This window comes from Equus quagga, chromosome 14 (assembly GCF_021613505.1).
Source record: "Equus quagga isolate Etosha38 chromosome 14, UCLA_HA_Equagga_1.0, whole genome shotgun sequence".
Taxonomy (NCBI): Eukaryota; Metazoa; Chordata; class Mammalia; order Perissodactyla; family Equidae; genus Equus; species Equus quagga.
Window position 1 is genome coordinate 44,504,928 of NC_060280.1, and position 72,089 is coordinate 44,577,016.

Below are 72,089 nucleotides of genomic sequence, written 5' to 3' on the forward strand. Positions count from 1 at the left end.
GATATATGATTTGCAAATATTTTCTCCCAATTGGTGGGTTGTCTTTTTGTTTTGTTCCTGGTTTCCTTTGCCTTGCAGAAGCTCTTTAGTCTGATGAAGTCCCACTTGTTTATTTTTTCTTTTGTTTCCCTTGTCTGAGAAGACATGGGGTTCAAAAATATCCTTTTAAGTTTGATGTCAAAGAGTGTACTACCTATATTATCTTCCAGGAGTTTTATGGTTTCAGGACTTAGCTTTTAAGGAGTTTTATGGTTTCAGGACTTAGCTTTTAAGTCTTTGATCCATTTTGAGTTTATTATTGTGTATGGCATGAGATAATGGTCTACTTTCATTCTTTGGCATGTGGCTGTCCAGTTTTCCCAACATCATTTATTGAAGAGACAATCTTTTCTCCATTGTACATTCTTGGCTACTTTGTCGAAGATTAGCTGTTCATAGATGTGTGGGTTTCTTTCTGGGCTTTCAATTCTATTCCATTGATCTGTGTGCCTGTTTTTGTACCAGTACCATGCTGTTTTGATTTCTATGGCTTTGTAGTACATTTTGGTCAATTCTTTTTTTTTTTTTTTTTGAGGAAGATTAGTCCTGAGCTAACTACTGCCAATCCTCCTCTTTTTGCTGAGGAAGACTGGCCCTGAGCTAACATCCATGACCATCTTCCTCTACTTTATATGTGGGATGCCTACCACAGCATGGCTTTTTGCCAAGCTGTGCCATGTCCACACCCAGGATTTGAACCGGGGAACCCCAGGCCGCTGAGAAGCAGAACGTGCAAACTTAACTGCTGCACCATCGGGCTGGCCCCTGTAGTATATTTTGAAGTCACGCATTGTGATGCCTCCAGATTTCTTCTTTTTCCTCAGTATCGCTTTAGCAATTTGGGGTCTTTGGTTGCCCCATATGAATTTTAGGATTCTTTGTTATATTTCCATGAAGAATGTCATTGGGATTCTGATTGGGATTGCGTTGAATGTGTAGATTGCTTTGGGTAGTATGGACATTTTAACTATGTTTATTCTTCCAATCCATGTTCATGGAATCTTTTCCCATTTCTTTGTGTCATCATCTATTTCTTTCAGTAATGTCTTATAGTTTTCATTGTATAAGTCCTTCACCTCCTTGATCAAATTTATTCCTAGATACTTTATTCTTTTTGTTGCAACTGTAAATGGAATTGTAGTCTTGACTTCTCTTTCTGTAAGTTCGTTATTAGAGTACAGAAATGCAACTGATTTTTGTAAGCTGATTTTGTACCCTGCAACTTTACTGGGGTTGTTAATTATTTCTAATAGTTTTACAACGGATTCTTTAGGGTTTTCTATATATAAGATCATGTCATCTGAAAACAGCAAGAGTTTCACTTCTTCGCTCCCTATTTGGAATGAGGGCAGAGATTTTTATCTCTCTACTTTTCATGTCTATTTCCCCAGCACCTAGAAGAGGCCTGGCACAAACTTGATCTTCAATAAAAAATTGTTGAATGAAAAAATTAAAGTCAGGTAGGATAATATGTTAACGAAGGAAGCTGAGATATATTAGCCACTTAAGAAAAATGATGCCCAGTACAAGATATTTCAAAAAATAAGTGAATTATCAGCTTCCATTGAGGATGAAGTAAATGAAAACTGAAAATGTGAGCTTTGCTCTCTTACATGATCGGCTGGTAAGCCGCATGCAGACAGGGATCTTTGCTATTTCCTTACAGTGTATTCTCAAAGCCTGACACAGTGTCTGCAGCATAGTGGATTTTCAAATACACATCTGGAATTTACAAATAAATTGACATGGAGGTCATTCATTGGTGATCTTGGCGATGGCCACGTATTGACCATGTAGTGAGTGGGAGGCCAACTGAGGGGGCTGTGGAGGTGAAGAAGTGGAGTGCCATGAATTTGGACAACCCCAGAAAAAACTGGCTGTGAAGGGGAAAAGAAGGATGAGGCACTGGCTGGAGGGAGGTGTGAGACCAAGGACGTTTTCATGGGTTTTTTCAGATGGGAGAGACAGAACCGTGTGCAAATGCTGATTAAAAGGGGCTAAGAGAGGGAGCTGAGGGAGATAGAAATTTCATTAGAAACAGGGCTTTTGTCTATTTTCCAGTCTCTCCAGGAAGCAATAATGCATTGTTTCATGAACTAGAAGTAATGAGCCTGAGAATCTTCGCTGTTTATATTTGGGAATATGTGTGGGCATTGGCCTCCATGGACCTGCCCCAGGGACCCGAGGCTTCCAGTGGAGGATAAAAGCCTGTAGAGTGCACAGCCCCTACTCCCAGGAGACCCTGTTGGAACACAGTGAAGAGACCACTGGATCTGGAATCATACTCTGGGTTCAAATCCTAGATCTTCCACTTGGGGAAGGGAAGTCGCGTTGATGGAGGGGAACCTCTCCGAGCCTCTGCTTCCCTAACTGAGGAGCACAGTAATACGGCCAGCCAACCACACACAGATACTTTCTGGAATCTTGACGTTCTATGAGTCAGCCACTATTGTGAGTGTGTCTTAATATTAAATCACATTATCTTCATAACCCTCTGAGGGGGTACTATTTTCGTCCTTCTTTGACAGATGAGGAAACTGAGGAACAAAGATGCTAAGAAACTTGCCCACGGCCACTCAGCTAGTAAGAGCTGAGCCAGTCTGACTGAAGAGCTGGTGTGCTCACTCAACCACTACAGCTGCCTCCAGGCACCAGGGAGACTTCTGCCCACCTTATAGATTCATGATGCTTAATTATCTCAAGGACCTGCGACGTCATAATCACACCTCTTTCATGCATGAATCTGTGGACGCTCTCAAAGGTTAAGTCACTTGACCAAGAGCACAGAGCCACTCTGTGGCAGAGTTGGGCATAAGCTGAGGTTTATGGCTTCCAAAGCCCGCTCTCTTCCTTCACATCAAGGTGCCTTGTCGACATAAAGCAACACATGGCAATGCTTGGTAACATGTAAACTACACTACCAACCATGGCCTTACCGTTCCCAGCAGTTCCAGGTCTCTCCAGAGCTCAGAGCTTCACATGGCTGTTACAGGTAAGAAAACTGCGTTTCAGAGCAGTGAATCATTTTGCCACCACCACACATATAGGACACGGCAGAGCTGGAACTGGAACCAGATGAGCCTGGTCCCACGGTGGTCACCATGGTCTCTATGCCCTTCCCACTGGGGACCCTTAAGCCCAGGGGTAATGGGTAAAGTGCTCTGCATAAAGATGCTATATCCTTCGACAGAGTTGATTTTGTTCAGAGATTTGGGTAAAATACCATTTTTATGTTAAACACAGTGATATATTAGCACATTGGAATGCAGCATTCACGTGAGTTTTTATAATAAAACATAAAACTTCAAAACAATTTTTCTTTTGCTGCTGCAGCTGAAAACTACCCCCCGAGACTCCCAGGGATGTCAATTAGAGCAGCTCCTCCTATATCGTGCTCCAAAATACCAGGGATACGATGCAGATACAACTGGGGCATTTGTATCTTCAGGCTTCTTTCTCACTGCTGGAGGTGCTGATTGCTTAGATGGGAATAAAACTCTTCAGAACACGAAGGGAGAGGCGCAGGTGTTGTATGGTTGCGTGTGTGTTTTGCTTTCACCCCCTATAGACACTGCTTTGCATGGTGTAAGCCGCCGCGGGTGAGAGATGCTTCCCTTCCCGCCCCACAGACTTCACTGCATGTGCTTCCCCTTTTCTACCACTGGGGGTCACAAGTGCCCACAAGAATGTTCCATCTCTTATTTGAGAAAGCAGTTTCTTTTCTGTGAATGGGAGTTGTGCCTCACGGAAGCAAGATCCCTTTGCCCCTTTGTTGATGAAATGGGTGAGGGCAGGGAGAGTGTGGATGAACAGGCGAAATAATAAGGAGGTGGAGCTTGGAGCCGCAGCGTAGGGGATCGGGTCTCAGGGAAGCTGCCACCTCCCTGCTGGGGACTACTGGGGTGGGCGTAAGTGGGTGGTAGAGCAAGCGTGGGGCAGTGGAAAGAACTGCCCCATGTTGACCACATCTCCCTCACCTACGGGCTAAATAGTCTCCTTGTGTGCTGCTATTGGGCCACCCGGGGTAAAACCTGGCTTCGGATGAGGTCTTATTTTAGAGGCTAAACACCTTAAAGAAAAACATTGAATAAGAAAACGTTTAGGAAGTCTATGTGAATGGCCAGAAGGGCAGTGACCCAAGCTTGGGAAACAGTTATTTTATTGGCTCTTTCACTATTCCTAGTGGATAGGCTGGGAAGCTCACTGTTCTCAGGCTTTGTATTCCCATGCCTGGTGTAGCTCCTGAGCTGTGATAGACTCACAGTAAGTGCTAGAAGGAAGTAGAGAGGGAATGAGGAAGGACAGGGAAAAGAAGGAAAGAAAGAAGGGAAAGTGTGTGTGGTAAGGTGGTGTACCCCAGTGATTCCCACCTTCTGGTGTCCCTGCCCTTGTGTGACCTCCTCCCCTTGAGTGTGGGCTAGTCCTTTTTTTTTTTTTTTTTTTTTTACTGTGAGGAAGATTGGCTCTGAGGTAACATCTGTTAGCTTTTGTATGTGGGATGCTGCCACAGCATGGCTTAACGAGTGGCGTGTAGGTCCATGCCCAGGATCCAAACAGCAAACCCCAGGCCATCGAAGTGGAGCATGAGAATTTAACCACTACACTACTGGGTCAGTCCCACCCCTCTTTTTTAAAATAGATTCTCCTTTATTCTAAGATTGAGAAAGTCCTACTTTTTGATGTTAAATTTCTTTCTTTCTTGTTTTAAAAATTATTTTATTGAGGTCATAATGGTTTATAACATTGTGTAATTTCAGGTATACAATATTATTTATCAGTTTCTGTATAGACTGCATTGTGCTCACCACCAGTAGCCTAATTTTTATCCATCACTATATGTCTGTGCTCCTTTACCCCTTTCACCAACCCCCCCAACCCTCTTCTCCTCTGGTAACCACTAATCTGTTCTCTTTATCCATGTATTTGTTTATCTTCCACATATGAGTGAAATCACGTGGTATTCATCTTTCTATGTTAGGCTTATTTCACTTAACATAATACCCTTAAGGTCCATCCATGTTGTTGCAAATGGGACAATTTTGTCTTTTTTATGGCTAAGTAGTATTCCTGTGTGTGTGTGTGTGTGTGTGTGTGTGTATATGTGTGTGTGTGTGTATATATATATATATATATATATATATATATATATATATATATACACCACATCTTCTTTATCCATTCATCAGTTGATGGTAACTTGGGTTGCTTCCATGTCTTTGCTATTGTGAATAGTGCTGCAATGAACATATAAGGGTGCTTAAATCTCTTTGAATTGTTGATTTCAAGTTCTTTGGATAAATACCCAGTAGTGGGATGGCTGGGTCATATGGTATTTCTATTTTTGATTTTTTGAGAAATCGCCATACTGTTTTCCATAGTGGTTGCACCAGTTTGCATTCCCAGTAGCAGTGTATGAGGGTTCCCTTTTCTCCACACCCTCTCCAACATTTGTTATTTTTTGTCTTGGTAGTTATAGCCATTCTGACAGGTGTAAGGTGATAGTAGTTTTATTGTAGTTTTGATTTGTGTTTCCCTAATAATTAGTGATGTTGAACATCTTTTCATGTGCCTATTGGCCATCTGTATATGTCTGTTCATATCCTCTGCCCATTTTCTGGTGGGATTTTTTTGAGGGTTTTTTGTTGAGTTGTAGAAGTTATTTATATATTTTGGAAATTAACCCCTTGTCAGATACATGATTTGCAAATATGTTCTCCTAGTTTGTGGATTGTCTTTTCATTTTGTTCACGGTTTACTTTGCCTTGCAGAAGCTCTTTAGTCTGATGCAGTCCCATTTGTTTATTTTTTCTTTTGTTTCCCTTGCCTGAGTAGACGCGGTATTTGAAAAGATGCTGCTAAGAGTGCACTGCCTAGGGGGCCAACCTAGTGGCATAGCGGTTAAGTTCTCACATTTCTGCTTTGGTGAACCAGCAGCCCGGGGTTCACTGGTTTGGATCATAGGAACAGACCTACATACTGCTTGTCAGGCCATGCTGTGGCAGGCATATCACATATAAAATAGAAGAGGATGGGCACAGAGGTTAGCTTAGGGCCAATCTTCCTCAGCAAAAAAGAGGAGGATTGGCGGTGGATGTTAGCTCAGGGCTCATCTTCCTCAAAAAAAAAAAAAGAGAGAGTACTGCCTATATTTTCTTCTAGGAGTTTTATGGTTTCAGGTCTTACGTTCAAGTCTTTCATCCATTTTGAGTTAATTTTTGTGTTTAGTGTAAGATAATGGTCTACCTTCATTCTTTTACATGTGGCTGTCCAGTTTTCCCAATACCGTTTATTGAAGAGACTTTCCTTTCTCCATTGTATGTTCTTGGCTCCTTTGTCAAAGATTAGCTGTCCATAGATGTGTGGTTTTATTTCTGGGCTTTCAATTCTGTTCCATTGACCTGTGTGTTTGTTTTTGTGCCAGTACCACACTGTTTTGATTACTGTAGCTTTGTAGTATATTTTGAAGTCAGGCATTGTGATGCCTCCAGATTTCTTCTTTTTTCTCAAGATTGCTTTTGCTGTTTGGGGTCTTTTGTTGTTCCATATAGATTTTAGGATTCTTTGTTGTATTTTCATGAAGAATGTCATTGGGATTTTGATTAGGATTGCACTGAGTCTGTAGATTGCTTTAGGTAATATGGACATTTTAACTATGTTTATTCTTCCAATCCATGAGCATGGCATATCTTTCCATTTCTTTATGTCATCTTCAATTTCTTTCGATAATGTCTTATAGTTTTCAGTGTATAGGTCTTTCACCTCCTTGGTTAAATTTATCCCTAGATGCTTTATTCTTTTTGTTGTGGTTGTAAATGGAATTGTAGTCTTGACTTCTCTTTCTGTTAGCTCTTTATTAGTGTATAGAGATGCAACTGATTTTCGTAAGTTGATTTTGTACCCTGCAGCTTTGCTGTAGTTGTTGATTATCTCTGATAGTTTTCGGGTGGCTTCTTTAGGGTTTTCTACGTATAGGATCATGTCACCCACAAACAGCAAGAGTTTCCCTTCTTCATTTCCAGTTTGGATCCCTTTTATTTCTTTTTCTTGCCTAACTGCTCTGGCCAAAACCTCAAGTACTATTTTGAATAGGAGTGGCAAGAGTGGCCCCCTTGTCTTGTTCCTGTTCTCAGAGGGATGGCGTTCAGTTTTTCCCCATTGAGTATGATGTTGGCTGTGGGTTTGTCATATATGGCCTTTATTATGTTGAGGTACTTTTCTTCTTTACCCATCTTATTAAGAGTTTTTATCATAAATGGATATTGGATCTTGTCAAGTGCTTTCTCTGCCTCTATTGAGATGATCATATTGTTATTCTCATTTTGTTAATGTGTTCTGTCACATTGATTGATTTGCAGATGTTGAACCATCCCTGTGTCCCTGGTATAAATCCCACTTGATCATGGTGTATGATCCTTTTAATGTATTGCTATATTCATTTTGCCAATATTTTGTTGAGGATTTTTACATTCATCAGCAATATTGGCCTGTAATTTTCCTTCTTTGTATTGTCCTTGTCTGGTTTTGGTATCAGAGTTATTGCTTTTCTATGTTTTTAAATATGAGCATGCTATCATTGCAATTATCCAACTGATATTTAAGCTCCTTTTACGTGCCAAGCACCATGCCAGGCATTGGCAAGAAAAGGTGAATAAAATCACTTTTGCTTTGAGAACATAGTCTAGTCAATTTTTTTGGTTTGTTTTTATTTTTTATCTTGAAACTGGACCCCAGGTTGAGAAGTCCTTGCATCTGAGGGCTGCATGTCTACATCTTATTGATAGCAATGATCATTTTAGAGGCTCTGCATCATTTGGGATGTGACAGATTTGAGTCCAGAGCACACACAGAAGTTCTTTTCTTGGTAACCATTTTCTCCTAAAGTGTCAGCATGACCGGCTTCAAACAATTTGTGGAAGGTGTCACGTTGGGATAGATTCACTGAAAAATCTCTGACGTGCTTCTGTGGACCACATTTGACTCAAGAGCTGTTTACTAACTGTGCCAACTCTAGAGGAAAGAGAACTGGGCTAAGTCAGAAGAATGGGTTTAAATCTTGTCTTTGCCTTTGACTGAGTGATGTTGAGCTAAGCACTTGAATTTTCTGTGCTTCAGGAGAATCAGTAGAAATAGGGAAACACGGCCACAGTGTTCTTGTGAATATTACATACAACAATGTAGGTTAAAATGCCTTGAAAAAAATTTGTTCCTCGTGTGTATGGTGATAATCTGGCTCCAAATGTCTTAAAGCTAATGAAGCTTTGGAGCGTTAACTCGGATGCCGGCAGGAGCCAGGCAGACACCATGGGTAAGTGAATCAGTTAGGTTGAGCTTGAGACACAGCCCTTTCTCAGAGGGCAGCCGCCACACAGCCCACCCCAGGGCGGTGGTGCTGGAAGACAGGTCGTGGATGTCAGAGCTTCCAAGTTTTAAAAAGAAGCCACATAGGCTCTGGACATTTGTAAATGTTGGCTCAAAATTTCTTTTTATGCATTTCCAAAAGATCACACCTGGCCCACAGGCCTCCAGTTTGTGACCCGTTATCTTTACTGCAGGTTCTTTGACGGGGCAGTGAGAGAACTAACATCACACAGCACACAGCAAGCCTTCCACAAGGCCACTGTAGACGTCATTCCCTGATGGAGAGGTCCACACTCAGCCATGCTAGATCGCACTCCCTCCCGGTCTCTTTAGGCCTCGCCAGCCCACATGCAGGGAAGTGCACTTCACCCCCTCTCCTGGCAGCTCTGCTAAAAGAGCGAGCCCTCCCGGGATCGAAGTGAATTCTCAAGCGAAAATTTCTACCTCAGGATAATAAAACAAAACAGAAAAATCCAGAAAAGATGTGAGCAATCTAATGTACTCTATCTACTTTCCACCCCACCCCAACCAAGCCCCATTCCTTACCATTAACGCCTTATTCTGCAGAGCACTGAATTCTTGTCCAAGCTCTGTCACTTACTAGTTGTTTTGGGTCTTTGAATCTCAGTTTCTTCATCTACAAAATGGGAACAGAAACTTCTGTCTCAAAGGGCCATGAGGATTAAGTCAAATGCTATATGTGAGAGAGCTTAGCCATCTGTGAGACATTATGAAAATATAAAATATGCTTATTACTAATAAGGGGTCAGATTGAGGAACCTGTGGAAGTGTTCAAGTAGGTTTTCAGTGTGCTTCAGAAACAGCCCTTGGGTAGCACTCAAAGCATGCTGCAGAGAGGGGAGGGGCCAGAGTAAAGAGAGCAGTGGGTGCTGGAGGTGAGTGGTGCTGAAGGGCCTTGACATGGAGGATGGATGGAAGGGACTGCAGATGTGAGAGAGGGTGTGGGGAAGGGGGCAGCAATGGCAGTCCTGAAGCTGTGGTCTGAGTGACTTGGAAGATAAGGATGACATTAACCCAAATGGGTAATTTACTTATGTGTTTAACAATGTTCATTGACTGCACATTTTTTCCCAGGCACTGGTCTGGGGGCATGGAGTACATCCAAGAATGCTACACATAAGTTCCCTGTTCTCATAGGCTTGCATTCTTGAGGGGCATCATGGATTTTTTATTCTTTTTTTTTTTTTTGCTGAGGAAGATTCACCCTGAGCTAACACCTGTGCCAATCTTCCTCTATTTTGTATGTGGGTTGCTGCCACAGCATGGGCACTGACGAGTGATGTAGGTCTGTACCAAGGAACTGAACCTGGGACGCAGAAGCAGAGGCCGCTGAATTTAACCACTAGGTCATGGGGCTGCCCTGGCATTGTGGATCTTTGCCTGCTGCTAAGATGAGATGTTCACACTCCAGTCCAAGAATGAGCTTGAGTTGGTGTGATCTGAAATGCAGACAGAGTAGCTCTTTCTAAATGAGAGTCTTTACATCTAAGATAGGTCTCTGGAAATGTTGTAAGATTTGTTTTTCTTTCTTACTTTTTAATATGGAAAATCTCAAACATATATAAAAGTAGAAAAACTAGTATAATGAACTCCCGTGCATACATTATCCAACTTCAATAATTATCAACTTACAGCCAATTCATCAACACTCCTATCCATTTCTATCCCCCCTTGCCCCTATTTATTTTAAAGCAATTCTCAGACATTGTATCATTTCATTGGTGTTAAATATTTTAATGTGTATCTCTAAAAGATCAAGACTTTTTGGATACATAACCACCATATCATTGTGACACCTAAAAAAATGAGCAATAATCTTTTTGCTTACTAAAAGGAACTACTCTGAAGTTGCTGACGTTCACCTTTAAAGAGTTTATGTAGGCAGCTGTAGTTTTTAGGAGTCCTCTCACCAAAGGAGAGGATCAATGGAAAACAATGTATTTGGAAATCTGTGTGCTGTTTGTATCTTGCCACATGAAGGAGGCAGATAATAAGTAAAGAAATAAGTAAAGTAGACAATTGCAGCTAACACTAAGTGCCAGAAGGAAAAGGAAGCAAGGCGGTGTGGTGGCATTCGGAGGTGGGGGGGCCTCCTCTCATCCGAAGGCAGAGTGGGAGTGGATCCTTTCAGAGAGAGGGAGCGGCAGAGCAGACACCGTGCTGGGGAGGGGCCGGTGAGGCTGGAATGAAGGGAGAGAAGGGGACACTGGTAGGAATCAAGCTGCAGCCATTGGAAAGGGGCCGCGAGTTTTTATTCTAAGTGTGAAGGGAAAGTATTGGAAGGTTCCGGGATGGGAGGTTAGCCGATTTATATTTTTTAAAAAGTAGCCCAGGCTGCTATGTGGAGAATGGTAGGAGCAGGGAGACTAATCAGGGACCCTAGCAGTTTTCGCCCCATATCCTATAGGGTGGTAGAAACAAATGGAAAGAATTGGATGAATAGGGGAGATCTTCTTAGAAAGAGATGAAAGAGAACCAGCAGGTTTGAAGATGGCTGTGGCAAATTCATTTTTAAAGTGTTAAGGATAAGGTGCCAATGGACTGGTTTGAGGGGTGGGGTGAAGCTATTGAGGGCATCCATCAAAATAGCTGGTTGGTCCTGCACGGTGGGCAGCATGCTGCATTCAGGGACCTGCTCTCCAGCCAGTCGAACATTCTGGCGAGCCCACTCCTCCTATGCATGCCAAGCCATGATGATGCAATGATGCTCATCCATGCCTCTCTTCCTTCACAGTGAGTGGAAAAAAATCTTCCTTCATAAAAAAAAAAAAAAATGCCACAGCTACTGCCTTGGGGAAAGTCTTTGTCCTCAATTTTGGCAAAATAAATTGTTTTTATGGGTCTTCTAGACTGAGAACAAAATGGGCAGTAATTGAAGCGGGAAAAACTGGAGGGAGATTTTCTTCTGGCTTCTTCTTTCCAATGTCCCCACCCCACTCAGTCTCCCTCAGTGCTGAGGAGGGAGAATGAGGAACAGCTGTGACAGGGGACAGGGTGATGGAAGGGGTTTCAGAAAGGTTTCACAGAAAAATGTCTTCCTTCATTCAAGGAACATTTTTAAGTACTTTCTGCATGTTCAGGACTATGTCAGGCACTAATGGGCCTAAAAAAGGAAAAGGAAGATGCAGTCAGTCTATCCTCAAATTGTTTTCATCTAATGAGGGAGAGAATATACATTTATTAGAAACCAGTAGGGAGGCAAAATAAAGTGAAGTAGGCTGGAGAGACAGGTTGGTGTGAATAAGAAACAAAACCGACATTTCTGTAAGGATACCTGAGGAGTAAATACCTTATTTCCCAAACCTAACATCATCCCTTCTCCTTGACCTCACGGTTCTATCTTTCCTCTGGAAGTATTGATTTTCTTAGGGAAGGAACTCCATAGTTTTAACCACCATATTTTCTAAAGCCAAAAATCTGGATACATGGTGTGACAGTGAATTTTCTCTCCCTAATTCTCAAAATTATTTATATGAAAAGATTTACAAAGACACAATAATTAGATCATAGTTGATGATCAAATTAGCAAATTATCTTTATTGGAAAAAGGTATAATTAGGTGTCCTGGAAAATCTGGAACGGATGTCTTATAATGTCACTTGCTGCACTGTCAATGTCTTCCCTGTCCCCCCTTGGCATGGCTGCCAAAATTTGGCCTAGTCTCTTTGAGAAAGGGGGCCTAACCTGAATGGTTTAAAAGATTATAAATCGGTCCCTGGACTAAACTGGCTGATCCACAGAACTGTGAGTTGTTCTCGTCTAACTTGAACTTGGCTTAGAGCAACCCAGCAACTGGGAAGTCTCTGCCATGGTTTACTGACCTAGTGCTGCTAAGGTATTTTTAAAGTAGTTCCCCTGCTTTCACGGTCATCGGTGTTTCAGAAGATTTGGAACTAAGTGGTCCAAAGGGCACTCCGAGGTTTGTCCAGGGACTGAGGAGGGGGCTGCTTCTCCTGGGCCACAGTGGGGAGGAGGGGCGGAGAGTGCAGTGGGGCAGACACCAGACAGCGAGGCTTCCTGTGGGATTTATTCCATTCATCTCAGTCCATCGGGAATTGAGGGGCACCTGCGTACATCATCAGAACTAGCACCATGAGAAGCTAGAAAAGAAGTACTCGGTAAAGTGGGCTCAAGACTACAAATGCTTACAGGGACCAGGCTGGTAAGAGCAACGAACTAGTGGGTAGGTACAAAGAATACATAGTGCCCTCGATTTTTTATTTATCTATTTTTGAAATATTTAATTTTTCTATTTACTATAAGGAAAAGTACAAGCATAATGATAGATGGCCATTGATTCTACTTTGGTAGGAAGAACACAATAAGGAGCAGCGAGGACCGTAGTACACTGTAGAGTGCAGGCCGCGTGTAAAGCAGGTGGGAGTGGCAGTCCCAATTAAGCTCTGACTCTAGTCAGCCCAGTGTGGACAAATTTCTTTTTCAAGAGAAACCAGATGTCGGTATTCTTATGTGAGATCTTCATATTTCCAATTGTTGGCATCTAATTAAAACATTTAGAAAATATCCTATGAGCCATAATTCTGTGGTCAAACAAAACGGATTTCATTCCCTGAAGAAATGGATCCTGCCCTTAAGTAAGTTGCCATATTTCTGGATGGCTAACACATACTAATTTGAGCAAAATGAGTATGTCTCTAGCATGTAATGGGCGCTTAATATATGTCCAACTCCTTCCTCTCTTTCCCACTCTAACACGATATTTTGGTGATAGAAAAAAGATCAGTGACAGATTTTTCATGTCTTTCCTACTCCTTCCTAAGAGGGGTGAACTCCCTTCCTCCAGTTGGAGAAGGATAGTGGGTGCTAATAAGGGTGATGGGTAAGGAGGTTAGTAGAGAGCTGCATTTCTCTGCTCAAGAATGAGCTCATGGACAGAGACTCTGGAGAGGAAAAGAAAGGCTGGGACAAAGGGGGGAAAAAAAGCACAGGAGAGAAAGATTCAGGGCAGCCACTGATGGAAAAAGCAACTTTAAGAAACGAGAGAGAGCAGCTTAAAGGGAACTTAAAATATTTCCCCATGTGGTATGCACATAATCTCCTGCTCTGACACCCAAGACATTAAAAAACATCTATAGTGCCCTTCAATGCATTTATAGTCATATTTGTATTTACTTTCATGTAAGAACAAGACAGCTAGGTTGGTTGACAGGGGACTGTGCCACAATAAATGGAAATGACTAAAGGTGACAAAAGTGTGCTGACTGTGTTTTGCCAACCAAGAATGGGAAGAGCTCAAGATCTGGCAACAGAGTAAGGTATTTGACCATAAAGGAATGTCATAAAAAATCTAGGTCCTGGGATTGGCCACTTTAGCAAGAAGAGAATGCTCCCTGAGAAGAGGGGAGGTGAGGGCAGAGGATGACGGGAGGTGAGGGTGTGCCTGGTGCATCCTGGCCCACAGGTGTACGGGGGCGGCTGAGCAGAGGCTTTACGCCAAGGATACATCTCCTTTTCATGTTAGAAGAGGGACCTGGGTCATGATCAGCTGTAGCTTGGCTTTAAGTCTGGTCAAGGCTACAAGCTTTCTCCCTCACCTTCAGTGGGTCAAAAGGACTGCAGGTAAGACCCTCAACATCACATCCCTAGAGGCCAGACTGTCAGACATAGTAGCTCCAGGGACTGGATTTTAGAACATTTTTATACATGCAATGGGCATTTGTAACTTCATGGTTATACTTTTCCTGTCTGTAGGCTGAAGCTCTGGACATCCAGCGTGGGAGCTAGCTGGTTGTGCTGTCGGTCATCTACGTGAGCCTGGCACACAGCAAACTCAAGAGGTTGGCTCCTGTGAAGATGTTTTTGAACCCAGGGCAGGCCATCTATCTCAGGGTGCTCACAAAGGTGGGAGAAGAGAGGTGCAGCGAAGGGGTCCGGAAGTCTGGTTCTGGCCCTGGCTTCCTCATTGGCTGTCAAGTACTGGGCAGGCCAACTAACCTCCAGGGACCTCAGTGTAAAATGAGAACATTCCTGGCTTTGCATGTGAGGGTTAAAAGATATAGATGTGAAAGCCCTTGGAAATGTAATAATAATAGCTGACATTTTCTGAGTGCTAACTATGAGCCAGGCGCCACATCACTTCATTTAATCCTCACAACACCTTTGTGACATAAGTATTATTATCCTTATTTTACAGATGAGGACACTAAGGCATAGAGAGGTTAAATAACTTATCCAGGGTCACACAGCTAGTGGTCTGACTCCAGGGTTAACTACCACACTATATATCTCAGAGACATTATTAACCAGGAAGACAGTCATGGTCAAGAGGCTTTGGAATCAGACAAAGCTGGGTCTGCCTTAGCTCTATGGCCTTGGAAAAGTTAGTTAATGTCTCTATGCCTCAGTTTCCTCATATGTAAAATACGGATAATAAATTTATTTGCCTCAGAGTGTTGTTGTTAGGTGAGGCATAGGAAGTGGTAACACGTTATCTGGATATGCCCAAGAAACAACAATTATTATTAGAGGTAGCCCTGGCCAGGGAATGTGGGTGCAGAAGGAAAAAGAAGAGGTATAGGAGTAGAGGGTAACAATGAGAGGTCTGTGGATGTAGACCCCATAAGCAGACCAACCTTATTTTGCTTTCTTCTAATGGTGAAGGTGGGTCCTAGATGCCAGAAGGATCCTGTGTAGAGGAATGGATGTGGGGGCCAATGGGTGTGACAGGTATATGTTGGTGAAACAATGGGCAGTGAATTCTCAGGAATTTCAGCCAAGTGCTCATCTACTTCCATGATGTCCCCAGGCACGGGATGAAGAATCCAGCCTCCTCTTAGGATAGACCATTTTCTGGATCAAACCATCCATGCGCTGAACAACAGACTGAAGGGAGTCAACCAATCAATTGATGGGTGTCTGTGCTCTGCCTCCTGCCCGATTGCGCAGGTGATGACACTCTTACAGACAAGCTGGTGTTCCACGTTTAATCCATGTCTTCTTCAATGACTGCTGAGGCTTGTCGGGGGTGGGTGGCTTTTGGGCCAAAGATACAGACATTCTCACAGTGCATTATGAAGGGCTGCTCTTCCAAGCACAGGAGCAGACTCGAATCTCTGTGATAAAGAAGACTTCAGCTTGGCTGTGGACATTTAGTTTGGGGACTAGGCCAGCCCAGGTCCTGGTTAATTAACTTGGCTGGAAAGAAATTAGTTCTAGTTAAGCACCACAGGAAGAATCCATAGCAAGTCACTCATCTTTTTTTTTTTTTAAAGATTTTATTTTTTTCCTTTTTCTCCCCAAAGCCTCCCGGTACATAGTTGTATATTCTTAGTTGTGGGTCCTTCTAGTTGTGGCATGTGGGACACTGCCTCAGCGTGGTTTGATGAGCAGTGCCATGTCCGCGCCCAGGATTCGAACTGTCGAAACACTGGGCCGCCTACAGCGGAGCGCACGAACTTAACCACTCAGCCACGGGGACAGCCCCAGTCACTCATCTTTAAAATTCTGCCCCAGGCTGAGTTTCTACTCAGGAGCCTTGGAGGCACAGGTGCGATATTGATTGTGGCCCCTGTGTGCTGATAACAGGCAGTCTCTGGGGAAGAGGCCTGATCTGCTAACAGTATCTCTGCAGGGGCACTGGGTATTCACCTAAGATAAATGTGACCCCCGAGAGACAGGAGGGTGGATACACACCCCACTGGCTGAGGCTCCAGGACAATACATTAGCACCCTCTGCCCCCGGAGACAGAGTCCACATTGGCCTCTGGACCTTACTGTTCTTGCCAGGGTCTCACTTTCCTAATAGCTTATCCTTTGCCTGATTTCCCTATGGTTGGGTCCCCTCACCCCAGGATTTAAAAACAAGCATTACAATTCCAAAATAGATTTCCTTCTGTAGAAGTCAAAACCATCACATCAGGACAGCGCTTTCACTTCAATCTTTCTGCTGATGATTGTCAGCTTATAATTATCCTTATTAGAAAAGAATATTGTTGTAGCAAATTGTAAACTATAAACAAAAAACTTCCAATAAAGCAAAAATTAAACAACTTTAATTATACATATTTTGCTAAATAATCCATTCTAGACTGTGTGACAATAGAGAAACACTGACGTGGTATTTAGCAGATTCAGAGGGAAGGGCCAGGCCCCTGCTTGAACGTTGAGCTATTAGATTAGATTCAAATCTGAAATAACCAGGACAGAAACTCTCACTCTGCTGTTTCCCCCGAAGGGAAGGAAAAAGTCAGAAAAGGTAAAGATCGTGTAACCGGCAGCAGAAAGAGTTTCCTGCTTTGCCCCTGCCTGGCCTGCTTGGCCCCTGGACCACTCTGCTGGTCTCTGCCTCGGGCACGTGCTGAGGAACAGGAGGAAGACTGTCCAGAAGGTAGCTTTTCTTGTTGTGTTGTTTTGTTTTCACTCTTTCGTTGTGCAGTATCGCTCCTTCCAGAGTATTCTTCACTTCAGGAAAAGATGAGGGCAGCTTCACTAAGCCAGGCAGTGGTATGTCTTCGAAGTAATCTAGGAAATCCATCTTTTTCAAAACGTACAAAGGCATTTTCTCCCAGGATTCAACCTGCTCAAAATTGTCCAGCTTCCCTATCCTTCGCTTGAGGTGGAGAAGAGTCTAGAGGTTTCCATATTCCCCAATGCAAGAGCAAAACTGCACCAGGTTTTGGAATCAGCCTACCTTTGAGACCCACTAGCTGGGCAACTGTGGGCAGATTTTTTAACCTCTCTGAATCCGTTTCTTCACAGTACACAGTAATCATACCCACCACTTAGAGATGTGAGGATTAAGTAAAAGAATCCACAAGTCTAGTACATACTAAACACTCAATGTTGGCTGTGGCTGCTATTATTATTGCTTAGGGATTGTTAAAAGGGCAAGTGGTTGTTTCAGCCATGTAGCAAGCCGATTACTAAAATGAATTTTGATTATATTATTTGTATATTTCATGCTGGGGGAATAAAAGCCATTACGCAATCAGTAAAACAAATGGATTCTGTTAGACAGCTGGGTAACAGACTCATCTCGGCCACTCATCAGCCACCAACCTTGGCAAGTTACTTATCTCTGAGAATCCACTCCCTTCTTTTCCAGCTGGGCCAATCATACCTGCCTCCCAGGCCTCACAGCTCTGCTGAGGGGAGACACAAGATGGCCCATGTAAAGTGGTTTGGAAAAGGTTTCAAGAACCATCCAGAGGGAAAGGCATTATTGCTGGAATGTGGGGAGCTGAGCTTCTATGAGCATATTTTGATTTGAGTTTGACCTTGGGCGTAGGTGTAAGGAAAACCAGTCCTGCTCATTTTTGTAACCCTAGGACGCTCCGAAGGTGTTCAAAATGTTGATTTATTTTGTTTAGAAACCAGCTGGGAATCCTGAAGCTCTCTCCTCTGTCTCTCTCCCTTCCCTTCTCTAGGTTTGATTTTTCCTCCCATATAATTTCATTTCACTGTTGGCAGCCTTTATTGGTTCCACCTATTGTGAAAAGAATCTCCTTATATGAAGAGGCCATCAGCCTGGAACACTGGAAGCTGTCATCACCCTTCTACACTTGGATGTCAACATGGGAACTGCTTTATACCATAGCCATCCTCTCTGCATTGGAAGGGAAGCCTGCAGACGCCTCTGGGGTAGGGTACAGTTGTCTGCCAAACCCCTCCACAGCTTCCACTGAGCTTGGGGTCAAGTCCAGAGTCTTCAAGTGGCTTGGTGGCTCACCTGGACCAGTTCCTGACCACTCCTCCAGCCCAATTTCTAGCCTCTCCACCCTGAGCTCACTCCTTCTGGGATGTCTTCTCAGTTCCTTGGATGTGCCAGCCTCTCTCTTAAATCTGGGCACCTCTCTCCATTACCTCAGATGCCATTGCTCCAACCTCCTCACCGTTGGGACTTTCCTCTCTAGACTTGCTTTAGTTTGTCTGTTGGTAGTGGGATGGATTCTGTTTGGGCTGAGGATGTATGAGCCATGGGGCATTTTTGCCCTCCATGGCAGCAACCCTCCTTCTTCCACTGCCCCTCTCTTTTAAGTAGACTTTATTTTCTAGAGCAGTTTTAGGTTCACAGCAAAATTGAGCAGAAAGTATAAAGAGTCTCACACATCCCCTACCCCCAGACATGCACAGTCTCCTCCATTACTAACATCCTCCACCAGAATGGTGCATCCGTTACAACTGACGAACCTACGTTGTCATATCATGAACACCCAAAGTCCGTAGTTCACTTTAGGGTTCACTCTTGGTGTTGTACATTCTGTGGGTTTGGACAAATGCATAATGACATGTATCCACCATTGTAGTACCATACAGAGGAGTTTCACTGCCCTAAAAATCCTCTGTCTCTGCCTGTTCATCCTTCCCACTCTGCTAACCCCTGGCAACTGCTGATCTTTTTACTGTCTCCATAGTTTTGCCTTTTCCAGAATGTTATATAGTTGGAATCATACAGTATGTAGCCTTTTCAAATTGGCTTCTCTCACTTAGTAATGTGCATTTCAGGTTCCTCCAAGTCTCTTCATGGCTTGATAGCTTATTTCTTTTTAATGCTGAACAATATTCCATTGTCTGGATGTACCAGTTTATTTATCCACTCACCTACTGAGAGACATCTTGCTTGCATCTAAGTTTTGGAAATTATGAATAAAACTACTATAAACATCCGCGTGCAGGTTTTTGTGCAGATAGAAGTTTTCGACTCTTTCAGGTAAATACCAAGGATCAATTGTGATTGCTGGATTGTAAGGTAAGATTATATTTTGTTTTGAAAGAAACCACCAAACTGTCTTCCCAAATAGTTGTACCATTACCCTGCCCTTTTAAGGCACAACTTGGCCAGCTGTGCCAGGATACAGCATTGTCTTCTCAGGCAGAGAGCACCCGAATCCCTAGTGTCCAGAAGTCTTGGGATACACTCTTGTGGATACATGCACGATAACATCCCAGGGCAGCACAGGGCAAATTTCTATGTGTCAAGCTCAATTGACCAAATATACATTATTGGTGTATCTGAACTGGGGCAACTTATACTGTATGCAACTCACCTGTTGCTATGAGGGCTGTTGCAAGCCAGAGAAGTGCCACTATGTGTCTGCTACAAGTGCATGTGTAAGAACAGGGAAAGCATGGCTGTCCCTTCTTCCTGCAAATGCCCCTTGACACTCACACCATCCGCCTGTGTCTCCTTCTCCTCCTCCTCCTGTAGCTCTTCTACCAACCAGCTGGTCATTCCTCCTTATTCATCAGGCATTGGCCTCCCAACTCATAGTTCCCCTTTTCTCTCACCACCATAATATCCACCCCCTGACTCTTCAGTTCCTTGACCTTCTCATTTCCAATAAGCTTTCCCCTCATCTTCCTCCAGCAACCCACTCCCATAATCACCCTCGGAGCCCACACATCAACAGGATCTGCACTCCTCAGAAATCTCAGTTTCAAACAAGTCACTCTCTCAATACCACAACCTAGTTTGTCAGATTCACCCACCACAATTCTTTGAATCCAATCCCTCCAATCCCTGGATCCCACCCCTTCCTCATGGCCCATCAGCTCCCTTCTGTTTTCTCATCATCTCCCATTTAATGTAGATCCTGGGGTCCATCTTCCCATCATGCCCTTGAGCTTCCTTCTGTTATTTACTCCTAACGGGCAGATCCCAATCCTGGGAGAAGCTCCCCTGCCTTCTCTGTGCCTGTCCTGAGCAGCTCCAAGTTGCTAATAACAACTCACCCAAAGAGAGTGACTCAATTAACAACTCACCCAAAGAGAGTGACTCACTTCAGTTTTAGCCACGGTCTTAAGCCACACAGGGACACTCACTCTCCTGACACACCTGCTGTGCTTTCCTAGTTAACGTTTCCATTTTCTGCAATGACATTTCATACTCTCTCCTGTCTTCAAAACTCACACACTCTCTCCCCTGGAAACCTGGCTAATGAGATAGGCTCAAACTGTCTGAGAATATAGCAGCTGGAGAGGAACACTCTCATCTCCTCCCACCAACCTAGAAACATTTCTGAATTTGTACTCCGCTTCCGCTTCCTTTCTACTGTAGGGGAGAAAGCTTCTCTCCTAACAATAATATTCCTTCCTCGGGCTCTGGGTGGGCTCCGCTCTCCAGGAGTTCGTACCTTTAATTGTCATCTCCTTCTGCACCATCACATCATTACAGTCTCCCCCTCCACTGCATTCTTCCTTTTTGGGGGCTGGGTAGGATGGAAGTAGGAGAGTATAATTTACATAAAATAACACAACACAAATAACTTCCCGGAAATTCATTTTGTGCTCTGTTTCCAGTCAATCCTCACCCTCATAGGAAACAATTGTTCTGATTTCTATCAGCATAGATTAATTTTTCCTGCTTTTGAACATCATACAAATGGAATTGTACCGTATGCAGTCTTTTGTATCTGGCTTCTTTTGTTCAATACAATATTTTTGAGATTAATTCATGTTGTTGTGTATATCAGTAGTTTTTATTTTACTGAAGAGTATTCCACTGTATAAATACCACACTTTGTTTACCCATTCATCCGTTGATGGACATTTGGGCTGTTTCCAGGTGTGGGTTACAGTAAATAAGGCTGCTTTAGACATTCTTGCACAAGTCTGGGAGGGCATATGTTTCATTTTCATTTCATCTCTGGTCATGGGATGGTATATGTTTAACTGCATCAGAAACTGCCAAACAGCCCTTTAAAGTGGCTGTACCAGTCTGCATTCTCATAAAAGCAATGTGTGAGGGAGCCAGGTGCTTCACCTCCTCAACGAATTTAAGATTTCAGTCATTTTGATTTTAGTGATTCTAGCGATGTGAAAAGTGCATAGGACAGGGCTTGGCATAAAATTAGCCCTCTAAAGCGGTTAGCTACTGTTATTATCAGAGGAGGTGCTCGAACATTTTAATAAAGGGCATCTGAGTTCCTTCTTTCTTATAATCATATCTCACTCTTCTTTTTGTTCTAATCCCTCCAAAAAACATATTATAATAACCCCCAGTACTGACCATACCTCTTTTTAAGTATTATCAAGTTTAAATAGATGCTCATAAATCTATTATTGTCTTGGCTTTATAAAGGGCACAGGGCAGAGGCATCACCAAGGCCTCCCACGGTAAACAGCAAGTGCTCAATAAGTAGCACAGATTTGCCTTTCTCCTGCAGCTGCCGAGCGTGTGATCCTCTACTCTGCTTTGCTCTGGATCTGTCCCCACCCCCCGGAAGTTATAGTCTCTTTGGAGCTGCACACTCCCACGGGGGCCCTCAAGCCTCGTCCTTCTGACAATGAATCAGCAGGTCACGACCACCACCACCTTACCCAGGCCACAAACCTGGGTGTCCCTTCCTGGGCACAGCTTCTCTGGGGTGAAATCTGGGGTCTCAGGTGTGGTGGTGCCCTCAGGAACTGAAGTCTGACCTGGGCCAGGCACGTGCTAGACTCTTGAGTCACAGCTGCTCCGGAGCGAGGAGCCACCGAGGGACACACTCCTTTAGGCAACGCCTGCACCTCAACTCCTCCTCCCATTCCTACGTTTTTCTCCGCCCCCTGCCCACGCTTAATTAATTATCTCCTTTACGTCCCTCCTCACTGGCCTCCTCCTAAGGCCGCCGGGTAGAGTAGCGGGCAGCAGGAGCGCCCGGCTCGGCTGGGCACTGTGCACTTGTTGGCGAGCGGGGTGGGGCGCGGCGGCCGGCGCGCTGCGCGGGAGGGTCCGCGATGCCCGAGAACAGCTCCTTCTCCAACTGCTGCGAGCCCGACGGGCGGGCCGTGCGCCCGGGCTGGCCCGGGGCTGGCGGCGCGCGGCCCTCCGGCACCCCCCGGCCTCCCTGGGTGGCGCCCGCGCTGGCCGCCGTGCTTATCGTCACCACCGCGGTGGACATCGTGGGCAACCTCCTGGTCATCCTCTCGGTGCTCAGGAACCGCAAGCTCCGGAACGCAGGTGAGCGCCAAGCCCCCTGTTGGGGTCAGGCGGTTCCCTGACGTCTCGTTTTGCTTCTCACTCCCAAATCCGCCTCCGTGTCCTTCCTCAGTCCCAGGCGTCCCGTTCCCTTCTCTCTAACCTAGTCCCCAAGTTTGGTCCTGAGCTCAAAAGTTAGGGTGAGTTGCTGCCTTCCCCCGACATGCGGCTCTGGCGCCCAACTGTTGCAGTAGCCCAGGGCGCGCTTGGCGCATCAGCATGAACTGGGCAAAGTTTTTTCTCAGGCACTTTTTGGCAGGGCGCTGGCGCTGTGGGGACCCACGCGGCCGGACGCCGTCGCTATCCGTGGCGCTCCAATTTGTGCCGGTCTAGATGGGGCCCCTATCTGGCATCAGAAATCTCACAATCTTCGACCACCTCTCCTTCCAGTGCAAGCACTGTGGCTTCACGTAGTGGGTGCTTAGAAAACATTTGCTGAGACAATGAGAGAATGAATGGAAGCGCTCCCGTGGGTTTTGTGTTGGCAACTTATCTCCGGGTCATCTAAAGATCCAGTTCCAACTGAGAGAGTGCGAATGCAGAAATCGCAGGCTCTGCTTGGAGTGAACTAAACGGTTTTGAGGTAATGTGCTCCTTTCTGAAGACAGGAAATTCGTGGGATTAGCCAAAGATTAGAACAATGGTTGGCTAAATAGCGCTGCATGTTGAAAGTATTTTTTTCCCTTCCGATCACCTCTCATTCCAATTTTCCCCATACTCAGGTCTACAAGGGAACCAAACGAGAGGGAGGGAGGATCTGAACTCTGGCCCTGAGGGGTCATTGGAGTCTGCTGACCATTTCAGTTTGGGAAGAAGCTCAGTGATCTATTTGTCAATTTGTAATGTCCCAGTTTGGGCCTTAGAGGGGCAACTCAGATATTAGAGTAAGTTAAAATGAAAATATAGCAGGAGAAAATGAATTATTATATAGCTTTAAAATGCTCTTCTAAGGAGCTAGACCATTCAGAAAGGCCATTTTTAGTAAATGGTTGTACATATATATTTTATATGGCCGTGTGACTCCAGGATTTTTAGTTAAAGAACAAACAATAAAAATGTGAGCTTCTCTCCATAATATGGGAATCTTGACGTTATTAAGAGGAAGTAAGCTTTTTAATTTGGTCATTTCGGTAGTGGTGGCTAGTATTATCTCGGATACTTTTTTCAATCTATTATTGTGTCCTTTGAGTAAGAGCTTATCATTAGGAGAGCACAGGTTATGATTAGAAAGCTGTGTTTAATGTTTTTGATCATATTGCCCCTTTGCAGCAGCCATAAACATTTATTTCCTGCGCAGGGAGGCAGGAGGGAGGCAGGGGCGTGCCCTCCAGGTACGGACACTGTCCACTTTTCTCCCTGACTCTTCAGGTGTTTGGAGAAGGCTAGGTGGGCTGTGGTTAGCTGCTCAGTGATTTGGGCTGCCTCCCACTGGAGAGGTGGCAGGGGAGTGGGTGCTGCTTCCTTTGGCCTGAGGCAGCAAGCATCTGCCCCCTCTTCTGTCCTGCTGAGGGCTGATGTCTTCTGTGCTCCTAGCAGGGCTCACAGAAACCTTACTGATTCAAGAGCATGGCCAGGGTGGGTGATGAGCACGTTAAGTTGCTGGCACATCCTCTGTACTTTCCTTCCCACCTCCTGGTGATTCTGCTAAAGCCCAGAACAGAAAAATTTTTTAACACTACATCTAAATGACATTAATTCCTGGCACAATGGTGGGTGCTCTAGTCATGCAATTTAACCAGTTTTTATTAGATTATTGGCTTTATTGATGATAGCTATAAAAAAATCATAGTATTGACTTAAACTAAGTAACTTTGGCAGCGTGAGCTTAAAAACCTACAGCTGGGGCCAGCCCTGTGGCATAGTGTTTAACTTGGCATGCTCTGCTTTGTTGGCCCGGGGTTCACAGGTTCGGATCCCAGGCACAGACCTAGCAGCCCTCGTCAAGCCACACTGTGGCGGTGTTTCCACACAAAATAGAGGAAGATGGCAACAGATATTAGCTCATCAATAATCTTCCTCTCACACACACAAAAAAACCCTACAGAGCTTTGAATAGTTAGCATCCATTCCACCATTAGTCAGGTCTTCTCTTACTAGAGAGTTTGGATTTACTTTAAGAAACACTTATCTTAGACCTTTACGTAATTAAGTCTGGTTCCTCAATTCATCAGTATTAAGAAGATAGGACTATGACAACGAGAATACGTATATTTCCACTAACCAAGCACACAGCCTTATTAAGGTCATACCACCTTTCTTAGCAGACGTCACTATCCTTCACTTGACTTACAAGCCTAGTTTCTCTGTGGGGCAGACCCTTGTCGTTCATAACAGGGATGCTCCTGATGGCAGGGTAAGTGGTTAGATTGTCTTTTTTTTCCATCTTTTTTTTTATTATGTAAGTTTCAGGTGTACTTCCACATCAGTTTATGCTGCAAAGTGATCACCTGCGGAAGTCTAGTGTTTTTTTTTTTTTCTAGACTACCCTGTCTGCAGCTGTGTGTGTTGGGTTGACTTTCTCAGAGACAGCCCTAGAGAAAGGCAGACAGGGAGGGATGGAGGGAAGGTGGGAGACAAATTCAAGGCACTGACCCAACTTAGAAGGTAAGGCCAGGTGTGTGGTTCACTTTTTACTATATTCCCAGAGCCTTGCACAGTGCGTGGCACCCAGTTGGCATTTCACACTTCTCGGTGTGGTGCTTCCTGGGGCCCCACCACATTTGACCTCTCCTGACAGTGTGTGAGGACTTTGCCTTGTGCCCACCCTTGCCACCCTTACCCTCTATCTACACCTGGCTAACAGTAGTGCCTGTACTTTTTATCTCTTCCTCTCCCTGCTCTTCTGGAACCTTCCTTCATCAAGTGCCTTCTCTCTCTTCTGTATTTTCAACATTCGTCTCTTTCCCTTTAGCCTACACACACACATACATACACACACACTCACACACACACACCCGGGGTCTCTGGAGTTTAAAAGAAAAAAGATTCTTCCTTGATTTTTTGTCTCCTTTGAACTTCATGGCCACATCTTTCCTTCCCTTCTCAGCCAGACGTGTTAATATAACAGTTTATAGCCACTGCCTCCCATTTCCTCCTCAGTCCTCTGGGGTCTGGCCTCCTCAGAAATGTCCCTATGGGCTGTGTGACCCTGAGGGCTGCTCCCTCCTTGGGACCTTTCATTCCCTTGGCTTACCTGATGCTAGTTTTTGGATCTTCTTCCTCTCTTATTCTCCCAGACACCTGATCCCTGGGAGTCATTCTTGGTCCCCTCACTCCCTGAGTCCTCAGGATTTTGGCTTACAGTATTTCTCAATTCTCCCGCTTCCTGCCCTCCCCACTCTGACTGCCCTAATTTCCTCCTCATCATCTCTTGAGCAAACTATATCCAGAGACTCCGGAGAGCTTGCCCTGCTCCCTCTTCCAGTGGCTGTTAGCACTGCCAGAGTCACCCGTGCCTTCAGTGACTGCCCTCCAGCTACAGAACATGGTCCAGCTCCAGAACACAGGTCACACAGCCAAAGAGGGCCAGCCTACCCGCCCCCACCCACCCCACAACGCAACATTATAGGCTTGTCTCTCTCCTCTCCCCTGGGTGCCGACAAGCTATTGCCCCTTCCCAAACACTCCGTGCTCTCTGATGCACTGCCCTCATCTGGGGAAGCTCCCCAACCTTGTTTCTGCTAGTGAATATCTCTTTCAAACCCCTTCCACATCTCCCCTACAGCATTGTCGATATTTATATTAATACCATGAAAGGCATAGTTACTGTCTTCCCCATCAGACTTCCACGTACCTCCCGATACAGCACCCAGCTCACTGTATTGTGAGTTTTTCTCTCTCCCCACTGGACCATGAACTTGTTGAGAACAGAGACTTTTATTCCATTTCTTTCCACAGAGCCAGGTACATCATAAGAACTGCCTACAAGTGTGTTGACACAAAAGACAGTGGACAAGATCCCAGGAAAGCAGTGGGACGGAGGTATTAATTTTGCTTCATGAGGTGGCATCGACCTCAGTCACAGTGCTCAGCACTGTTCAGGTAGTCAGTACAGTTCTCGGGGAACTAAATTGCTTTGAGCACTAAAAGCCCAAAGTACACCACCCTCTTGTTCTCAAAAGCTTACTGGTACCTCCTGCACAAAGATGTGCCTGCTCCCGTGTGGCTAACAGGATTCACCTACACCACGACTCCCTAAAATTGTGCCCGTCTTGGGCCGGCCCGGTGGCGCAGTGGTTAAGTTCGCACTTTCTGCTTCGGCGGCCCGGGGTTCTCTGGTTCGGATCCCGGGTGCGAACATGGCACCACTTGGCAAGCCATGGTGTGGTAGGCGTCCCACATATAAAGTAGAGGAAAATGGGCATGGATGTTAGCTCAGGGCCAGTCTTCCTCAGCAGAAAAAGAGAGGAGGATTGGCAGCAGATGTTAGCTCAGGGCTAATCTTCCTCAAAAAAAAAAAAAAATTGTGCGTGTCAGGGAGTGACTCCTTAGGGAGTTTGCCCGTTGCCCTCTGGCTTGAGGTTGCCCCCTTTTAAGCTGCCAGTAAAATGTGAGCATCCTGCCATCACCTGCACCATCCAGATAGTCAGCCACACAGAAGAGAGCTGAGAAACATGTCCTTACTGTGACGTTGAGATCATCTCCGTTAGCTGAGAGGAAAGCACAATAGCATCCGTTCTTCCTGGCCCGTAGGCACAGAGACCCTAATTGCCCAGGCAACAGTCAGGAGCCGTGGTCTGACAGTGGGTCCTTGTGCTGCAGCTGGCTTAAAAAGGCTGTCAGGAGGTGTTGTAAGTGCAAGTGGCCATTTCTAGGATGGTTCGGTGATTTGTAAGGAGGAAGGATATGAAATATTTGACATTGGGTTTGCCCAGGAAAACATGGAGGATTTGGTTGCTGAACACCCAGGTCCTTGTCTAAGGTCCGCTCTGTCCTTGAGGTGCCCAGCGATGCTCAGAGTCTGCATCCTCTCTTATCTGGACCTAGTGACTGATCATAGGCTTCCTAATGACAGTTTGCAGCCTGGCAGGTGTTTTGCATCCCCAGTTAGATTAGAGCAGAGCCTACGATGCAGACCCTTATCCTTGCCACTTCTCCTCCCGCTTGTTGATTGAGAAGGTAAGTAATGAATGAATAAATAGGCTGGCCCTGGACAAAGGCTCTTGAAAGACTTGGGGGAGATATTTAATAGACCCACCGTGCCTGCCCTCTGGGTGTGCCAAGGTGGAGCCCACTTCATCCAGGCTCTAGCCTACCACAGACGATGCATGGAGATGCCACTTGGTGACAGGTGTCTTTTGACCCCCTGAGCTTTCAGGATTAGGAGTGCTTGTTATCAGCCAGAGACCAAAGTGGGCTCCCTTGGACTCCCTCCCTGATGTCGTCTGAGCTTTCCAGCTTCGCATGTTGGCTCTGAATACCTTATTATCTCCTCACGGAGCAAAGACGAACACATTTTAAATCCAGTAATTATGTCTTTAGCCAAACAATCAGGAAAGCTCGTAATCCTCTTTAATTCCTCCCATGTAGCTCTCAGTGGCCCAGAGGAGTGAAGACTTTCATGTTTGACTGCCTTTTTTTCAGAAAGTTGGATTCTGTATTTAGCATGAAATACCACAAAACTCAGAAGATACTGATGTTGCTATTAGGTCCTACAATTTCAAATACTTGTTGCTGCAAGAGTCAAAGTTAGGAAATTGGGAAATAAAGTCCCAGTTGTTAGGGAGTTTACATTCTAGGGGCAACATCCTGCCTTGTTCACTGTCCTCACCCCACCACTGCTCCTCACATCTTATCTTACAGGGATCCTAGTCCAACAGTATGAGCCCCTTTCTGTGCAACTAATAATATAAAAACAACATAAATAAATAATAGCTAATATTACTATGTTCTTATTATATGCCAGATACAAGTCTCTTTCATTTAGAAGAAAGAGAGAAAAGAACAAGAAAAACACTCTGCACCATCTCCCATCAAAGGATGTTCCTTTCTAAGGACCACTCCATTTCCCTCCTTCCCTGGAAGGCAGAGCTGACGGAGAGAGCAACCTACAGTACAAAGTTTATCCTCCAACGCTCTACGGAATTTGCCTTTGCTAATATCACCGCTGACCTCTCAACTGCCAAGTTAAGCGGGCACTTTTCTGTTCACTCTCATTTGTGTAGATGACCAAGAAACTGCCCCATTGCCCTCAACCCCCTTGACATTTCTCTTTTCCTGGTTTCCTCCTGTTTCTCTTCTTTCTCGCTCTTTCTCTGTTGCAGTTATAGGCAATTCCCATAATCTGAGAGTTGGTTTCTTGATCTGTAGAATGGAAATCATGCTATCAGCCTTAAAGGATTCTTGTGAGAAACAGTTGGGTCAATTTATGTAAATGCAAATTATAAACTTGAAGGTGCTATACCAATTGTTGTTTTGCTGTTATTATTAAGTGTAATTAAAGTAATAAGATGCTACCTTAAGACTCTCTGAGTGACCTCTTTTGATGGTTAGGGAGGAATGTTTTGTAACAGGCATCTCAGTTATTTTTTTTAACGGATGCTTTGTTGTTGCTAGTGCTGTCAAGTCGATTCTGACTCTTAGTGACGCTGTGTACAGCAGATCGGAAGGAGCCCCTGCTCAGTTTCTTTGCATGTGTGCGCCATCCTCTCACCTTTCGGCACTGTGTCAGATAATGCTCTGCTGCTACTTATACGGTTTTCATGGCCAATTTTTTTGAAAGTGGGTGGTGAGGTCCTTCTTCCTAGTCTGTCTAGTCTGGAAGCTCTGCTGAAGCCTGTCCACCATGGTTGACCATGCTGGTATTTGAAATACCGGTGACATAGCTTTCAGCATCACAGCAACATGTAGCCACCACAGGATGATGACCGACGGATGGGTGGTGTGGTTCCCTGACCAGGAAATGAACCTGGACTGCAGTGTCGAGAATGCCGAACCTTAACCACTAGACCGCCAGAGCTGGCTAGTAGATATTCAGCAATATTTGTTGAGTAAATGACCCAGTGTCGGTCTATTTTATACGGCCTTTTAGCTCAATGACCAGGGCTATGTAGTTTTAAATCCAAAAAAGTCTTTCAGGCATGCAGGAAGAGCGCAGGGAAGAGGGGCAAGGGATGGAGGTAGCTTTACCTTCCAAAATTCTCCTATCTGAAGCCTAGATAGCTCAGCACTGGCTGGCTCCCTCCTGGATTACCCGATTCTCATTAAGGAATAGATGTCCCAGAAAGAAGGAAGGAGGAAGTGAGGATGGAGAGGATTGTGGTGGCTGTGTGTGGGAAGGGATGTGCTCTGCATGTGAATATTGGAAGGGAATTCCATATTAGTGAACAAAGCCGTGTTGTTGAAGCCTGTCTCCACTAATACAAGTCTGTCTGATGCAGGCAGATGGAAATAAGTCACGCCGGGACTTGTGATCTAAATATTCATTAGCAGCCCGTGCACGGGATGATGAGCAGTGCTGTGTGCGTCCTGATTGATTTCTCACCTGTCTGGGGAAGAAATGGAAAGAGAACTGGATCTCCCCTTGATTATCATCCAAATAGGACCTGCGTTCTTACAGATGGGAGAGAAAACAAGAATTTTATTCACCTAATTTGGAATGGTGTCAAGAAAGCTGGCAGACAGTATGATGTCTGGGCAGATGAATCTACAGCAGGAACTGGTTGATTTCAGCCTTGTAGGAGCAGCCGGGGTAATAGGGGAGAGTAATTGAATCACTTTCCACGTGGAGTTGAATGTGCTCTTCCTACTATTTACAAGCTGTTTGCTGGCCTCTGGGGCGTTATTAGGGGATGAGCTACATTAACGCGGCAGAGCTTGACTTGCTTTCCCGGGGAAACAGCTGGCCGAGCTGGCACCGGCTCCCAGCAGCTCTTGACTTTCTCTGCACGTGCCAGAGGGAGACCGATATTCCTGTGTTGGAAAGAAGTGATTTTCTTCACAGAGACAGCCATGTGGAATGTGTGTGAAGAGGGGAAGGAGGACTCCAAAAGAAGAGTGGGAGCTAAGGAAGGGCTCGTCACGGAGAGAGAAGTTCAGTAACTGCTTCAAGTTCACCCGGCCAGAAAGTGGCAGAACTGAGATTACCCAGGTTGTTCCAACTCCCAGTGCCACCTCCAAACATCCAAAGGACACTTAAAATTCTGGGAAGAGACAAGGGTTCCTGATTCAGCTGAAAACAAGAAGTTTGAGAGGGATAATCCTTCACTCTCTTGGGACCAAGTGAGGTCTGAGTAGGAGAGTCCGATTCTGAAATCCACCAGGGGAGACAGCAAACAAGGCAGGGAACTAAGAGGAAAAGCAGGAGAACCCTCACATCCCAAGCAGGTCCTCAGATGTGCATTTCTTGCCTTGCAGGACCAACCAGAAAGAATATGAGAGGGCTTTATCCCATTAAGTAAATCCCTAAAATAAGTAGAATAAGAAAGAATCTAGCAGTTCAATCCGAGGCAGGGTTTTCCTTTACCATCCAACCTCTACTTGAATACCTCGAGAGACAGGAAGCTCACTGCCTTGCAAGCGCTCTAATTGTCCAAATGATCTCCTTTCTATTCAGTTACATCTTGTCTCCCTCAGGCCCTAACCTAGCTCTGGATTCAGGAGTTCCTAAGTCCTGAGAACTCCCAGGTTGCTAACAGACTTCTTTTCTGTCACTTCTGAGTGGGGTTGACCCCAAGCCTCTGAGGCCAAAAAAGGCACTGCAAGAAGCCTGTCTGTGGGTCTTCCATGTTCCCAATGGCACTTGGAGCATGTCCCGTGGAATATTCCTCGAGATGGGGTGCACTTACAACCACAAGTGCAGAGTTACTTCACCTGAAGATCAGACTCAGAGGAACTCCCAGCTGGATGGCTCTGAGCCTCCTTTTTTCCAAACCCCCTTGAAGCCAGACCACAGCCCAGCGTCTCCTTGGAGAGTCCCTCCTGTGAATCCATTCTGTCTGCCCTCTGCGTTCAGCCTCTGTCAGACTGGCAGCTGGCACTTCCCCATGTAGCAAGAGGCCTGAAGACTTCAAAGACTGTGTCCAGTGCCCACTGCCTCCTGAGGGCCTCTGCTGGTGGGAGAATAGAGAATATATTACCTTCTGAGCATAGTAGGTGCTTAAAAAGTACAACACTTGGTGAATGAAATAAATAGCATTGGAAATGGAGCTGCTCATATCCTGACCTTCATTTGGCCCAAACGTTCTGGTTCTTGGTACTTTATTCATGAGTCGGTATTGGTTTTAGGATGCAAACGCTTTAGGAACAGAGACTGTTTTTTTTCTTGGATTTAGTTTCATCTCCTCCCTAGAACTCTGGTCCAGAACACGCAAGAAGCATATTCATCAATGGCTGTCATGGTTTCCTGAGCCTGTCTCCTGCTGGCTGAGCTTGGTGATGCTGGAGAACTCTCCATTCAGAAGAGAGAGGCAGTTCAGGAAGTTGGGGAAGGGGAGGGCAAAGCAGGGAGCCCCCTGGCGGATGTGAGATGGGGAGCAGCCACAGCCCCTCCCCGCTCCACAGGCCTGGACTCTGTGCCACCAGGCCAGGTGTCTGCCAACATGGCTGCACATGTAAGGCCCAGACAAGCAGACAGGGGAAAACCAGAACACACGGTTCCCACTCTCAAAACCTTTCTTCTCTTCCACCTGCAAAATGCAACTCACATTTAGAAAAATGAACTAAAGACACTTAGAAAGTAGCCTGTTATCCAGTGGGGAGAAGATGCCAAAGGAGACTATCAGAGAGAGATGCGGGGTCGCGGGCGGGGTGAGAATACGGAGGGGAGGAGTGTTGATGTTGGTGAATCCACATTCCTGATTTTCAGATTCTCCTCCCCTAGAATCCTTGCTGGAGCTTAAATGGAGCAAAGCCTCTGAGCATCTGTGCCTATCATGAAAATAGATCTTGTGAGTGCCCACTGGGTCCCCAAGCACTTTGCATTGTTGTTTAATTCTCACAGCTAGAGTATAAATTAGGCATCATCATCCCCATTTTACAAAAGAGAAAAGTAAGACTCAGAGAGCCTGAGTAACTTGCCTTAGTCACACAGCCAGTGAGTAGCAGAGATACAATTTGAGCTCTGAACTCTGTGTCTCCAGAAGCCGCTTGGCTTCCTTCCCAATGCTAACAGTGACTCAGTCACTTTTAAGTAACTGGATAAAGCATAGGCTGTTCTACAGAGTAGAAATCGTGGGGTCTCATGCTGACTCTTGCTTCCTGTTTCCTGCTCCAGGTAATTTGTTCCTGGTGAGTCTGGCATTGGCTGACCTGGTGGTGGCCTTGTACCCCTACCCCCTAATTCTTGTGGCCATCTTCCATGATGGCTGGGCCCTGGGGGAAGTGCATTGCAAGGCCAGTGCCTTCGTGATGGGCCTGAGTGTCATCGGCTCCGTCTTCAACATCACCGCCATTGCCATTAACCGCTACTGCTGCATCTGCCACAGTGTGGCCTACCACCGGATCTGCCGGCACTGGCACGCCCGCCTCTACATCTGCCTCGTCTGGCTGCTCACTGTGGTGGCTCTGGTGCCCAACTTCTCTGTGGGGTCCCTGGAGTACGACCCGCGCATCTACTCCTGCACCTTCATCCAGACAGCCAGCGCTGAGTACACGGCTGCAGTGGTGGTCATCCACTTCTTCCTCCCCATCGCCGTCGTGTCCTTCTGTTACCTGCGCATCTGGGTGCTGGTGCTCCAGGCTCGCAGGAAGGTCAAGTCAGAGAACAAGCTGCGCCTGAGGTCCAGTGACGTCCGGAGCTTTCTAACCATGTTCCTGGTGTTTGTGATCTTCGCCATCTGCTGGGCCCCACTCAACTGTATTGGCCTCGCTGTGGCCATCAACCCGGAAGAAATGGCTCCCCAGGTCCCAGAGGGGCTCTTTGTCACTAGCTACTTCCTGGCTTATTTCAATAGCTGCCTTAATGCCATCGTCTATGGGCTGCTGAACCAGAACTTCCGCAAGGAATACAAGAACATTGTCTCAGCCTTCTGGAAACCACGGCACTGCTTTCAGGACACCTCCAAGGGGAGCCAGGCTGAGGGGCAGCAGAACCAAGCTCCACCTGTTGTTAATGCCCTGCACCCCATCCAGGCAGACGCTCTGGAGCCTGAACAAACTCATGAAATGGTGGGAGTGAGTCTGCTCCAAGGGTGAGGTCAAGCGGCCTGCTGGGCCATGCTGTCCTGTTTGCATGACAGTACACGGCACGTGGAACTTCATCCTGTGGACCAGAAGCACATTAGCACCTTTGGTTCCTGCTGGTCAGGGGAATGCCTACAGGTACTGGCTGCCACATCCTAGTGAGCCTGGCACTGGACCAGGCAGACACTCTCCCAGTGGTGCACTGGGGGCTTGGTATATGCAAGGACTGAGGAAGGAACAGGATAAGAAAAGGCCTGGGCAGAAAAGGGCAGTTCTTTTCATGGGCTGCCCTCTCATCCTCGTGCTTTGGCCTCCTTGCTGCTTTCTTTCTTTCCCCCGAGGGGCGGCAGGAATGGATTTCTTCCTGTTAGCAAGGATGAAAGCGCAAGCTCTTCAGTGCTGGAAGGTGGGTAGCTCTGCAGGTGCCTGGAAGGGTGCAGAGGGCAAGCATCCTACACTCTCTCCCATTGACCTTCCCTACACATACACATGTGTGCATGCACACACACAACCATAGACACACTGCACACTCACCACAACAAACATACTGTACACATACACATACCACTGCACGCACACACACACACACATTCCTCAGGTGTCTGGAGCACAAAGTCTGCCTGACTTCCTTTCCTGCTTCCACCGTTCCAGTTGTGCGACTTGGGGCAAGATCCCTAACCCCTATAGTCCTCAGTTTACTCACCTTAAAATGGAGATCATGCCGGCGCCTCCCAGGGTTGTTGGGAGGATTCACTGGGATAATTCAGGTGAAGAGCTGGGGACGATGCCTGACCTGTGGCTAGCACTCAGAAGTCATTTGCTTTTGTTATTATCCCAACTACATAAATGAAAGATAACCTTGAAGGAGAGAAGAAATGACACACAAAGACAGGAAAAGGAAGGGAGAGAGCGGGAAAGGTGCATGCGCAAGTCGGGGAGGGCAGCGCCATCCCAGTTCCTTTCTTACGGTTGTGTACTTGTGGGTTTTATATTTGCAGACATCTCAAGTCTTCCTTTAGCTTCAGCAGATTTAGCTTCCATCTTCAGTACCCCAAACATGAATTGAGTGCCTTTGTGGGTCAGGTCCAGCAAGAGAAACAAAAGGCGTGTTGCATGCCCTCTGGGAGGTCACTGTCTGCTACCACTTTCATCTCAGCTAACAGTTATGGGAAGCAAGAGCATCCAGCATCATGCTAGGCAGTCAGCATTCTGGGCTCTTCGTTCCAGAAAGCAACCAGAGCCCAGATTAGTCAAGAGAAAGTCCTCTTCCTACCTTCAGACTGTTTGAAGCTAGTGTTGGACAGAATCTAATGAAAGCTGCAATAAAGACTAGACCCAGGTAACCAGGGGTTAGATTAAGACAGACCCCACGCTAGACACCTGACAGGAGAACAGGTATGCCCTTTCCTGGGGATACATGATTTCCATTTCAGTTTTGACTGTTCTTTTCACTAAGTGGCTGGCACACAATAAAAAAAATTATGAGACATGCAAAGAGGAAAGGAAATGCGACCCCAGGATGAGAGAAGAATCATCAATAAAAGGAGACCAAAAGAGGTGCAAATGTTCAAATTAGAAGATAAGGAATTTAAAATAACTGTGAAAAACGTGTTCAAGGATGTAGTGGAAAAGGGGGACAACATATGTGATGGGAGTTTTAGTATAGCAACGAAAACTGGCTCAAACTCCCTTCCCTTGTAATGTGAAGAATTAGGTTGGGGGCTGTGCTTGGTCACCTAGTCACCTGGGACATGCAAATGCTCTGGGTTCCACAAAGAAGGTTTTGATTGTGGCGATCTGGGGAAGATCTGAGAATCTAATTCTGACCCTGGAGGACCTCCACTTAACCGTTAGGAATGTAGGTGCACCAGCCTGGTTACCAGCATGTTGGGGTCCAGTTGCCGCATGTGGAGAGTCCCACCCAGGGAGGCCTTCCAGTTCAGACCTCAGTCTGAGAGAAGAGCACAAGAGATCTAAGGCTTGCTCCTTGAGCTGCAGCCACTTTTCTTGGCTCTGGGCAGAGCCTGGGCTGACTGGGTCAGGATGCGTTTGCTTTCTGTCCTCTCTGCCCCCAGGTGCCAACTACAGGGTTTTGCCCTTCACTCCTGACTTGGAGGCCAGAGGGTGTCTTCCACCTGCTCCCCTTATCCTTAGCTTTTAGCTCTGAGCTGCGTGCACAGCGCAGGCTCAATAAATGTGGATTGAAGGAACAAAAGCTCTCTTCAGTTTCGTGGTTTGCCAGAGCTCAGCACTGACAGTCCATTAACTGGGATCTTTTCTTGTTTCCATAGGTTTTTGAGGATGAACAAGGGGCCAACAAAATGAGAGACTTGAGGAAAACCCAGGACACCGGGCCAGATACATACTCACGTGGAATCACCTCACTTTTTGGGCGTGAGTTGAAAGAAAGACAATTTCACTTTAATGTGTGGGAACTCTCCATCCTTTACCTCCACGTCTCTGGACTATCTGGTCAAAGGTACCACCTTGCACCTTCCTCCTCCTCTGTATTAGTTTGCTGCAGCTGCCATAGGAAAGTACCACAGAGTGGGTGTCTTAGTCAAGAGGAAGTCGGGTTCCTACCTTCAGAATGTTTGAAGCTAGTGTTGGACAGAATCTAACTAAAGCTGCAACAAAGACTAGACCCAGGTAACCAGAGGTTAGATTAAGGCAGACCCCGTGCTAGACACCTGATGGGAGAACGGGTGTGTCCTTTCCTGGGGATACATGATTTCCATTTCAGTTTTGACTATTCGTTTCACAAAGTGGCTGGCACACAATAAAAAAACATTATGAGACATGCAAAGAGGAAAGGAAATGCGACCCCAGGATGAGAGAAGAATCATCAATAAAAGGAGACCTAAAGATTATGCAAATGTTCAAATTAGAAGATAAGGACTTTAAAATAACTGTGAAAAATATGTTCAAGGATGTAGCAGAAAAGGTGGACAGCATATGTGATGGGAGTTTTAGTATAGTAATGAAAACTGTGTTTAAAAATGGGAATGTTGAAATAAAAAATGTAATTTCAGATGTGAAATGTTTATTTAAAGGGCTTAACAGGGAACTAGCCAGAGCAGAGAAAATGAAACAAAGAAAATTTGTCAAAGGGAAAGAGTGTGGAGGAAAATCTGGAGGAAAACTGGTTTCCACTTCCAAGAGTCCTCTCCTCATGGAGTCACACAGGAAACAATTATTCCAGCAACAAATTGTGACAATGTGTGGGAAGCTCAGGCAAGGCTCCCTGAGCCTAGGTGTCCAGAGTTTTTATTGGGAGGTCAGTCGCATAGGCACCCTCTGCCTAGCACGTACCCTAAATCCAGACTCTGCAAAAGGAAGCTGGTGTTCATCATAAACCACAGTGTTTGTATAAACAGTTTAGGTATGGTGAGCCACTCTTATCAGTTACAGAATGGAGGCAGACCCTCTCAAAATCCATGTTCCCAGATGCCAGCCAAGGGCCAACCTCACAAGCAGGCCTTTTTAAGGGTGGCGGTATCAGTCCTGCTGTGTCAACTCTTTTCTGCACATTCCCTAATTGAAAATTATGTACATACTTCTAAAAAATAGGATCAAAGAAAATCAGAAGGGAAATAAAATATTTTGAATTGAAAAGTAATATAAAAGTAATGTATCAAAATTTGTGGGATGAAGCTAGAGCAACACTTAGAGTGAAATTTGTGACTTTAAAGGCCTTATTATAAAATTAAAAAGATGTAAAATCAATAATCTGTGTTCGCCCATAGCAAGACTGATTAAGAAAAAGAAAATGAAAGAGAGACAGAGAGAGAAACAAGTTACAAATATCAGGAATGAAAGAAGGAGAATTACTACAGGTTCTAAAGACATTAAAAAATAAGAAGGGAATATTATGAACAACTTTCTGCCAATAAATTTAACAATTTAGACACAATGGATAAATTTCTTGAAAGCCAGGGGTTACCAAAACTGGTGAGGGTGAAACAGAAAATTTGAATAGCTCTGTATCTATTAAAGAAATTGAATTTGTAATAAAAAAATCTTTCCACAAAGAAAACTATGGGCCCACATAGTTTCACTTGTGAACTCTATCAAACGTTTAAGAAAGCAATAATACTAACCTTACACACACTCAGAAAATAGAGGAAAAGAAAACACTTCCTAATTTATTTTGTGAAACCAGCGTAACCCTTACAGCATTATAATGTCATTAAAAGAAAAGAAAAATTACATGCAAGAAAAGAAAAATTGTATCCCTTATGAAAAAAGATGCAAAAATCCATAATAATATATTAGCACTTTGATTCCAAAAATATACAAAAAAGGACAATACATCATAGTTAAGGGCAGGGGAGGTGGTTTCCCCAGGAATATAAGGTTGATTTTACATTTGAAAATCAATCAATATAATTTATTATATTGGCAGAACAGAAGAGAAAAATTATCTCAAAGATGCAAAAATTCATTTTACATCATCCAACATTTATTCATGATAAAAACTTTTGAAAAACTAGGAATAGAAGGAAATTTCCTCAGTCAGGTAAAGGCCATCTTTGAAAAACCTACAAAATACTGAATACTGCAACCTACAAACCTACTGAATACTGCAAAATGTTGTAGAAAGAAATTTAAGAAGACCTAAATCAATGGAGAAGATATACCATGTTCATGGATTAGAAAAATATTGTTAAAATATCTATTTTCCTAAATCATCTACAGATTCAATGAAATCCCAATCAAACTCCCGGCAAAATTTTTTGAAAATATTGGCAATCTGATTCTAAAATTTATATAGAAATGCAGACAATGTGGAATAACCCAAACAGTCTTGAAAGAGAATAACTAAGTTGGAGAACTAACATTATTTGATTTAAAAGTTTATTGTAAAACTACATTAATAAAGGCAGTGTGGTTTGGGCCTAAAGATAAGCAGCTAGATTAATGGAACAGAATAGAATCAAGAAATAAGCCCATACATATATGGTCAATTGATTTTCAAGCAAACATCCAAGTCAATTCAATAGGAAAGTAGAGTCTTTAACAAATGGTGCTGGAACAACTAGGTATCAGTAAGGAAAAAAAACAAAACAAAACCTTCAGTCCCTCCCTGATGCCACACTCAAAAATAATTCAAGATAGATTATAGCCTTAAATGTAAAAAACAGAATGATAGAGATTCTAGAGGACTACACAAGAGAATATCTTCATGCCTTTGGGGTAGGCAAAGATTTCTTAGCTGAGACATAAAAGAACTAACCACAATCTTCATCATGATATATCAGACTTTATCAAAACTAAAATTTTCTGTTTATCAAAAGATACTATTAAAAAATATTGGAAAATATATTCACAATACATTTATCTGCCAAAGGACTTGTATCCAGAATATATAAAGAACACCTACAATTCAACAATAAAAAAGACAAACAACACAATAAAAACTCAACAAAGAAAATAACAAATCTTGACTTAAACCTCACTCTTTCTATAAAAATTAAGTAAAAATGGATCACAGATTTAAATGTAAAATGTAAAACTATAAAACTTTTAGAAAAATATGGGAGATAATCTTTAAGATTTAGGGCTAGGTGAAGAGTTCTCAGACTTGACACTAAAAGCACAATCCATAAAAGAAAAACTAGGTAAATTAGACCCCACCAAAATGAAAAATTTTTGCTCTGTGAAAGACCTTATTAAAAGGATGAAATGACAACCTATATAGACTGGGAGAAAAACATGTGTCTGACAAAGGACTAGTATCTAGAACATATGTAAAGAACTTTGAAAACTTAAAAGCAAGAGACTAAACATTTCAATTAGGACATGTGAAAAAACAAATTTCACTGAAGAGGCTACACAGATGGCAAATAAGCATATGAAAAAATGTTCAACATTATTAGCCATTAGATAAATGAAATTAAAACCACAATGATATATCATCACATACCTATCAGAGTGGTTAAAATAAGAAATAGTTAACATGAGATTTTGGTGAATTTTCAGAGAAACTGAATCACTCATGTATTGTTGATGGGAATGTAAAAGTGATACCACCTCTCTAGAAAACTGTTTGCAGTTCTTTATAAACTAACCGTGCAATTACCATATGACCAGCAATTGCACTCCTGAGCATTTATCCCAGAGAAATACAAACTGATGTTCACACAAAAACATGAATGATCATAGCAGATTTATTCATAAAAGTGCAAAACTTAAAACAATCTAAATGTCTTTTAATGGGTAAGTAGTAAAACAAACTGTGGTACATCCATACCATGGAATACTACTCGGCAATGAAAAGGAACAAACTATTGATACAAGCAACAACATGGGCGAATCTCCAGGGAATTATGCCAAACAAAAAAAACCATCCCAAAAGGTCACAAACTGTATGATTCCATTTCCATAACAGTTTTTTTATGACAAGATTTTATAAATGGAGAACAGAATAGTGGTTGAAAAGTTTAGGGGCAGGATGAGGAAGGTTGGAGAGAGGTGGATATGGTTATAAAAGAGCAACATGAGGGATCATTGTGATGATGGAAGTGTTCTATATCTGGACTGTGATGGTGGAGACAGGAACCTCTGCATGTTAGAAAAGCACAGATAACTAAACACACACACACACGCACACACACAAATGAGCATATGTAGAAGCGGGGAAACCTGAATACAGAGGGTGGACTGTAGCAATGTTAGTAACTGGTTGTGATATTGTACTGTAATTTTATAAGATAGTACCATGGGGTATACCAGGTCAAAGGTGTACAGAATCTCTCTACTATTTCTTACAACTGTATGTAAATCTACAAGGATCTCAACATAAAAAGTTTACCTAAAAAGTAGCTAAAATATTTGAATAAGCATTTCACAAGAGAAGCTGCATGAATGGCTATAAAAACAAAAGAAGATGTTCAATATCATTAATCATCATGGAAATGTAAACCATAATTCCATCAAATTTTATACCTTCTAAAGTGGCTAAAATCAAAGAGCCTGAAGATATCTAATTTGACCAGGAAGTGGAGCAACTGGAACTCTCCTATGTTGTAGGTCAAAGTGGGAAATTAAATTTTGGAGACAGTTTCTAATCGACATACATTCCTAGAAAGAGCTGAGTGTTATGACTGCTATGCCCCTCCCAGGTATTTATGCCAGAGAAATGAAAACGTATGTCTATACAAAGACCTGCACACAAAAGTTCATACCTTGTTTTTTTTAATTACCAAAAACTTAACGCAAATGCCCATGAAGAGGAGAATGAATGAACAACTGACAGGTTTTGTGTTTTTCTAAGTGGTCCCCCTGGGAAGGTACGTATTTATTCTAACAATAAAACCCCATGATTCTGAAAAACTTTGGAGCTGCTTTGGGAAGCTATAGCTCGCTCTCTCTCCCTCTCTCTCTCTCTCTTTCTTTTTTGGTATGCATTTTCAAGGGTATTATATTTCTGTCTTTTGATGATAGATTTAAATTTTGGAAACAGTCAAAAATCGTTCAAAGAGAAATTGTGTGCATTTGTTTCTTAAAGAAAGAGGAATAATTTTCAATCCTTGCTGCCCATTAGGATTACCTGAGAACTTTGAAACAATTATGACTGCCTATATATTCTGACTTAACTGGTTAGGGTGGGCCAGCCATCGGTCTTGGTTTCAAAGCTCCCCAGGAGAATCTATTGTGCAGCCAGAGTTGAAAACCATGGCTGGAAGTTGAGGTTGATTTTCTTGTGCAGTTTCTAGACTGACTTCTATGGGTACCTAGTTCCCAAAGAGGCGTCGCCGCACATCCTCTGGGACCACCAGGTTGTATGAAAAAGTGTACAGTCTCCCGAGAGGACTGCCGAGAAGAACAACACACATTGGGATGTATGAATTTTAGTTTTTTTCAAACCAACATTTGCCTCTTTACATATAGACCCAACGGAGGGACAGAAAATGTAAAAGATCTATTGACTGGCCTAACTACCTCAGAAAATAAATTCAGATGGTTAAATATAAAATTTTCAAAAATGCATTTCTGTTTTCCTAAGGTAAACTAAGTAACACTGTTCTTTGTCTTTTCAGTACAACTAGTAATAGAATGCTCTGTTTCTTCTCTTTGGAAAATCTCAGCTGACAAATTGTAATCAGATCTGAAATGCACTCATGGAGCATCAGTGCAGTTTCTTTTATGGTAGTAAGCTATAAGCTTGGAGATCAACAAGTCGACTGAAATGCTCTTGGACAAGGCCAAAATGTGCATGATGACTGACCCCACCCTGAAGCTAGGCCAACAAAGGGCCTGGTGAACTGAGGCAGTCTGCCAATGACCTGCTTCAGGTGGGCGGTATGTGCAGCCAAACCACACGCCAGGTATGAGGGAGGGATGGTGGCACTGATTTGCCACATAACCAAGTCAGCCGCTATACTCGGCGACTCCTTGGTGGACTGCCCCACCTGTGCTCAGTACTGTGCATGGTGTTTGGCAGGGAGAATGGGAGTGCAGACGGGAGTCACATGTGGTCCCCACCCTCTGAGCAGCTCACAGTCCTGTGGCAGGGACTTTAAAAGCACAGAGAAAACTCTTCTTTTCTAGGCTTTCCTACCAGACTCCTGACTGTTTCGGTTCCCTCACATCTGTGGTAGAGAGGAGCAGCGATGGTGAGGGAGAGGAAGAGGAGGACCACAGCAGCATCATTTATCCTTGATTGAGTACCTATACGGGAGTTTAAACCCATCAACTCCTTTATTGTTTCCATGGGTTAGGTGTTATTGCCATTTTATGGATGAAGAAAGAGAAACTCAAGTTAAGTTTCTTACCTAAATGTATACATGGATCCACTCTAACTGAGATCACATGGGAGAATCTGGGGCTCTCTCCAAGTCTCAGTTTCCCCGTCTATAAAACAGAACAATCACTTCTGTCCACCACTGCAGGAGTTGGTATAACATTGGCCTAGTTAGAGGTGCACCCCTTATGAGGTGGCATGTGACTGCTGAAAATAATGGCTGTATCATGGAAGACCCCCTTGTGTAAATATTTCAAAATGTACCTATTTATTGGACAGGGCCACTGACACTGGTATCAATTTAGATTGCCTCCAAGCAAGCATTTTTTTCCATCAAAATATCCTCAACTTCACTTCATCATCCAATGAGAGAATCTGCGAGGGGACTCTTTCTTCCTAGGAACTCCCTAATCGGGGTAATTGCTCTCTAACAGCCACAGTAGCACAACATTTTTCTAATTGCACATAGAAGTTAAAAAAAAAAAAAACCAGAATCTTCTGAATGTTTGACCAAGTCACAATTTCCAACTCAGCTTCTGTACCACCATCACCCCACGGACTGACCTGCACCCTGCTGTTGGTGATGGGTGCACTCTAAGGAAGGCTTTACTTCAGCAGGGAAATTCATCTTGATGTGGGACGTGAAAATTCCCCTGGCCTCGTGTTTCTTTGGCTATTTGTTTTTCTTAGTATCACGTCATTTTCTTCTTCATCCTGTGAAGAGAAATTATAGGCACAAACCTGGCTGGCACAAACCATTGGTGTAGAGATAGCCACTGTCCACGAAAATAACCCATAACCAATCTATAAATGAAAATTTGGGTGAGTTTATTCTGAGCTAAAATGTGAGGACCTTGGCCCAGGGCCTTTCTTCCGGAAGGAAGAAAGGGCACCAAAGAAGTGGAGTGTACAGAGTGGTTATCTACCCTCAAAGAAGACGTTTCACATACGATTGAAATGTCTCTTTTACAATAGTCATGAGACTGCTCTGTCGGCACAGCGATTGATGGACACAGCGGGGTGGCAGGTAGGTTGTCTCAAGCTGGGTGGTCACAGGTGAGCTGGGTGGTCAAAGGTGAGTGCAGCAATCAGTTTCTAGCCTAAGGAAAGATGCTTATCCTGAAGGGAATGCCAATGTGGGGGGAAGTTGCACCTTTATCTTAAGGGCATTTGTTCTTGCCATAGTAAAGGTTTAAAGCAGATATACAATGCATGCTCAATGGCCACTTCAGCCCCTTTTGGAAAAACAAAGTCAGGCTGAATTAGGTTTACACAAAATGGCTTCCTCATATACTCCAATATATCCTATTGCTTGCCGTTTCTATTTGTCACCACTGTGCATACACACCCAGCATCACTCCTCTGAACAAAGCCCCACCAGGATGAGGAGAAGAAAGGTGGGACATACGTGATGGCTGCGAAGATGCCCACTGGGCAAGGCTTTCTGACAGCAGTTCAGGGTTTCAGGCTGCAGCAAACCCCACAGCCTAGCAAAAGATTTGCTCTGTCTCTTTAGCTGCAATGGCAGATTTAGGTAGGATGACCAAATACTTTTGGAAATGAAAGAGGAAACTGCTAAGGATTATGTAAAGTCAACAGGTACAAATCAGACTGCCTGAGGTAAAGTGGGACCCGTGATCTCCCTAGGTTTAGGGAAAATCTACTGATTTAGGAAAACCTGCGAGAAAACTTTGAGATGATAGATGTCAGAACCACGAACAGTTATGTTAGTTTCTGTCTACATGAAGTCAAATGCTTGCAAGAAAATTCAACCCATTCATGGTTTAACCTGATATACTTCTCTAAATGCCTCACTCCACCCCACGTCCCTACAAGGCAATTTTTTTTTTTTTTTGAGGAAGATTAGCCCTGAGCTAACATCTGCCGCCAATCCTCCTCTTTTTGCTGAGGAAGACTGGCCCTGAGCTAACATCTGTGCCCATCTTTCTCTACTTTATATGTGGGACACCTACCGCAGCATGGCTTGCCAAGTGGTGCCATGTCCACACCCGGGATCCGAACCGGCGAACTCCGGGCCGCCAAAGTGAAATGTGTGAACTTAACCGCTGTGCCACCAGGCCAGCCCCCCTACAAGGCACTTTAATAATGTTTGTAGAGGGCTTAGAGGAGCCTGACCTAGAGAATGTGCTTATCGAGGTAGTCAAAGGTGGTGGTGGTAGGAGAGGGAGGAACAGTATCAGTGGTAGTGTTGGTAAGAGCAGTACTGTGCTGTGGGAGAAGAGGTGTGAGTGTGGAAAGCCTCTCCAAGGGGCCATAGCTGGTCAACATGAACCGCTTGTCCCTTGAGGAAGGAGCAAGAACACAAGGATGGGGACAGGCTGCCATAGAGTGGAGGTGGAGGTGCCGTGGGACCCTTTGCAATTTGGGTTTGCACATTTAGCTTCCAAGAGTCAGTGTGACATGGGGATCAAACAGATCTGGAGGGAAATACTGGCCTGTCACTTACTAGCAGTGAGAACTTAGCTTCCTTATCAAATTCTCTGACCCCCAGGCTCCTTCTCTATGAAACGTGGAGGATAATAGACACCTCCTCTGGCCTTGGTGAGATTGAATGACTGCATGTAGTCAGTGCCTGGCACTGTGCCTGGCACAAAATAATTGCTCTGCAAAGTAGTTGGCCCATGCCTAGAACTTCATATATAATGAGGTGGACACTGTAGTGGGCAAGATTGAGAGAAAACTTATCTCCTTTACACTCTCTCTTGAAACTCGTGTATTTTTTTTTTTTAATACACTGAGCACACAGCTTAGAAAGCCCCTTTTAAAGAAAATAAAATCTAAAGTACACTAAACCTTAAGCATCTTACGTTGATTTCTATTTGAGTCTTATCCACAGACTTCGGCAGAATGTGCCTTTGTAAATCACACATTTCCTCATAACTTGGAAACCACCCCCGCAACCTGTCCACAGTGTTCATTTCCTATTATCTTCCACCCATCGTAAGTGCCAGCCTGAGAACTAACGTTACCTGCATCCTCAAAATTTAGCCGTGAAGCACAGAAGTGACCCGACCTGTGTCAACATGACTCCCCGACTTGTTCCATGAAAATTTTTGCCCAGGAAGATAAGGTTTTATACCAATATCCTATTTCACTGTGGGTTTCAGGAAATCCTTATAAACTGATTCAGGCAGAGTTTATTCATCTAGGCAAACAGCTCTGTTATAAGAATAGTAGATTTTGTTCACCTAGGCAAATGGCTTCTTAAAAGGTAACAATTTACATCTTCAGACTTGCTGAGCCTAAACAATTATGTCACAAAACTAAGCCAATCCTGAATAGTTATCCATTGTGAAAGTCTCACCTTAAACCACTTAAACCCAGACCCCCCCACAACCTTACAAATATCCTCGCCTGCCCTCCCCCTTCTGAGATCCTACTAAGACTGTTAATGTGGTGTACTCCCATTGGGCAGCAGCCTAAGGAACTTAATGTTGTCTGACCAAGGGGCTTTCTGGTGATCTTCTGCAGAGCTGAGAAGCATCCAGCTGATGGGCTTGAGGGCAGGCCACCACAAGATGCGCCACTCTGGTACGAGGATTATTTCAAGGTGAAGACAATAAAGTTTCAGGCTCAGACTCAGGAAGAACATTAGACCTTTCCCCCCTAACTGCCTAAAAGAAATTTAAAATAAAGGCCTGTCCCCAGGACAGGTCATCACCATAAATAACTCTGGGTTCCAGTAGACTGGGAGGATCCTTGCTAAGCCCACTCTTATCAAAGTTCTATTTACTAAACATTTGCCCTTCCATTTCCCTGTGAGTTGTCTTCCTCCCCTTTGAAGCCCCAAACCACTACCCCAAACGTCCTCCTTGTCTGTAGCTGAAGATACTAAACAGGCAGCCTCAGCCAGTTGGCTGAGTTATTCAGTTTCTCCTGAGTTTCTCCCGTGTATACATGCTATTGAACTTTGATTTCCTCCTGCTAACCTGCCTTTTTAATTACTTGACCAGCCATAAGAATCTTTGGGAAAATGGTTGGGGGGGGGTGAAATTCTCCTGCTTCCCCAACAGAGCTAAACCTGACAGCTTGAAGTCCACAACCACACACCATTCCTCCTGTTTTGCCTACTTGAAGCCTGCCATTCTCAGAGGCCACGGTCATGCATGTTTCCCTTCTCCCGTCTCTGAACGCCCCGTACACACTCTTGGTGTCACTTGCTTTCCTTTGCCTTGTATTTGAGCTGCTTACGTGTTTGCTCTATTATTGTTTGCAGTGCCATCTAGACTTCATGTGAGGAGGCCAACACTGCGCCTCGCACTGACCAGGGTGCAACAAGATCATTCTAAAAGTGCTATCAAAGATTCAGAAAGCCTTTAAGGAGAACAAGTCAAAGGGAATGTAAAATCCTGACTTTTCTCCCTTAAGGCAAAATTCTAAAAGATCTCTCTGCTATCATTTAGAATTGTATTTGGCTTTACAAAACAGGCTTCCAGTTCTTTTCAAAGTGCTTGATGATTCTTTTGTAGTCTCTTTTGTTCTCTCACACAGACACAGACACACACGTGAAATCCACACATCAAAGCACATTGACTTAGTTATTCTGGGATTTCCTGTTGCTGGAATTCTCTTCTTTCTCTCTTCTGTCTTTTGTACCTTTGGTTTGGTGTTTTGAGATATTTACCTACTTTACCCCTTATTATAACATATAATAAGGGAAACATATCCCAGGCACTGTGTTGGATGCTTCATGCATATAATGGGGATCCTGCCTGGGGGGAGCTCAGGTTGGATGTGCTGCTGAGGGACGACAGGTGACAGCACACCACCAGTCTCTAGACACATTCCTTATTTTGCACCGGTACCCTGTTCCTAATTACAGCACAGATGTAGACAGAGATTGATGGATTGACAGAGTGGTTGTGATGGAAGTAAAATAGTGCTGGGGAGTGGCAGAAACCTTGAGAGAAAAATTATCAAAAGCGAGCAAAACAAATCAGGCACAGTGTGACAGACTCAGCAAGAATGCCTGAGTGCTGGTGACAGGGAAGATGGGAACCGATTCTAGATCTTCTTGGCTTCATCATGGCAGCAGGCTGTGGATGTCCTAAGATTGAGCAAGGCTAAATACGTACAAACAAACATGCCCAAAGCTCTTTTACCTTCCACATTTCACTCTATCATCACAGTTCAACCTCTCTACTCACCCTCCCCCTCCTCTACACAAGCACATCCTGTGACAAACAGCAGACCCATTATCAGGAAAGACAGAAGCAGCAAACCTGCCCAATGACTCTCCCGTTCAATTTAGCCTCAGATTTCCTGTCTGATTCTCTTCCCGTGAGCTTTTAGTGTCTTGAGACAGATGACACCTGCCCAATGTAGGGGAGGAAGACATTTCCTCTACCCACTCTGGGTTCTTCTGGCCAGAGAACGAATTAAATTCACATGAGACAGAATAACAGGAGAAAATTAAACAAAGCTTTATAACATGTATGCATGGGAGAGGTCAGGCAAACTGAGCAACTCACCAAAATGGCCAAAGCCACCACCTTAAATATCATCTTCAGCTCAAGACAAAGGAGGATGTTAGCGGTAGGGTGAGTCAGTTACGGGAGATTACCAGACAAGTGTAGCAAACAAAGGTCAGGTTATTATGCAGATTTAAGTCCTTGCCTTCTGCATTGATAAGAGTTTCTAGAGATAAGCTCATCCCCCTTCTTCATGTACAGAGTGGGAGACACCATTGCAGATGGAGATTTCCTTTACAATGTAAGTGTTTCTTAACAAAAGGTAAGTAAACTCTGCTTTTCAGAGTTTCTTTCCTGTCTGCAGTTTTTAAAAATAACTATCCCAAAATAATCTTCATGCCAAAGAGACATATCTTGGGTGGCCAATTCCAGTCACCCACACCAAGAATCACTGAAAACTTTCCAGCTGGATCTGGGCTTTATTCTACATGTTAGGACAAGGTCAAGGGTGTTCCTTTGACCCCCTCCAAATATTAACTGATCAACTTGATATTAAAAGACTATAAAATATAAATTTGGATAAAGACAAAGGTGAAATTTTCTAAGGCAAGAGGAAATGCACGTGTTCTTTTTCAGTCCATAAGAAAATGCAGAGGGACAGTGGGTTGTATCCTGGGGGACAAGTGGAGAAGAGCTAATTTCCAAGTGTACTGGCTTCCAGACTTCTACTGCTTAAGTGGGAAAACCCTCCTGCCCCCACCTGTTCGGAGCCCCTTTCAAGAGTACTTGAAGAGTACTGCTTGCCTCACCATTGTCTCCATACCGAGGTCAGTCATTGTTTGGAACTGGTTGGACCTAAAGTCATATTTTAGACCTCAAAAAGATAGACATCCCATCTCAAAATTTCAGTCAGGGAGAAATTTATGTTGGATGGAATTTAAAATGTAGCCTGAGATTAAGCATCCTTTATTTTAATGACTCTCAAAAATCTTTCTAGGGGTTTATTTGTAGGCAACTTTTATTGCCCTACTTCCTGTTTATGTACATACCCTGTTGCCTGGTTTATCCCATTACCAATAAAAGTCTCTTAATAGAGGCTGGCCCCATGGCTGAGTGGTTAAGTTTGCGCGCTCCACTTTAGCAGCCCGGGGTTTCGCCGGTTCAGATCCTAGGCGTGGACATGGCACTGCTCATCAAGCCATGCTGAGGTGGCATCCCACATGCCACAACTAGAAGGACCCACAACTAAAAATACACAACTATGTACTGGGGGGCTTTGGGAGAAAAAGGAAAAATAAAATCTTAAAAAAAAATTCCCTTAATAGACTTTCAGTGTATATATGGATTAATTATTTTGCCTCTTTAAATGATGCATCATTATTAATGTAGCTTAAAGAAAAACAATATGGCAACTTAACCTATTACATGATATTTGAATTTTTCTCTCTCTCTCTGTCTCTTTCTCTCTCTCTCTCTCTATATGTACACACACACACACATATACATATACATGCATACACACACACACACACACACACACATATATATATATATCACAAATCCTGGATGTTACAACAACTCCCTACATGTCTCCTGGCTCTAATCTCACTCTCCTCTGATCTATTCTCCATACCTCAAAGTGATTTTTCCAAAATATTAAAATGGCAATGCATCTTCCTGTGAAAATCATTCTTGCTTCTCTTACATTTATGAAGTTCACAAGCTCTTCAGGATTTTTTTCTCTGCTGGTCTCTCAACTTCATCAAGAGCTGCTCTATCAGGCTCCTTCTCTATCCTGAAGCCCCTAGAAGCCCTCAGCATCACCTCAGTGCTCCAGGCTGGCTGTGTTTGCGTCAGTGCTGGCTCGATTGGCTCACCTAGCCTGCCTTCTTCCACCTGGTGAGCTCAGATTTACCCTTTAGAACCCAGCTGTGCATCTACTCCCTTCCCTGAGCTCATCTACTCCGCTTTGAGTTACCACTCTATCTTGTACTTGTCTTCATCATACCTTTTAAACTAGTTCTTGATTACATTTCTGTGTCCCCTAATGAAGCTATAAATTGTTTGGGGGCCAAGTCTATGTCTTGGTTATCTTTGTCTTTCATTAGCTTAATACAGTATATATAGCATATAGTAAGTGTGCAGGAGATGTAGACTGAATGAGTAAATGAACAGACAACTCTTGAAGATCTTTTGATAGGTTACAGGGAATGAAATCTGGAAAATAATTTTTTAAATTGTCCTCAAATTTCAGATTCACATAGCCTCCTTTCCTTCTACTCTCCTGAAGCTAGTATAGATCCCAAAGAACCAGTGTTAAAGAAAGCCACTTTAAATCCTCTTTTAAAAATTTTCACAGAGCACTAAACTTGTACTCATTGGCATGATACAGACATAAATTAAGGCCAACCATTCTCTCATAACACAGCATGAGCCATCTGATCCGGGGCTCACAGGAAGCACACTGTAGTAATCTATAAGTAGGTCAGTGGAACAGAAACAAATCCAAAGACAGATCCATATGTACTGAGAATTTAGTATGCAGAAACTGTTATTACAAATCAGTGAGAAAACAGCAGAGTATTTGATAAATTGCACTTGGATAGCTGTGTCCTCATTCTGGAGAAAGTAAAGTAAGATCCCTTACTCATACCATACACAAATATGAATTACAGGACTACACACGTAAAATTAAACTATGAGAGGACTAGAGGAAAGAAAAGAGAACATTTTTATAATCTTGGAGTGGAAAGGCCTTTCTAAAATGGCTTGAAACACATAAGCTTTAAAGGAAATGATTGACAGATTTGGCTACAAAAAAGTTTAAAACCACTACTTGGCAAAACATATTATGAGTAAAGTTAAAAAGCAAACAATAGACTGGGAGAAAATATTTGTAATACATTAAGAAAAGTAATAATATCTAAATTATGGTTTATAAAAACTTACAATATAAACAATTAAAAAAAAAGATCAAGTAGACATAATGCACAGAGGAAGAAAAGAAATGACTGTTAAACATTTGAAAAGATACTCAACCAAACATCAATGAAATGTCAATCAATGTGTTATCAGTTTTCATTCACCAGTTAGGCAAACTTGTAAAAGATTGAGGATAATATTGGCAAGGATGTGAGCATTGTCACTCACTATTGTAGAAATGCAAGTTTTTATAAAATATTTGGAAAATAATTTTTTTAGTGCTCATCAGAATTTTATATGTATGTAACTAGCAATTTAACTTGTTGAAATATTGTACCATTTGGTATAAGAATATCACCTCATTATTCATAGTGCTGAAAAGTTGGATTCAATTTAAGTATATATCAACAGAATCATGGTTAAATAGAAAATAGCATATATGAATTATGGAGTACTATGTAGGCATTCAAAAGCACAAGGTAGATTTGTATACTAGCAGAGAATTGTGTCTGCTATACAGGGTTAAATGAAAAACAACAGATTGAAGATGATTGTGTATAGTATGGTACTTTTCCTTCCCGAATTACACCTTCTATATATGTATGTGTGTTCATCTATTTATAATCTGCATATATGTGATAAAAAGTCTGAAGATATATTTACCAAATTTTTAAACTTTGTGGAAAGGGATAGACTGTGGTTTAGGGGAGAGATCCTCACTTTTTACTTTATTTACTTTATTTTTATTTTTTTTTCAATTTGTGTGTCTTCTTTTTGGAAATAACAATTAAAGATAAACTTTTTAAAAAGTGTACTACGTAGCCAGGACTCTTGCCATCTTTCACATATCACTGAACAAGGATGGCTGACCCACATCAAAAAGAAACAGACAGAGCAGGGTCTGGATGAACTCTCTGGGTCTGCTGGTGCTAACAGAGGGGCAGGATAGGGCCGATGTTGTTGCCTTCATAAAACTGGGAGGATGTACATCCAACACCTAGAGCTAGATTTTCAGAGACAATGGTGAGAGGTAGTAGGTCAAAGCAAGCAGCTGGTGTCCGTGGACTCAGAGATTTACAAGATATCCTCACCCCCAGGTGGCTGACCAGGAAATAGGCTGGAATGTGGTTGGCCACAGGAATGTGATTGGCCTAACGAAAAGCCTCAAGCACACGGAATGGGCTTCAGCCCTTACGGTAGAGCAGAAGGAGACAGTAAGAGCAAAGGAAAGTAAGACCATCTGAGGGCACATAAACTTGAGTCAGAAAGCATGACAAGGCCACAGCTATGGACCCATAAAGGAAAAGGCAGACCCCAATTTTAGAACAGTGGTAAGATGTCCATTCACTTATAACATGACCACATGGCCAGGGCCAAGCCTACATTTGAGGGTCAAGCGTTCTGAGCTCTGGGTAAGAAGGCTGTAAGGAGGGAAAACAGACAGGTGTTGGTGCCATTCAGGGCAACTGAGAAAGTGCTACAGATCTTGGCCTTTTGGTTGGCTCTCCAAAGCTATAGTCAGACTATGTTTGGTCCAAATTGTGGATCAAAAACAGGAATCCACAACACCATCTAAAGAAATATTAGAAATAGTATTGACTCAAAGTGAAGGCTTCTAGAATTTCTGATAAATATTCCTCAGGACAGACTTCTTATTTTGAGAGTCATTAGGAAGTCAGAGACTGGTCCTGGTTACACACACCATCATGTTAGGTCTAAGTCCATCAATCTTGATGGTTCTCTTTCCTGAAGCCGATATCTACTTGTAGTTGATGGAGTAGCAGGCAAAAGGAAGAGACACAAGTGCTGTCCTGGATTTATGACCTCCTTTTTCACTCAAGGTAAGGACTCCCAAATTCAGAATACTACATTTTTATCTGATGCATGAGACTAGATTAAATGTTTAACTACATGATAGATGAAGCTGGAATTAATTAATGTCAGTTCTCATGTAAATTGCTTGTGATGAGAAACAATGAAATCAAGGTAAGGAGATATGATACATCATCATTCTTCTTCATTTAACTTCGCTGAGAGGTGGGCCAGAGGAAGATGCTCTCATATGTGAGAAAAATGGGCAGAGTTAGTGATAAATTCACTTTCATTTCCTTTTCAGAGTAGTCACGAGGTGTTCTCAGGAACCTAAAATTTATATTTAGTGTACAAACTGGCTCTATGTTTTCATTTAAAAGCAGTCTGGCTTGTTCTGTCTGGAAATAATAAAATCCTTTACTTTAGCAATGCAAATTTGCAAAGAAAATTGGGGGAAATTTTCAATGGCTGAAATATTACAGCTGTAAAACCTTTCTACTTAAGTCTTGGATGGAATGAACTCCCTCTGAGCATGGCACACATGACAGGAGAGAGGATTCGGTATTTTTCCAGCTTTGCTCACACACACTCAGAAGTCAGAGACAGACTCTCGCCAGGAAGTATGGAGTCAGGTCTGATGGTCAACTTCACAATCCTTTTCTAGTTACCATCTCCCTGTTCTCTGCAAGGGATAGATTCTCAGTGGCAAACCAGAGAAGGGTCTTGACCTGGAGATGTTCCAATGTGGCAGGGCCCTCTCCAAGTATGTCAGAGAGGAGAAATTATTTCAAACTGCAAAAATCTAGTTTGCTAATTTTGTCATCAAGTGAAATGCAGCCAAAGTATTTTAAAAATTCATTTAGAAAGCACATATCTGCTAGGCCTGATGTTGGGTGCTGAGGACACCAAGGTAAATAAGTCAAGATTCCCGTGAAGGAGACAGACACCTAAACTAATAATGTGAAAGGTGCAAACATAGAGAAAGAACAAAGTGCTGTGGGAGCATTTCATATGCTTGTGGGGATTGTAGGTGCTTGTGGGAATGTGTGGAATTGTCCTCCCAGAGAGAATGGCCTTTGGGCTGTGCTCAGAATGGATGGAAGCTCACCAGACAGAGGGAGAAGGGTTGTGAAGCAACCTGCAAAAACAAAGGCATAGAGACCTGAAATGTATAGTCTGTTTTTTACCTATCAGATTGTCAATAACTAAAAAATGTATATGCTACTATGTGGGCAGCAGTGTTGGAAATAAGCCCTCTCATTGTTACTGGTTGGAGTTGTGGGGGACTGGAATTGGCCACCCCAAGATATGTCTCTTTGGCATGAAGATTATTTTGGGCTGGTTGCTTTTAAAAACTGCAGACATCAGAGAAACTCTGAAAAGTGGAAGTTACCCTTTGTTAAGAGACATTTATATTTGTAAAGGAAATCTCCATCTGTAAAGGTGTCTCCCTTTCTGTACTGGGAAGAAGAGGGTATGACCTTATCTTAGAAACTCTTATCAATGCAGAAGGCAAGGACTTAAATCTGCATAATAATCTTACTCTTGTTCTCTGTGCTTTTCTGGTAATCTCCTGTAACTGACTCCCCCTCCCCCAACATTCTCCTTTGCCTTTAGTTGAGGATGGTATTTAAGGTCAGAGTTTCAGCCGTTTTGGTGAGTTGCTCAGTTTTCCTGAGTCTCTCCCATGTGTACATGTTATAGAGCTTTGTTTGATTTTCTCCTGTTATTCTGACTCATGAATTTAATTTGTTGTCCGGCCAGAAGGACCTAGAGTGGGTAGAGGAAATGTCTTCCTCCCCTACAGAGCATAAGCTGATATGAGCCCTATTGAGGACCATTTGGCAGATCTCTCATGATTACAGATGCACCTATGTGTCAGGAAGTTGTTCTAGAGTTACACTCATCCTTGTGCAAACTGTACTAGGTTAATCATGGCAGCATTGTTTGTGATAGCAAAATATTGGAGACTACGTGTATGCCACAGAGGATGGGGCAAATACACTTTAGCACAGTTTGCTGAACACATACAATACATAGTGCCATAAAAGAATGAGAAACCTCTTTACAATCCTAGATGGAATGATTTCCAAAATATATTAGTAAGGAAAACCCCAAGGTGCAAAATAGCAGGCATGGAAGACTATTTGTATAAATAAATTGGACAAAATAGAAAAGAGAATAAATATAAATATTCAGTAATGTATGCATTAAATGTCCCTGAAAAGGCACAAGAAAAATAAATGTGTTGCCTCAGGGGAAGAAAACTGGGAGGTGGTGTATAGGAGTGGACAGGAGGATGTTCATGATACACTTTTTGAATGTAACCATATTACCTGTCAAACATAGTTAGATCATTTTCCACCAGCTTTGATGAAGTATAATTGACAAATAAAAATTGTACATGTTTAAGGTGTATAACTTGATGCTTTGATACATGTATACATTGTGAAATAGTCACCACAATCAAACTAAATAACATATCATCATCTCACATAGTTGCCATTGTCTTCTCTCTCTTTTTTCTGTGGTGAGAACATTTAAGATCTTCCCTCTTAGCAAATTGCAAGTATCCAATACAGTACTGTTACCTGTAGTCACATTGCTGTACATTAGATCTGCAGAACTCAGTCATCTTGTATAACTGAAACTTTGTTCCCTTTGACCAACCTTTCCCCATCCACCCTTTCCCCAGCTCCTGGTAACCACCATTCTACTTTCTGCTTCTATCAGTTTGACTGCTTTGGATCCACTTACAAGTGAGATCATGCTATATTTACCTTTCTGTGTCTGGCTTATTTTACGTCCTCCAGGTTTATCCACATTTTTGCAAATGACAAGATTTCCTTCGTTTTTAAGGCTGAATTGTGTCTATATACCACATTTTCTTTCTCCATTCATCTGTCAACAGACATTTAGGTCGTTCCTGTATCTCGGCTATTGTGAAGAATGCTGCAGTGAACTTAGGAGTGCGTAGATCTCTTGGAGATCTTGATTTCATTTCCTTGGGATATGTACCCTTCGACAACTTTAAAGTGGGTGGTTTGTTTAGAGGATCATCTACTGTGACTGGAATTTAGGATGTGGGTGGTTGAAGTCGTGAGAGATGAGCCAGAAAGTTTGAAGGTGAAGGGCTTTTTGTCCCAACTTATGAAGAGAGGCATACAGATGTGGCAGAGCAGTGTTCAGGGCACTGATTCAGCAGCAGAGAGACCTAGTTTTAGAATCTCATCTGACACTTCTTGGCTGCTTGTGGCCTTGAGTAAGGTATTAGTGTCCTTTAGCCTACACCTACCTTTCGGGTGAGGCAGTTTGTGGGACGGTGCCTGGTCCAATTCTGGCCAGAGTGGGCTGTCAGGAAACTCCTCTCTCTCCCTTTTTCCTTTTCCTTGCTTCTCTCTACTGCACCCTAGGCCACTCAGTTCTTGCATTTATATGCATGTATCAGAGAAAGAAAATGTCAGCACAGGTCATACTCCACTGACCTGGCTTAGCTGGGTAATAGGGCCCTTGCTGATGCAGATTTGAAGGATGGGGGGAGTTTAACTCCATGGTGCCCAGTGCTTTTCCACATCTTTTTTTCTATAATAGAAAAGGCAGTTAAAAGATGAGACCCATTGTTTAAATTATTTTCTTCCCCAGGGGACACATTACCACAGTGTCATGCAACTCAGAGGGAAGTCTCATGAATCGATATGGCACTCAGAAAACAAATTGAAAATGGAATCGAATGTGAGAGGATAATTCTGAACACGGACGTGTACTCAGATTGGCTCAGGCACTTCCATTTGCTGTGGCTCTTGCCATTAGGTAAATATCATTACTCTGTACTTTTCCTTCCTTCCTGGAGTGACTAAGTGGTTGAGCAAGGCTCAGGATGTCATCCAAGCAGTTTATCATTATGATAGAGGAAAGGAAAAGTTGGTTTAGTATGCAGTGTGCTTTACAAGGAACCATGGGGACTGGAGATTTGGACTGTCAGAAGCCAGAGCCCTTGTGGTGGCAGGGCCTGAGGACTGTAGGGACAGAAGCCCCTAAAGCCACCCTGAGAGGGGAAAGGGAGGGGATGAGATTCCCAAGGACTTACTCATTTATTTTGAAGGAAAGTAATATTTTGGTTTCTACATTCTTATAAATTAGCAAGTGCCTCTCTACTTCTCCTGGTTTCTTTCCTTTTTTCTTTCTTCTTTTATTTATTCACCACATATTCCTTTTTTAAAAAAAAATTTTTTGTTTTTTTGAGAAAGAATGGCCCTGAGCTAACATCTTCCGCCAATCTTCCTCTTTTTTGGCTGAGGAAGACTGTCCCTGAGCCAACATCCGTGCCCATCTTCCTCTACTTTATATATGGGATGCTTGCCACAGCATGGCTTGACAAGCAGTGCCGTGTCCACACCTGGGATCCAAACTGGCAAACCCTGGGCCTCCGAAGCGCAACGTGTGAACTTAACCACTGCACCACCTGGCTGGCCCCTTAATACACATTTCTTAAGTGCCTCTTATGTGTCCAACATTGCGTAAGGCAATCAGAATACATAGAAAAATAAGACAGAGTTTCTGTCCTCAAGGAGTTTATTCCTTTGTATGCCCCTTCATCTCTTCCCTATTGAAACTTTCATTCTTCAGTTCAGAATGGCTACCAACATCAACATCAAACACACACACAGACATGCATAGCTGGTTGTTGCTAAAAGATTGGTGGTGTAAAAACACGATGAAACTTTCAATTTTTCCATGGAGGAATCAGCCCAAGTCTTAACACGTGATTTCGATTCTTCACCAAAAGAGACGGTCAAGAAAGTAACAGTGAATCAAAGACTTAGTGTGCGTTCCGTGCTACCTGAAGTAAGTGGCCAAACTCAGCATCACCAATAACAGAACAGACTGGCATTATGCACCTTCTGATAAAATGCAGTGGGAAATACACATCATCTGAACCTAGTTAGGAGGAAACAATCAGACAAATCCAGAACCCGTGGTATCCTACAAGACAACTGACCTGGCCTTCTCAAAAATGTCAACGTCATGTGCAATAGCTACCTTCCAAGATGGCCCTCCAGTGATCCTAGCCTCCCAGTACTCATGCCCTCGCGTAGTTCCCTCCTGCACTGAATAGGGCATTGCAGAGTTAACTAGGTATGGCTTCTGAGGCTAAATCATAAAAGACATTGTGGTTTCTGCCTTGTACCCTCTTGGCTCAGATGTTCTGGAAGAAGCTAATCATCATGTAGTGAGAAGGACACATAAATAGTCCCACGGAGAGGTCCATGTGGTGAAGAACCGAGATCTCCCGCCAACAGCCAGAACCGTCTTGCCAGCCATGTGAGTAAGCCACCTTAGAAGTGCTCCGTCAGCCTCAAACAAGCCTTCAGATAACTGCATCCTCATGTGACCTATTGACTGCAACCTCACGACAGACCTGAAACCAGGACTGCATGACTAAGCCATTCTCAAATTCCTAACCCAGAAACTGCCTAGAGATAATAATCAATGTTTAGAATTGTTTTAGACACCGAGGTTTGAGGTTATATTGCAATTTCTTCTTTTATTATCCAGCAATTGATAACTAATATATCATGAAAGAAAATAAAGGGCAAGGGGGTTATTCTAGAATAAAGGAGACTAAAAGAACATGACAACCAAAGGGAATGCATACATTTTCACTGAATCTTGGAGTGGCAGGGAGAGCTAACAGGATATTTGGAGGATTATTGGGGAAATTTGGATAGCATACTTAATCAACGTGAACATTTGGGGGTGGATAATAGTGTTGTGGTCAAGCAGCTTAATGACTTTGTTCTCAGGGTTTGCAAGCTGGAGTAGTGAGGGGTGAAATGTCACGGTGTTTGTAGTCTTGTACTAATACTTTACAATATAAATGTCGAGAGAGAGATAAAGCACATGTGGTGGAAGGAATTTTAGTGAAGGTTACGTGTTTCTTGTACTATTCTTTTGATTTTTCTATACATTTGAATATTTTCAAAACAAAAATTTGGGAGGAAATATGGATACAACTTGAGCCAATAATCACCTTCTAAGAATTTATCCTAGTGATGTAAAGATAAGCACAAAGCGTTAACTGTAAGAATTTTTATCATCTTTTTAGTTAAAATGCAAGTTTCACAAAGATATTTTCATGCCACTCTTTATATTTTTAGGCCTATTTTAAATATGTCCCCCAAATTGAAAAATTCAGTTGTCAACTATATCTAAATATTCAACCCATAGAACCATTAAATTACATTAATTCTATGGAATACTATTTCACCATCAAAAATGGTTTTGAAGATGAATAGTTATTGATATTTTAAAAACCTATTGTCAAGTAAGTAAAAAGCACATAATAAATCAGCATGGATAGCATGATCTTATTAGAAAATGTATGTGGACAGATAATTCCACATGGGATTCCACCAAGGGGCTATCTTTGGGCCATAGGATAATGGATATTCTTTTCCTTCTTTTTACTTGTCTGCATTTTCTAATTTTCTTCAATGACTGTGCACTGACCTTGTTATTTAAAAAATGATTATTATTGATTTAAAAAGAGATGGAGATGCTGTTTCATTTTCGTGTCACAAGAAAAATCAGGTTAATCTCCTCCTTCATGTAGAAGACACGAGGCATCGAGAAGAAGTGAATCCTGGTGAGGTTAGAAAGAAAGAGCCAGTGTTTCCCCAACAACTTAACATACAGGTGAATCCTTACCAACCCTCAGAGTAGAATTTCCTCTCTATGGTCAATGTGGACAGCCCAATCCAAAGGTGACCTTTAGTCCTTCCTGCTGTGCCTCAAAGGTCCCCTTCGGGGAGTCCCTATTGGGGTTCCTCAGTTTTCCCCCATCTTCACACACTCTGTAGCTGCTTCCGGGTGGCCCTCATCCTGGCATCCCTCTCCTGGAGCACTGTCTTTCCTGGCTCAGCCAGGCGGGAGGCTCATCCTGGTTTTGCCAGCTGCCTTGGTCAGTGCCACTGGCCTTCACTGCTGCTCCTGCCCTCTCCCAAAGATGACAGGGCCTTTTCCCCCTTTCTCAGAAAGCAGAGGAAAAACCCACGCTCTCCACAAGGCTCATACTCATGCTTGGATCACAGCAGCTATTTCTCAGCTGCTTAGCCTGGGAGCTGAGACCAGAAGGAATCACAGCCTTCCGGTCCCCACGCAGAGATGTATCTGGGCAGGGGGGCAGGAGCAGGACCCCTAAACCTTTTGGCAGTGTCCCTCACTTTGCTATTCCACGAGGATCTTGCCTTTCAATTCTCAGTTGTGGCCTAAGGTTCTGGCCACTGAGGGCTCATGCAGATTCCCTAGGGTCACCAGCTCTGACCTCACGTGTGTAGTTCAGGCTTGAGGGCTTCAGAGTTTCGAAGTGCCCTCACATTTGGCAATCACAAGTACTGGGAGATCAGGCATTCCATTTGAGAGAGAGACACTGGGCTCAGCAAGTGATGGAGATGGGCCCCTAATTGAAGGAGGCTGGTGCTATGGAAGGCGGATGGGCTTTCCAGATAGACCTGGGTGCAAATCCTGACCTCCACTTATTAGCCATGCTGCATTGGGCAAGTTATTTAATTTTGCTGAGTCTCAGTTTCCTTATCGGCAAAATGGAGATAGAAGTATTTAGCTAATTGAGTTGTGATGAAGATTAAAGTACTGGAAAATAGTAGCTGCTCAATACACTTTAGTTTTCTCCCCTTAGTCCAGAGTTCTTCTGGCTACACTATACAGTTTCTCTTAGTAGAAACATTCCAGCCCCTTCAAGCCAGAAGAAAAACACTCTCATTTTTGATGAGGTAGGTTAATGACAGAAAAGAAAAGTTCATTGCTGTGAAATGAAGTCACAGTGTGAGTTCCTATAAAGGGCTCCTTAATTCTAGCAAGAGCACATGCTGCTGTTTCATGCTTGTGGCAGAAGTCACCTGGAAGCTGGGAGCCCAGCTGGGTGGGCCATTAGTTAGCTGAACAGCCAAGCTGTGGGATGTTAAGAGCAGAGGCTGACTTTGAAGTAGGCTCAGGCTTGTCATCCATCAGGCGACAGTTGAAGGCAATTGGGAATCCAACAGGTTTTCTCTCCCATTCAGTTCCTGGGAACACTGTTAACACCAGCATTAAATCACTATGCATTTGCAGTGATTATTTCCCAAGGAGAATTCAGAGGCACCACCAGCCATGCACTTGGAGGTTCTGGGGGTCTATGAGGAGGCCTTCAAACTGTGCTGGCTGTGGGATGGGCAGGTGGGTTGGGAGGGCCTTACAAACTGACAGACCCACTGAGGTTTGCCCTTTCTCCCTTCCAGTGTGGTGAGGACTCTGGGGAGGCTGCTGGCTGGGCCTGCAATGACCCAGGCCTGGATTTCACTTGCCTGCGGTACTAGGGTGTGGGATGGAGAGGCAATCACTAGATGCAGCCTTCTGTGGGGTTCTAGGTTAGAGCCTAGGTAATAGTCTGAGACTAAAATATGAATCAAATGAAAATAGGTGAGGAGTTAAAAAATAAGCAGGTGGGGGATTTTGGAGAATGGATGTACAACATTACAGTGGATCGAGGGAAGTTGAGCTTGGAGGAACTGAGCCTGAAGTCAGGGATGAGCAGTAACTTTTTAAGGGATATTTGTGACCAATGGCAAGACTGGGCCATGACCAGTTACAGGGACCAAACAGAGAGAGCATTATTCTTTTTTATGTTCCTCATGTGGTACCTGACACGTGGTACTTACTCACCAAATTGTGTTGAATGAATGGATTAGTGTAGTGGGGCCAAAAAATAAAGGCCAACTATGTGTTTCTCCTCAGACCTGGTGAAAGGGGCTACTATGGAAAAACTCTTGCCCTTCCTAGCCTCTTCCGGCATAAAGAAAGAAATTCAAGAGATTTTTGTTTTTTTTATTAAGATTATGATAGATTACAACCTTGTGAGATTTCAGTTGTACATTATTGTTAGTAATGTTGTGGGTACACCACTTCACCCTTTGTGCCCTCCCCCCACCCCCTTTTCCCTGGTAACCACCGATCAGTTCTCCATGTCTATATGTTAACTTGCAACTATAAGTGGGGTCATAAAGAGTTCGTCTTTCTTCAAGAGATTATTTTTATTCTTTTCTCTATGAATTGGGAGCTGTCATTAATCTTTCCAGATAAGATAATAATCCAAAATCTTTCTGGTCCTCACCAAGAATAAATTCTACCTCTTAATTCTAAGGAGAGCCAGAGCTTTCCTGCGGTATGCTCAAAGCAGTGAAGAGATGGATTTAGGGAAAATAGAACGAGAGAGAGGCAACTTAGCAAATGCTTTCCATTTGTTGCGCTGGGGCCTATAAATTACTGGGGCAGGATCTACGTGCTCCACCACTGGAAACTTGCCACGCAGAGATGGCTAAGAGAGAATGCCCATCAGCTCACGGTGCTGGGGCAGTGCAAGGTCACACAACTGACATACAGGGAGTTTGCTTTTGACTAAAAACTCCCCGTTTCCTCATAGGATCTGCTTTGGCTGAAAGCTGTGCACACAGTGAAATTCTGAGTCCAGTGCAGACAGGTTTGTAGAGAGAGCTGTTCCCATAGCTTCCCCTGCCTGGACTTTTGTAATGTATTTCTGTTTATTTTTTATTTGTTTTAACCAAATTCAAAATTATAAAATAAAACCATGCTGTGTTATTTTATTAGAATTGATTCATCTCTTCAGCCTGACCAATCCTTTCTGATCCTAATTATGCAATAAAATATGCAACATTTATTGAGAGTCTACTCCATGCCAAGTGCTTTGTAGATTGCTTTTAATTTTCTAACAAGCCTAAAAGTAAGTATTTCTAACATCCCCATTTTATAGGTTATGAAACTAAGGCTCATCAATGGCTTGCCCAGGATGACACACTAACGCTTGGGCAGAGATAGAATTGAAGCAAGTATTTTTTCACTCCAAGCCTGTGCCTTGTCCAGATTATGGTATGCTGCATTAGCAACTTCGATGAGGATGTGCTTGAGACCGTCACCCAAGTCCCTGATGAAGATACTGAGCCTGAGGCCAGACCTGGATCCAAGCAAAGTCCTGCCATTCAGAAGTTCCCTCTGGGTCACCTTGTTGTCTCGAAGGCAAACAGTCTGAATCTCCGTGGTGCTTTGCATTTAGGACAGACTTCTCTACGCTGACTAGAAAGATATCATGGCACTTTATGTAGGGCTTTGCCCAAACAGAGATACCTATGTCCCCTGACTTCCTTTTCTATTGGTCCATTCTAAATCCTTTATTAAAGAAGGAAATTAGATCTGTCTACCATAACGTTACTTAAAGAAACCATGCTGAACCTATAGTCATCATTTCCTCTTCCAGGTTTGTATCTCCTGCCTTCCTTTCTCTCTCTGCTGCTCTTATCTTGTTTTAACGAAGGATTTTGAGATGTCTTATAGGAAAGGCATACAATATAATGGGAAAGTACAAATAAGCACAATTAAGCAGGACCAAGGTGTTTTAAAATAGAATAGGAAGGCTGACGAGGGGCAGGAAATAGAATCCAATTATGCAGACTGTAAAGTTTTCATACTAGGTATGGTAGAGCCCAAAGCTGTTTCCTTGCAGCTTAGAGCAAAATTAGACATAGTACATTACATAAGTCTTATCAAAATGGAAAAAAAGTTCATGCTGGGTACTCGGCAGGAAAAAAGCTTTTTCAACTATTTCATTCTACAAGAAAATATTCACACTCTGTTTTATTAAGCGCACTAAAAGCACATTCAACCCTTCCCAGAATATGGCTTAGAATTAATCTCATCCTTTCTTTGGGTTTATTTAGCTGTTTGAATGCTTAGCTCTTTAATTTTCAGCTTCCTTTGTTTTCTAATAAATGCAATAAAAGGATAAATTTTTATTTAAGTCCTTCTTTAGCTGTACCCCCAGTTTGATATGTTGTATTTTGTTAATTTTCTGTGTAAATTATTTCCTAATTTTCTTTATGGTTTCTTCTCTGATTCGTGTGTTATATAAAGCGCTCACCAATTTCCAAAAATATAAAGGTGTCCTAGTTACATTTTTGGCTTTATTGCATTGTGGAGGGAATATGCTCTGAAGGAGTGCAGTCCTTTGAAATGTATTGGTTGTACATTATGGCCCTGTTTTGGTCAATTTATGAAAGCATTCCAGGGGCTGGCCCTGTGGCCCAGTAGTTAGGTTCATGTGCTCCACTTCCGCGGCCCAGGGTTTCACTGGTTAAGATCCTGGGCGTGGACATGGCGCCTCTCATCGGGTCACGTTGAGGCAGCGTCCCATGTAGCACAGCCAGAGGCACGCACAGCTAGAGTGTACAACTATGTACCGGGGAGCTTTGGGGAGAAGAAGAAGAAAAAAAAGAAAAAGATTGGCAACAGATGTTAGCGCAGGTGCCAATCTTTAAAAGAAAAAAAACATTCCATGTAGTCTTGGAAATAATATGTATTCTGCATTTGTCAGGTACTGCATTGTCTACATATCCGTTAGGTCAAGATGGTTATCTTGTGTTGTTAAAAATTTTTGTATACTTAGAAATCATTTTTCTTCTTCTTCTACCAACTGCTAAAAGAATCTTGTTAAAATCTGTTGCCATGGGGCCGGCCCTGGGCGGAGTGGTTAAGTTCCTGCACTCTGCTTCGGCGGTCCAGGGTTTCATTGGTTCAGATCCTGGGAGCAGACACGGCACCGCTCATCAAACCATGCTGAGGTGGCGTCCCACATACCACAACTAGAAGGACCCACAACTAAAAATATACAACTGTATACCAGGGAGCTTTGGGGAGAATACATTTGAGGTCATATTACTGGATGAATAAGATTTTAGAATTTTTATGTGTCCTGGTAAATTAATGTTTTGTCATTAAAAAGTGATCTTTTTATCATTAATAAGGTTTTTGCTCTAAAGCTTTTAAAACTGATTTTAATATTGCTATATTGGCTTCCTTTTAGAAAACATTTGCATTGTGCATCTTTCTATCTTCTTAATTTTGACCTTCTCCTATTCTCAAATAAGATTAATCCCCTAGTTTCTCAGTTTTTACATTTTTAGCTGAGATATTTAACACATTTATATTTAATATGATTACTGATACACTGGGTTTAAATCTACCAGCATATATTTTGTACTTTTCCTTTATCTCCACTCGCTCCATATTCCTTTTCTTTCTTTCTTGTTTTGGATTTACTTACTTATTTATTTATCCTAACTTCATTTTTATTCCATTAGTTTGGAAGTTTCTATTTTTTCACTGGTTACCCTAGAAATTAAAACATGCATATTTAACAAACTTCTAGAGTTAATCAAACTTTTACCTTCCTTCTAGATCACACAGCGACATTAGACCACTTTACTTCCTTTACTCTAATAATTCATATGTTTTTCATTCAGTTTTTTAAATCCTACGAGGCATTCATAATGTTTTATGCAGTCCAGGTCCATTTCAAACTACCCACATATCTCCTACTTCTTAGCTCTTCATTCCATCTTGCCTCAGACCTTCATCTATCATTTTCTATCTATTTAAAGTACATCCTTTAGAATTTCATTCTAATCAGAACTGATTTTGGTGAGGTCTCTCAGCATTGGTTTGCCAGAAAAATGTCAATTTTATTCTCATTTTTAAAAGTTATCTTTTACCAGGTTTAGAATATAAGGTGACATTTATTTTCTCCCAGCACATTGAAGGTATCACTTCCCTGGTTTCTGGCTTCCACAGATGCTCCTGAGAAGTCAGCTGGCTGTCTAATTATTGTTCCTTTGAAGGTAAAATATCTTTTTTCTCTAGCTGCTTTGAAGATTTATTCTTTGTATGCAAAAACTGTATGCAGCTTCACTAGGTTTTTTTGATGGGATTTTTTGTTGTTGTTTATCTTACTTGGGAATGAAAATCCTAAATCTGTGAATTGGTGTTTTTCATCAGTTCTGGAAAACTCTCAATCATTATCTAACCAAATACTGCCTCTGCCCCATCCACCTTCTTCCTTCTAGCGCTGTGATTCAATATATATTAGAACTTCTCACTCTGTCCTTCGTGTCTCTTAACCTCGCTTCCTTGTTTTCCTATCATTTTCTCTCTCTACCCTACATTCTGTATAACTTTTTCTGGCCTGTCTTCCAGCCATAGCTCTTCATCTATGTCTCATTGGCTCTTAAACCTGTCTTAGGTCGTTAATATTGGGAATTGCATTTGTCCAGTTTAGAAATTTTATTTGATGCTTTTTGTAATCTTCTAGTTCACTTTTTATAGTTTCCTTCTTTCCTGAAGTTACTTTCAAGTTTGTCTTTGTTTATTTAGACAAAGTAAGCCACTTTAAAAAACAAACAGACAATCGATCATTCTAATATCTGAATTCCTCATGATTCTCTGTCTGCTGTTGTTTTTTGCTGGCTTTCACTTACAGTGCTTTGTCTCCTTGTGTGCTTAATAAAATTTGTTTTACTGTATGCTCATCACTGTCCTTGAAATGTTACTTGTGGTGTTCTTTTAGATCTAGAATAAACGATTCTTCCTCTAGAAAGAATTTGTTTCCTTCTCTAAGGCATCTCAGGAGGCATTTCCAGGCTAGTGCCACCAAGTAATGTGATGTGAATTTGGACTGCAAATCCTTTAGAGGGCTGGTTTTTGGTTTCCCTTCCACAAGGATAAGTTGTTTTGGTTTTGATTCCTCCCTGGCTCTATTCAATGCTAAGTTAACTTTCTTTGAAGTCCGTTGGGCTGGGAGTGAGCTTACTTCTGATTCAGATGTATTCTGATGTGTAGCCCCTTTAGAATCCCAGCTTAACATGAGAGGGGTCTCCTTTGAGCGTCACCAGACTTTGATCCCTATTCCCAACACCACAAGGCCATCAAAAACCAAGTTGAAATTTGCCCAGCTCAGCAAGTGTCATCAGGGTAAAAGCAGATTCTGTGTGTTTATTCCTGATTAAGCCATCTGAGTTCCTGCTCTCCTTTACAATTAAGTCTGGTAATTTCTTATAATGTTAACATATAATTCAGAATAGACTAATGTGTGCTGTGGTACAAAACCCCCTAATATCAGTAACTTAAAACAATAGAGATATATTCGTGATAATATACGTCTCCACGTCAAGTTGCAGGCGATATGCTTCGTATTTCCCTCATCCATGGATGTCTGCAGGCTGAAAGAGGCATGATCATCTGGAATGTTCATGGTTGCCATGGCAGCAGGAGGGGATCATGGCGAGTCACATATTGACCTTAAAGTTCTGCCAAGAATTAATACAAAACAGTTAACTCTGCTCGTTTTACTGTCCAAAGCAAATCACATGGCCACATCAACTGCAAGAGGGTGGGGAAGCACAATGCTACCATGTGCTCCAAAGGAGGAGAAATTACCAATTAAATATTGATAAATATCCCTAATGACTAGCATACTTATCAACACTTCTATGCTTGTAAAGACGTGTTTTTTTTAAATATTTCCAGTATTTTTGTTGTTTTTAGAAGGAAATTTGGCTCAAATAATCCTATTTCCATAATTATATTCCCTTTTTTGCTGATATACAATGAATCTTGGTTAAATATCTCATGGTTACATATCTCTGTCTAGGTTAAAATATCTCTCTCTCGCCAATAGTCCCAACATGTTGAAAAGCAAATTTATGGCTCTCCAAGACGTTCAGCTATTGAAATACAAAAATTTCATTTTCTTTCACAGGTCTGTAAACTTTAACCAGTGAAGTGTTATAACCACAAAACTTGTTTAACATTTATTTTAGGAAACTTCGTTTTTTCATTTAGACCGTTAAATATATTTGTTAGAGGAAATTGATTTTGCTCACAAGCCTTAAATGCACTCACCAGGTCTTCTATTAATTAACCCACTATTTTACATATATTGAGTGGTTTCTTTCATTAGCAAGAAAACATCAGACTCTGGTGAAGACTTTTCTGTCTGCATCCTGCTTGAAATAAAAAGTGCTTCTAGCGGATTTCAGTTCGAACACAATACGAAAGTTCTTTCTTAAGATGGTCAAGTATGTTTGAACACATAGGAGATAGAGAGTGAACAAGACAGGTAAGGCTCCTGATCTCATGGAGCTGACATTCTCAAGCAAGGGTCAGCAAATGACAGGCTGCAGGCCAATTCTACTGTCTCTGCCCTTGTCAGCTGCCTGGAAGTCCATGTCCAGAGTGACGTTGAAGCCACATGTGAAAATGGCATCTCTCAGCCTGGACCCTAGAGTGACAGAAAGGAGACAGAGGCTCTCTCACCATAAATGAAAAGCAAAATTCTATTGCATAAAGTCGTTCACATTTCGGTACTATGGCCACACAAAAGTGTTCTGGATGTTGGATGATATGAGGATTCACTGGGTGAAATAGAGGCAGAGAAGGAGGAGCAGCAGCCAACAACAGGTTTTGGGGAGAGGATAATGAACATGTGTGAGACACTGGAGCCAGACAGCTGGATGGACCTGTCTGGAGCTCAGGTGAGAGTTCCTAGCTGGAGAGAATAGATCTGGAGTTGTCGTTCTTCTAAAGGTAATTAAAGCTGTTGGTGAATGGAAAGGCCCACCAAGCAGTTGAACGTTTCTTTTCTCTTTAGGCACAGAGCAGATGTGCAGAGCCCCATTGTGGTGTCCTGGGTCTTTCATTGTGAAAGAGTTATCTATTCCAAAAAATGCTTTTTCTTGCCCTATGAACTATACTATAAGATACATGTCTCCTCTGTAAATGTGAAGAGATTCTTCCCTTTCATTAGCAGGGCCCAAGCAAACAGATGAAGCAGTGGCCTCTGACTCCAATTCGCAGATAGTGAGTACTAATGAGAACAGGTGCCTTCAAACACCAGCACATGCAGAAAGCAGCAACTAGCTACGCCGCACGGCTGAGAGGGAATCAGGCTCAAGAGTCAGCCAAATTTCTGAAAAGTTCTTCTCTCCAGGGTCGGTGGAATCCTGCTGTCTGTTGAGATGAGTGACACTGTCAGTTAAACAAATTTTTCTGATTAAGCTGCACATTGATTTCTACCATACTGTTAATACTGAAGTATTTTAAAATAAATTACCATAAAGTAAATATAATATACTGTATTCTTTAACAGCATAAAATTCTCACAAAGTCATACTCAACATTCTTACCACTGACCTTTGATGATTCCAATCATTGCTGGCAATATAAAAATGTACCTCCCTGTTTCCATACCACTAAAAAATTAAAATTTTCCAGAAAAGAGAGAATAATACCTAAAGCAAAACAAAACATTCCATCAGCATACACATCACTCATTTTAGACACAGTGTTAGAAGGAGACGACTTGGGCCTATCTATCCTGACATAGCAATCCATCAATTCCCAAGGTTATCATCAGCAGGGTTAAAATAACTCCCACGAGACTCATTTTGGCTACTCTACTGTTTTTATCAACTATTTTGGGGAAGAGTAGTAATTTGTTAATATGTTTTTTCAACAATATGTAGGGGTACCTTGTCAGCATATGAGTATAACATCTTTTGATTCAAAAAAATTATGGATAAAGGTTTGCCAGCACTGTCGTAGATAGAGTAGTTCTAAAAGTTTGTCGTATTAAACACTTAACAAGGGAATAAGCTTGTTATCAGGATCATAAGTTTTGCTAACAGTTAGATGGTATAATGTTGATCTCCCCTGCAGTATTTAAGAAAGAAGCTTTCTGAGTGAGGTGTCTCTGGGCCTACAGTGTAACTCCATTAGGATTCAAGTCTCTAGAAAGAAAACATTCTTACTATATTCTGACCAGGGCAAGGGAAAATACACTGTCAATGTAATCACAAAATACACAGTTCTTTTTAACGCCTGCCTAAGACAAATTACAGATACCTACATGGACCAGATACTCCATCCATGTGTGCTTCCTTCTGGAAGCTTTCCATGGTTCCTCCTAGTTGTCCCTACAGAGACCTCTGGGTAAATTAAATGTACGTGAGACTCCTTGACGTGTTAACTCCTTGACAAACTCCCACTGAAAGCCTGTGCCTTTGCACCCAATTGGCTGCCTCTGAGTGTCTCAAGGAAGTGCTCATTCTGGGAAGCTGAAAGGAGAGTAATCCTCCAGCAATCTGTGGCCACACACTTTCTCACCACGCAGACTCAGCAACGCCTGATGGCATACTAAGGAACGTGAACCGATTGGAATTACTTATGTGAGCATCCCCCAAGCAAAGCGGAACTACAAATAATCTAGTTCCTATCATCTCAGAGATTGCCCTCGATACACTGCAAGGTACAAATTCCTCTATCAACCCAAACCAGATCTGCATTTCAAGCAAAGGTGGTCGCTGACTAAAACCGTGGTGAGACAGTAAGATTCCTCAAATGTTAGCATGTTCTGGTTCTGAGACTTCTGACCACTTGTTAACAAAAAGTGGAATATAGCAAGAAGTTGTAGGTGAACTGTCATCAGACGGAGCAAATGAAGAATATTCCCCTATTCCTCTTCAGAGAAAAATATGATTATTACTTTTACCCACCATCTAGACGTGTGCTGTTCAATACAGTAGCCGCTAGCCACGTGGGGCCACTGAACACTTGAAATGTGGCTGATCCAAAGTGAGACATGCTCTAAGCATAAAATACACACCAAATTTCAGAGATAGAGTATTTTTTAAAGTATTAAATATCTCATTAATGATTTTTATATTTATTACATGTTCAATTGATATTTTTGGTATATTTATTAAGTAAACTATATCATTACACTTAATGTCACCTTTTTACTTTTAAAATATAGCAAATTTTAAATTACATATGTTGCTTGCATTTGTAGGTCATATGGTGTTTTTACTGGACAGTGCTAATGAAGAAATTTCATCCTGCTCTGATTTAAATAGAATGGGGAAGATAAAGTCTTCAACTGCGCTCTAACACCACCTCTGGACTAACAGTGTGGTCAAAGAGAGGAGATGCTTAGACTTGCCTGTCCCGAGGGTCAGTGTACCATCTGCTGATCCTTGCATGCTAGAAGCACCGAACTTGGACTGCATGTGCAGAAATCCTGGACAACATGAACTGACGCTACAGAGAAAATCCAGAGCTCCTGCTGAGTAAGATGCAGCAACGTAAGCAAGTGGCTGTGAGGTCAGAGGCAGGTTCTGGGAGTGCGTCTTGTGTGTTATTATTGACCTGGATGGCTTTGCCATGCAACCTGGCACAGGTAAGCACCAGCCCAGGGGAGGGACATTTCCAACACAGCTTAACCATATGACAAATTCCATTGTTTACCCTGAGGAAACATGGAGACATGGAATGATGGGCAGCTTCCCAGACGTGCTCATCTTATGGGTCTGGGGAATTAAAGATGATCCTGGTGTTGATGAGTATAGCTGCTACTAAGGGAAAAGCCTGGCTTATTGTACGCAAGGAAGAGTTTTTATGCATCATGCTTTTCTTCTTTCAAAACAAAGTGGAATACATTTCTTAGTTTTAGTGTGGGAGAAAGTATGAGTTTGAGGAAAGAGTGAAAAATCACCCGTAAGGAAATAAAAAATAGCACGAGTCAGTTTATGACTGACAGATTATAATCTTTATTTCAACAACTGATGCAACTCCTGTCAGGAGATGCATGTCTGTAGAGAGTGGAAGATTGGCAGTAGCAGTCTAATTGCTCCAATACCAGTTGTTTTATTTATAAAATAAATAGGCATCCTGTTATTTAGACAGAAGAAGATGGAATATACTTTTACATTCTGGCTAAAAGATAATCCTTGCTGATGTTAATATTAAAAAAAAAAACCCCTGATTAATCATAACACACCAAGTAAATAAAAATCCATAGCCACAATAATCCTTAAAAAAGGGGGAAGTGTAAGATAAAGCTCTTCTTTATAGAAGAGTGTCAGCTAATGAATGTAAAAGGAATAACGGAATCAGAAATTCAGTAGTTCCAGCCTCCATTATAATAATTGATTCAGGCAAGCATCTTCAATGGTTGCTAAAATCAGTAGGTGAAATTTGGTTGGGAAACGGAATATTTACAGGGTGCCAAAGTATCAACTCATGGATTTCTCACTAATGTGAAAGTAAAAATATACCTTTGTAATGAAGGCATCTGATGACCACGTGCTTAATCAAGTGATAAAACTTACATTACTAATTGCGGAACATCATGACATTCTGGGCTTCCTGATGTGATGTGATATAAAGTATATGACATTGTCTATGAAGTATTCTTGCCAAAAATGTTTATCCTGAATCCAATCAGGCCTAGAACTGCACTATCCAATACTGGCCATGTGAGGCTAGTGAGCAATTGAAATGAGGCTAGCCTGAATCAAGATGTGCTATAAATGGAAAATATTGAATACTGAAAACTTTATATGAGATAGAAGAATGTAAAATATCTCATATTGATTACATGTTAAAATGATAATATTTTGGACATACTGGGTTAAATGAAGCATATTATTAAAATTAATTTTACCTGTTTCATTTTATTTTTTAAAAGAGTAGCCTTAAAGTTTTGACAGTTGTATCAAGTTTCAATACTTCAAGAGTCTTAACAAACAAAAAGTAGAGGAAATTGGCATTGGCATCACTCTCTCCAGCAGTATTTCAACAGAACTGGCCATATATGATCACTATAATTATGTGACAACTCAATAAGGGTCCCTTAAGGGTGCCAAATTTTTCTTTGGCTGATAGGTCAGGCTCACATTTAATTAAGAGATGGAGTTATTGACTGGGCCCACAGAAGCTCCTCTATTAGGATCTTCTTTCCTAATATTACAAGACAGGAGGAACA

General features: G+C 42.8%; 1 protein-coding gene across 1 annotated transcript; it reads left to right on the forward strand.

The window, feature by feature from the left end:
• Positions 1 to 22,095: 22,095 nt before the first annotated feature.
• On the forward strand, positions 22,096 to 36,452 carry MTNR1B (melatonin receptor 1B). Its single transcript, XM_046637660.1, has 3 exons — positions 22,096 to 22,318; positions 32,550 to 33,863; positions 35,749 to 36,452. The coding sequence occupies exons 1-2, from the start codon at positions 22,096 to 22,098 to the stop codon at positions 33,467 to 33,469; spliced, it is 1,143 nt and encodes a 380-aa protein (XP_046493616.1). The 3' UTR covers positions 33,470 to 33,863; positions 35,749 to 36,452.
• The last annotated feature ends 35,637 nt before the right edge of the window (positions 36,453 to 72,089 follow it).

Excerpts from the sequence above, each read along its gene's own strand:
- MTNR1B (XM_046637660.1), top strand. The coding sequence starts at position 22,096 with ATGCCCGAGAACAGCTCCTTCTCCAACTGCTGCGAGCCCGACGGGCGG. Across the intron at positions 22,319-32,549 it reads CCGCAAGCTCCGGAACGCAG|GTAATTTGTTCCTGGTGAGT; the intron begins GTGAGCGCCAAG and ends TTCCTGCTCCAG.